The sequence below is a fragment of the Triticum urartu genome, chromosome 7A, assembly GCF_056163025.1.
Source record: "Triticum urartu cultivar PI428250 chromosome 7A, HENAU_Tu73, whole genome shotgun sequence".
Classification (NCBI taxonomy): domain Eukaryota; kingdom Viridiplantae; phylum Streptophyta; class Magnoliopsida; order Poales; family Poaceae; genus Triticum; species Triticum urartu.
Genome location: NC_141879.1, coordinates 696951633 through 697017439, shown reverse-complemented (window position 1 = coordinate 697017439; position 65807 = coordinate 696951633). Strand labels below are relative to the sequence as shown.

General features: G+C 49.4%; 8 protein-coding genes and 1 pseudogene across 9 annotated transcripts; all 9 read left to right on the top strand.

Moving 5' to 3' along the window:
- The first annotated feature begins 6211 nt into the window (after window positions 1-6211).
- LOC125555807 (transcription factor IBH1-like 1) lies at window positions 6212-7073 on the top strand. The gene has a single exon (XM_048718650.2). It carries the CDS (start codon window positions 6266-6268, stop codon window positions 6794-6796), a length of 531 nt encoding a protein of 176 aa, XP_048574607.2. The 5' UTR covers window positions 6212-6265; the 3' UTR covers window positions 6797-7073.
- A 13563-nt stretch (window positions 7074-20636) lies between these two features.
- LOC147961705 (uncharacterized) lies at window positions 20637-21187 on the top strand (annotated as a pseudogene).
- Window positions 21188-22211: 1024 nt separating this feature from the next.
- On the top strand, window positions 22212-23287 carry LOC125519435 (uncharacterized). 2 transcript variants are annotated; one of them, XM_087534133.1, is made up of 2 exons: window positions 22212-22566; window positions 22683-23287. In XM_087534133.1, the coding sequence occupies exons 1-2, from the start codon at window positions 22212-22214 to the stop codon at window positions 23285-23287; spliced, it is 960 nt and encodes a 319-aa protein (XP_087390259.1). The 2 variants fall into 2 exon arrangements, with proteins under 2 accessions (XP_087390259.1, XP_048540202.2); XM_048684245.2 differs by having other exon boundaries at window positions 22212-22568; window positions 22724-23287.
- Window positions 23288-25892: 2605 nt separating this feature from the next.
- LOC147961704 (transcription factor IBH1-like 1) lies at window positions 25893-26705 on the top strand. Its single transcript, XM_087538024.1, has one exon. It carries the CDS (start codon window positions 25947-25949, stop codon window positions 26475-26477), a length of 531 nt encoding a protein of 176 aa, XP_087394150.1. The 5' UTR covers window positions 25893-25946; the 3' UTR covers window positions 26478-26705.
- A 6067-nt stretch (window positions 26706-32772) lies between these two features.
- On the top strand, window positions 32773-33585 carry LOC147961703 (transcription factor IBH1-like 1). Its single transcript, XM_087537405.1, has one exon. It carries the CDS (start codon window positions 32827-32829, stop codon window positions 33355-33357), a length of 531 nt encoding a protein of 176 aa, XP_087393531.1. The 5' UTR covers window positions 32773-32826; the 3' UTR covers window positions 33358-33585.
- A 6100-nt stretch (window positions 33586-39685) lies between these two features.
- LOC147961702 (transcription factor IBH1-like 1) lies at window positions 39686-40498 on the top strand. Its single transcript, XM_087537294.1, has one exon. The coding sequence runs from the start codon at window positions 39740-39742 to the stop codon at window positions 40268-40270; it is 531 nt and encodes a 176-aa protein (XP_087393420.1). The 5' UTR covers window positions 39686-39739; the 3' UTR covers window positions 40271-40498.
- Window positions 40499-46598: 6100 nt separating this feature from the next.
- On the top strand, window positions 46599-47411 carry LOC147961701 (transcription factor IBH1-like 1). The gene has a single exon (XM_087537295.1). The coding sequence runs from the start codon at window positions 46653-46655 to the stop codon at window positions 47181-47183; it is 531 nt and encodes a 176-aa protein (XP_087393421.1). The 5' UTR covers window positions 46599-46652; the 3' UTR covers window positions 47184-47411.
- Window positions 47412-53545: 6134 nt separating this feature from the next.
- LOC147961700 (transcription factor IBH1-like 1) lies at window positions 53546-54324 on the top strand. The gene has a single exon (XM_087537329.1). It carries the CDS (start codon window positions 53566-53568, stop codon window positions 54094-54096), a length of 531 nt encoding a protein of 176 aa, XP_087393455.1. The 5' UTR covers window positions 53546-53565; the 3' UTR covers window positions 54097-54324.
- Window positions 54325-60428: 6104 nt separating this feature from the next.
- On the top strand, window positions 60429-61241 carry LOC147961699 (transcription factor IBH1-like 1). Its single transcript, XM_087537292.1, has one exon. The coding sequence runs from the start codon at window positions 60483-60485 to the stop codon at window positions 61011-61013; it is 531 nt and encodes a 176-aa protein (XP_087393418.1). The 5' UTR covers window positions 60429-60482; the 3' UTR covers window positions 61014-61241.
- The last annotated feature ends 4566 nt before the right edge of the window (window positions 61242-65807 follow it).

The window sequence follows — 65807 nt, the reverse complement described above, 5'->3', positions numbered from 1 at the left end:
ACGATATCCGCCACGAGCCTCAATATTCATCGGACCACATACATCTGTATGTATGATTTCCAACAAATCTGTTGCTCTCTCCATAGAACCGGAGAACGGTGTTTTAGTCATCTTGCGTATGAGGCAGGTTCGCAAGTACCAAGTGATTCATAATCAAGTGGTTCCAACAGTCCATCAGTATGGAGTTTCTTCATGCGCTTTATACCGATATGACCTAAACGGCAGTGCCACAAATAAGTTGCACTATCATTATCAACTCTGCATCTTTTGGCTTCAACATTATGAATATGTGTGTTACTACTATCGAGATTCATAAAAATAGACCACTCTTCAAAGGTGCATGACCATACAAGATATTACTCATATAAATAGAACAACCATTATTCTCTGATTTAAATGAATAACCGTCTCGCATCAAACAAGATCCAGATATAATGTTCATGCTCAACGCTGGCACCAAATAACAATTATTTAGGTCTAATACTAATCCCGAAGGTAGATGTAGAGGTAGCGTGCCGACCGCGATCACATCGACTTTGGAACCATTTCCCATGCGCATCGTCACCTCGTCCTTTGCCAGTGTTCGCTTAATCCGTAGTCCCTGTTTCGAGTTGCAAATATTAGCAACAGAACCAGTATCAAATACCCAGGTGCTACTGCGAGCTCTAGTAAGGTACACATCAATAACATATATATCACATATACCTTTGTTCACCTTGCCATCCTTCTTATCCGCCAAATACTTGGGGCAGTTCCGCTTCCAGTGACCAGTCTGCTTGCAGTAGAAGCACTCAGTTTCAGGCTTAGGTCCAGACTTGGGTTTCTTCTCTTGAGTAGCAACTTGCTTGCCGTTCCTTTTGAAGTTCCCCTTCTTCTTCCCTTTGCCCTTTTTCTTGAAACTAGTGGTCTTGTTGACCATCAACACTTGATGCTCCTTCTTGATTTCTACCTCCGCAGCTTTTAGCATTGCGAAGAGCTCGAGAATAGTCTTATTCATCCCTTGCATATTATAGTTCATCACAAAGCTCTTGTAGCTTGGTGGCAGTGATTGGAGAATTCTGTCAATGACGCAATCATCTGGAAGATTAACTCCCAATTGAATCAAGTGATTATTATACCCAGACATTTTGAGTATATGCTCACTGACAGAACTGTTCTCCTCCATCTTGCAGCTATAGAACTTATTGGAGACTTCATATCTCTCAATCCGGGCATTTGCTTGAAATATTAACTTCAACTCCTGGAACATCTCATATGCTCCATGACGTTCAAAACGTCGTTGAAGTCCCGATTCTAAGCCGTAAAGCATGGCACACTGAACTATCGAGTAGTCATCAGCTTTGCTTTGCCAGACGTTCATAACATCTGGTGTTGCTCCAGCAGCAGGCCTGGCACCCAGCGGTGCTTCCAGGACGTAATTCTTCTGTGCAGCAATGAGGATAATCCTCAAGTTACGGACCCAGTCCGTGTAATTGCTACCATCATCTTTCAACTTTGCTTTCTCAATGAACACATTAAAATTCAACGGAACAACAGCACGGGCCATCTATCTACAATCAAACATACATAAGCAAGATACTATTAGGTACTAAGTTCATGATAAATTTAAGTTTAATTAATCAAATTACTTGAAGAACTCCCACTTAGATAGACATCCCTCTAATCCTCTAAGTGATCACGTGATCCAAATCAACTAAACCATAACCGATCATCACGTGAAATGGAGTAGTTTTCAATGGTGAACATCATTATGTTGATCATATCTACTATATGATTCACGCTCGACCTTTCGGTCTCCGTGTTCCGAGGCCATATCTGCAAATGCTAGGCTCGTCAAGTTTAACCCGAGTATTCTGCGTGTGCAAAACTGGCTTGCACCCGTTGTAGATGGACGTAGAGCTTATCACACCCGATCATCACGTGGTGTCTGGGCACGATGAACTTTGGCAACGGTGCATACTCAGGGAGAACACTTCTTGATAATTAGTGAGAGATCATCTTATAATGCTACCGTCAATCAAAGCAAGATAAGATGCAAAAAAATAAACATCACATGCAATCAATATAAGTGATATGATATGGCCATCATCATCTTGTGCTTGTGATCTCCATCTCCGAAGCACTGTCATGATCACCATCGTCACCGGCGCGACACCTTGATCTCCATCGTAGCATCGTTGTCGTCTCGCCAATCTTATGCTTCTACGACTATCGCTACCGCTTAGTGATAAAGTAAAGCATTACAGGGCGATTACATTGCATACAATAAAGCGACAACCATATGGCTCCTGCCAGTTGCCGATAACTCGGTTACAAAAAATGATCATCTCATACAATAAAACTTAGCATCATGTCTTGACCATATCACATCACAACATGCCCTGCAAAAACAAGTTAGACGTCCTCTACTTTGTTGTTTGCAAGTTTTACGTGGCTGCTACGGGCTTAAGCAAGAACCAATCTTACCTACGCATCAAAACCACAACGATAGTTTGTCAAGTTGGTGTTGTTTTAACCTTCGCAAGGACCGGGCATAGCCACACTCGGTTCAACTAAAGTTGGAGAAACTGTCACCCGCAAGCCACCTCTATGCAAAGCACGTCGGGAGAACCGGTCTCGCGTAAGCGTACGCGTAATGTTGGTCCGGGCCGCTTCGTCCAACAATACCGCCGAACCAAAGTGTGACATGCTGGTAAGCAGTATGACTTATATCGCCCACAACTCACTTGTGTTCTACTCGTGCATATAACATCAACACATAAAACCTAGGCTCTGATACCACTGTTGGGGAACGTAGTAATTTCAAAAAAATTCCTACGCACACGCAAGATCATGGTGATGCATAGCAACGAGAGGGGAGAGTGTTGTCTACGTACCCTCGTAGACCGAAGCGGAAGCGTTGATGCAACGTAGAGGAAGTAGTCGTACGTCTTCCCGATCCGACTGATCCAAGTACCGTTACTCCGGCACCTCCGAGTTCTTAGCACACGTACAGCTCGATGACGCTCCCCGGGCTCCGATCCAGCAAAGCTTCGGGGATGAGTTCCGTCAGCACGACGGCGTGGTGACGATGATGATGTTCTACCGACGCAGGGCTTCGCCTAAGCACTGCAACGATATGATCGAGGTGGAATATGGTGGAAGGGCGCACCGCACACGGCTAAGGAACGATCACGAGGATCAACTTGTGTGTTCTAGGGTGCCCCCTTGCCCCCGTATATAAAGAAGGGAGGGGGAGGTGCAGCCGGCCCCAAGGGGTGCGCCTGGAGGAGTCCTACTCCCACCGGGAGTAGGACTCCCCCTCTCTTGCCTTGTTGGAGAAGGAAAGGGGGAGGGAGAAGAGGAAAGGGGGGCGCCGCCCCCCCCTCCTTGTCCTATTTGGACTAGGGGGGTGGGGGCGCGTGGCCTTCCCTGGCCGGCCCCTCTCTTCTCCCTTATGGCCCATGTAGGCCCATTAACCCCCGGGGGGGTTCCGGTAACCCCCCGGTACTCCGGTAAAATCCCGATTTCACCCGGAATGAATCCGATGTCCAAATGTAGGCTTCCAATATATCAATCTTTATGTCTCGATCATTTCGAGACTCCTCGTCATGTCCGTGATCACATCCGGGACTCCGAACTAACTTCGGTACATCAAAATGCGTAAACTCATAATAACTATCATCGTAACGTTAAGCGTGCGGACCCTACGGTTCGAGAACAATGTAGACATGACCGAGACACGTCTCTGGTCAATAACCAATAGCGGGACCTGGATGCCCATATTGGCTCCTACATATTCTACGAAGATCTTTATCGGTCAGACCGAATAACAACATACGTTGTTCCCTTTGTCATCGGTATGTTACTTGCCCGAGATTCAATCGTCGGTATCCAATACCTAGTTCAATCTCGTTGCCGGCAAGTCTCTTTACTCGTTCCGTAATACATCATCTCACAACTAACTCATTGGTTGCAATGCTTGCAAGGCTTATGTGATGTGCATTACCGAGAGGGCCCAGAGATACCTCTCCGACGATCGGAGTGACAAATCCTATTCTGGAAATACGTCAACCCAACATGTACCTTTGGAGACACCTGTAGAGCACCTTTATAATCACCCAGTTACGTTGTGACGTTTGGTAGCACACAAAGTGTTCCTCCGGCACACGGTAGTTACATAATCTCATAGTCATAGGAACATGTATAAGTCATGAAGAAAGCAATAGCAACATACTAAACGATCGGGTGCTAAGCTAATGGAATGGGTCATGTCAATCAGATCATTCAACTAATGATGTGATCCCGTTAATCAAATAACAACTCTTTTGTCTATAGTTAGGAAACATAACCATCTTTGATTAACGAGCTAGTCAAGTAGAGGCATACTAGTGACACTCTGTTTGTCTATGTATTCACACATGTATTATGTTTCCGGTTAATACAATTCTAGCATGAATAATAAACATTTATCATGATATAAGGAAATAAATAATAACTTTATTATTGCCTCTAGGGCATATTTCCTTCACTTATCGCCAAGGAAGAGGCCGTGGTTCGAGAAGATGCAGGCCGACATGCTCAAGTTCGACGACGAGTGATCTATGGCGTCGAGGGGCCATCTTTTTGTGTGCCGGCAGGTGGGCCGGCATGACTACGGGAGCCTCGATGGCGTGGTCGAACTCAAGTCCCACCATTTTTTGTGTGCTGACATGTGTGCCAGCATGAACTGTGGTGTTTTCTGAAGCCGGCATTGTATGCCGGCGCTGGCATGAGACATGGCCGCTGGCATGATTGGCCGCGGGCCTCTTTTATTTAAAAGTTGAATGCGGACATGAAATGGGTCGGCGTGTTGGACGCATTGCCGATCCTAATGCAAAACTAGGAGGACGGCAGGCGGGCGGCCGATCCAAACAGACGAAAAACGGATAAATGCGACGTCCGTTTGGTCGCCCCATTGGAGTTGCTCTAAGCTGGCCAGGCAAATTTCATCATAACTTGAGAGTCCTCTTTTCTTATTGGGGGCGATGGTATTCCAACAGTGCATGGCAAAACTGCAGTCCCAGAATAAATGCATGGATATCTCTTCCGTGTGCTCATTGCACAGCACGGACCTATCACAAACAGGAAGCAAGAAACAAAATAATTTACGCAGCGGCCAATGTCCCAGACATTTCGTTGTCAAGAATATGTGTGTGCGTCTTGTGTTTACCTCTCCCAGAGCTCCCGTGTCTCCAACTTTGAAGACCCATTTTTTTCTGGTGCTGGGGACCATGGCACGGGAGCCAGCTCACTGATTATGTTTGTTATTATTATTATTTTCATCATCATGCGCTTGAGACTTTGGAAGATCTTGTGGGCATCTCGTATCATACTTGCCCATCTTGTATCCATGCATGCAACGACAACACACAATGATACTACACGTAGTAAACACACATGGAATGTGAGACGTTGAGATGTCAGTGTACCTGCAATGGTGGGCATGTGTTGTGCTGTACTCTAACGTGCGTATATTGCAAAACTCTCTTTCAACTTTTCAATCCATTTTTGTTTGACCATGACACCCGCGAAGCCAGCTGATCACCAGTAATTACATTACCATCATGCGCTTGGGGGACCTTAAGCTTGTGGGCATCTCGCGCCGTACTTGTCGGTTGTACGTCCACGCGTAGCATAAGACAAAACATCATCATCAACATCATTATCATGGAAGAATATGAGCATGTCTAGCTGCGACATCAGGGCGATCGTAATTAAATGTAATGAGCATGTTAAAATTTGCCATACTTTTAAGCTTCAAGTCGCCGACATGCGGATCTTGTTTTTTGAGTAAAAGAGGTTTTCCTCCGATTTCATTAACGAAACCAAAAACAGGCAGAGTCTAGTAGTCTCATACAACGCACCCCAGGAACACAACACAAGTTCTAGATCACATCCCCTCCCCCCCCCACCCCCCCTCGATCACCAGGGCAAGGAGTCAAGCCTTACAACCATCGCCAAAACCTAACCGAGCTATTAAACCGACCAGTTTGAAAAACACAATTCGACACAAAGAAGAAGGAAGCCGGATCTAGCACTGCAGAAAATGTTATTATCGACAACAACGGCAAAAATCATTCATGCATGTGTGAGAAATTATGAATCAGCTACCGGTGATAGACTAGTCCTATTTAAGCAGGAGGAGCGCCCCTGTTTCTGGTACTAATTACTACAGCAAGTACATCTTGTGTCTGCCCAAGCAAAGAGAAGACATCTTACAAAAAGTCAAAAGAGAAGAGAAGCCATGCAAGGCCCTAGCACCAGCATCAAGTCCTTCAAGCAGGAGTTCCTCAAGAACCTCCTCCCAAGCCTCCAGCTCCAAGCACGCACGAGCACAACCTTCCGCGGCGCCACGAGCCTCCACGAGAGGAAGCACGCCGTCAAGTCCTCCGTGGACGTCGCCATGGCGGCTGCGCATGGAGGCGGAGCGAGGTGGCCCAAGGCCATCTTGGCACCGGCGTCCAGCGCGTGCAAGGTGCAGAGGTGTAGGAGGACCGTGAGGAGGTGCTGCCGCCGTAAGAGGTACTTGGGGAGATCAGGCTGCGCCGGTGGTGGCGACACTCCGGGGAGGCTGGTGAGCAGCAGGACCATGGCACTGAGGGAGGTGATACCGGGAGGCCGGAACTCCACCGTCGACGAGGCCACTCTGTTACGCGAGGCCATGGACTACGCCATGCACCTGCGCGCTCAGGTCGACGTGCTCCGCTGGCTCTCGGAAACCGTGCAAACATCTAGCTCCAGTGACTCTAACCGTGCACTGCCAAAGGAGGCATGATTAAGGTACCATGTGGTGGCTTGTCAATGCTTCTCCAAACAGAAGGACAAGCTACGCACAACACATTGCCCCTTGTGAAAAGCGGTGAAAAATAACAGGATTTTATCTTGCTCTTGCGGAAGTTCCTATCAGTGTAGAGTGCTTGCGAGCAGCAGACTACACTCTTTGTTGATCAGCAGAGAGAAAAAGCTGCCCGGAATTATGTATGTACTGTAGCAAAACTTTGTGGTGTCCGTTGCAAATGAAGATATTAGAGTGTGTGAAAAGTTACTTATTTAGATCATGCGTGCATGTGCAGTTTAAATGCAAGGTCTGCTTTTGCATTAGTCAGGAAATCTGCAGAACCTGAAACAACTTGCAGTGCTCACTCATTTAAAGGAGAAGGCCACAAGTGCTCGTACATAGGCTCCAAATGAAGGTCACTGTCTTGTCACTACGGAAACAAATGGTAAAATTATAAAATCCAAAATTAATAAGTATGTAAATAACTGAGACCTGGCATATATATGCTGCGTATTACTGCAGTACACCCGAAACAGCTATATGGAAAACAGCTAGGAAATTAAGTCTAATAAAATTCACGGGCAAGGATGTAGCTAGTGACAGTAAATTGTACCAAAGCCTACTATAAAAATATTGCACACATATAAGGTCTTCTTTGTTTCATAGGATAGGAATCATAGTTTTAAACAGCGCGCTAAGCATCTTAGAGGCGGACCTCTTCAAATGCTATAGCTGCTATAGCGCGCTATTTAAAATGTTTGTTTATTTGTTTGGACCAAAGTCTCTTAGCGCAAGACCTTTTGTAAACGCTATAGAGGGCTATTTAAAACAGTGATAGGAATAGAAAAAAAACAAAGAATAATAGATGTCATGCATCTCAATTCTTATAGGAAAAATGTCATTTGATTCACCGCTTTTGGAGTAGTGTCTACAAGATAATCGTTTCCTAACGCCTCCCAAATCTAATTAACATATTTGTGGTAGTGTGCACATATGGCCCAATATATATTTCATATTTCCTAAAAACATGACTTTAACAAAATAAAATGAGAGGAATTGTCTTGAGTACTATCTGCCATGACTAGCATACTCGGAGATAAATTATGTGGGCACAACGGATGAATATCCTATCGTTATCTGATTCTGGCTATATGATCACTATGAACCACGGTTGATGGAAACTATATATAGGCACCAACACTTGATGGGGAGCTCGAAAAAGAATAAATGTCATAACAGCTCATCAACAAGGTGGATGGCGACGAGTAATTGGTTTTTTGTACTTTTTCTTTAGGTTTGCTTGAGTTTGTACCAAACTTTTAAATCGCGGACGAAAATTGCGCGATCGCTGGCTGGAAGCCTTCCCGCGACGCGATGCCTTAAAAAACGCGATCTGTGGCTAATCACGCGATCGCTGCGCGAAACGGCGCAAAACTCATTTGCGCTCGCTGCAATTTCGCTGGGACGGGCTGAAACAGAGGCCCAACAAGAGCCAGGCCCACATTTGCCCCGATGGAGAGGACAGAGGAGCAGCTCATCCAGAAAACCTAACTCATCGCTATCCCCATTCCCTTCTCAGCTGCTGCGGCGGCTGCGCGGTTCTTCCCAGCTGCGCTCGGTGGGCCGGCGGCTGCTTCGCCGGAAGTCGGATGCACTGATGTGCGAGGCAGCAAAGCGGAGACCAGAGCACCTGGCAGGAGCCGCAACCTATACTGCTGTCGTCACGCCAACGCTGCGACCGGCGACGAAGGCCTCTGCAGGACGACGTCGATGTGTCCACACTCCATAATGATAGCTCAGTCTCACACGGTTCCAACTCGCAGTATATCTCCAGGAGGTACAGGATTGCTCTGATCCTCTCTAATCTCTATCGTTTGTTGATTCACTACAAGCAACAGAGCATGTCAGCCTATTGGTATTGCACGACTTGTAGGTTGTAGCTTAGATTTTCAACACTGCTTCCAAGAAAATCCTCTGTTTTCTGCTGAAAATCCTAAATTTCTTCAGACAAACATGCATATGTACTGTTCCCGCTAAATGGCATAGCGGCCGTAGCGTTTTGAAGAGCCAGCCGCTAAACCCTTTTGGCCGCGATCTTAAACTTTGGTTTGTACCAGCACTTTTTCGACCAAGTGAGCTTATTGTACTTGGTCAATACTAGCACTAGTACAGTTAAGGTAATTACATACACTTCAAAAAAAACTATCGCACACACAGATGTGAATCATTGTCTTGCATGGTTTGCTAGAGGTGTGTTACTGTCACACATGCTACGGATAAACATGCGCGGTAGGGTGCTAATTTTGTAAAAGCAATCATATGCGATGCACGGACTTCTTTTTAAACTCTTACCGTAGAAGAATTGCTTTACGGTATTTCAATTATATTTAAAAAAGTATATACAAAGGAAGTCCAGAATACATCATAAATCACCCAATACCAGCTCTATCAAAATTAATCATGGACTACAGATTGTTACTAATTCAGGACTGAAGCTTGTTGGCCTTGACTTGTTTAGCTCTCAGCATTGAATAATAGAGTCCTTCTTTCAAATAGGAATTCCAGCTGATAGGATGAGCAGGCACTTGCTTAAAGATCTTATCATTTCTGACCATCCATGTACTCCAGCATCCCATGACGATGATGTCTAATGCCAAATCTATAGGAAGGACTAAGAGCAACTCCAATGGAGCGATCCATTTCGTACGCCCGTGTCCGTTTGGGTCGGCGCGGACAAAAGTGGCGCCCAACGCGCCGACCCAAACGGACGCGCGTCAAATTTTCGTCCGCGGGCGACCCATTTCAGGCTCAATTTTGAGCCGGATTTGCGTCGGTGCGGACACGAGACGGACGCGCGCGCCTACTCCTCTCCCCGGGCCCGCCTGTCGGTGGCAGCCACCATCATTTCCCCTCATTTTCTCCAAAAACGCTCCCGCCTGCGTGCGCCCCCGCCCCCCGACCAGCCATGGAGGACGCCATCGACCTCGACCTCGACGCCGCCGCCGGCCTCGCCTCCCTCGCCTCGTCCGGCGCCGTCGCCCCCTCCGGGAAAGGCAAGCCTCATGCCCCGCGCAAGACCGCCGCGGCGACCAAGCCGAAGAAGGCGCTGACGCCCGAACAACGGGCAAGCGAGTCGGCCAAGAGGAAGGTACGGAGGCACGCCGCGGACGTGAGGGATGAGGCCGCTGCGCAGGCCGCCGCCGTCGCTGCCGCGCAGCAGGAGTTCACCAACGCCCGCGTCGCCGCAGCAACGAGGGAGGCGCTCTACATGCTTGGGGTAAACCCTAGCCAGCACAACCTCGTCCAAGCCACCGTTGCCGCGGCCAGCACTGGCTCGTCGGCGTTTCCTCGGATGGTGATGCCCGACTCACCCTGCGCATCGTCTTGCAACCCGGTCCCCGGCTTCCACGTCTACCCGCAGGCCTCCCGCCTCTCCGGGGAGTGCTCACCCGACGTGAGCGTGGTTGCGCCTTCCACGCCCGCGCCCACGCCCATCGACCTCAACGCCACCCCGGTGGTCGGTGGCTCGTCGTCCGGAGGCATGAGGAAACGCGTGCGACAGACGCCGGCCGGCGGTCTCCCGGACGCCCGTAACCTGTTCGAGGAAATCTCGTCCGCCGTCGACGAGGACTTCATGCAACACCTCATCTTCGAGGGTGGTGCGCCGACGCTCGCTACGATCCAGAGGAGACGCAAAGCCAGGACGGCCGCGGGGCGTTCACGCCGGCCACTGGCTATGATCCCGATCAGGCGGCCTTCATGCGTGATCAGGTCGGCATCGACCTGGACGGCTTCCCCCTCGACCACGAATTCCCGAAGGACTATGGGCTAGAGGAAGATGACGAGTGCGACATTGAAGTGGAGCCTTTGTTCGAGGACGAGCTCGCCAACCAAACCGCCGGTCCTAAGCCGAAGCGCAAGAGCAAGCGCACGAAGGCGTACACAGCTGTCGAGGACAAACTTCTTTGTGAGTGTTGGCGAGACATTGGACAAGACCCAAAGACGGGCGCCGAGCAAAAGCATTCGACCTTTTGGACTCGTGCGCACCGCGAGTTTCATGAGCGCAAGAAGTTTCCACCTTACCAATTTGTGAGCACGCGCGGGTGGGTCTCCATTTCCAAGCCGTGGAGGGTGATCCAACAAGAGTGCAACACGTTTTGTGCCACCCTTAAGAGCGTCAAGGTCCGCCCCGTGAGCGGCATCGGCGTGCAAGACATGGTATGCTAGCAAGCCGCCCTCTTTTGTGCCATCAAGATCACTTGCTCATATGCTTGCATGGAAACATTTTGTAGGCATTTCAAGCTTTGGAGGCATTCAAGGTTCAACACAATGGCAAGTGCTTCAACCTCTTCCATTGCTATCGGGTCATCAAGGACGAAGAGAAGTTCAAGGCACAATATGCCGCGCTCAAGGCACGTGGGGGGAAGGGCGCCGTGGAGGATGTTGGGGAGGGTGAGCCGGCACGGCCACGGGGGAAGACCAACTCCAAGGAGGACAAGCGAGATGCGGCCACCAACGCCTTGATCGCGAGCGTGGACGGCATGATGAATAAGAAGGACTCAAGAGAGGAGGAGCGCCGGCGTTTCAAGGCGGAGCAAATGGATGCTTTATGGAGATCCAAAGGAGGAGGCTTGATCTTGACGCCAAGAAGCAAGCCAAGATGTTCGAGCTCGAGGCGGAGAAGCAAGCCAAGATGCTAGAGATCGAGGCCGCCAACGCCAAGACAAAGGCGAAAGAAGTGGCTCTTGCAAGCATGATGACCGGTGTGGAGATCATGAAGGTGGATCTCAATGCCTTATTGTTGGGGAACGTAGTAATTTCAAAAAAATTCCTACACACACGCAAGATCATGGTGATGCATAGCAACGAGAGGGGAGAGTGTTGTCTACGTACCCTCGTAGACCGAAGTGGAAGCGTTGATGCAACGTAGAGGAAGTAGTCGTACGTCTTCCCGATCCGACCGATCCAAGTACCGTTACTCCGGCACCTCCGAGTTCTTAGCACACGTACAGCTCGATGACGCTCCCCGGGCTCCGATCCAGCAAAGCTTCGGGGATGAGTTCCGTCAGCACGACGGCGTGGTGATGATGATGATGTTCTACCGACGCAGGGCTTCGCCTAAGCACTGCAACGATATGATCGAGGTGGAATATGGTGGAAGGGGGTACCGCACACGGCTAAGGAACGATCACGAGGATCAACTTGTGTGTTCTAGGGTGCCCCCTTGCCCCCGTATATAAAGGAGGGAGGGGGAGGTGCGGCCGGCCCCAAGGGGTGCGCCTGGAGGAGTCCTACTCCCACCGGGAGTAGGACTCCCCCTCTCTTGCCTTGTTGGAGAAGGAAAGGGGGAGGGAGAAGAGGAAAGGGGGGCGCCGCCCCCCCCCCTCCTTGTCCTATTCGGACTAGGGGGAGGGGGCGCGTGGCCTTCCCTGGCCGGCCCCTCTCTTCTCCCTTATGGCCCATGTAGGCCCATTAACCCCCGGGGGGGTTCCGGTAACCCCCCGGTACTCCGGTAAAATCCCGATTTCACCAGGAATGAATCCGATGTCCAAATGTAGGCTTCCAATATATCGTTCTTTATGTCTCGGTCATTTCAAGACTCCTCGTCATGTCCGAGATCACATCCGGGACTCCGAACTAACTTCGGTACATCAAAATGCACAAACTCATAATAACTGTCATCGTAACGTTAAGCGTGCGGACCCTACGGTTCGAGAACAATGTAGACATGACCGAGACACGTCTCTGGTCAATAACCAATAGCGGGACCTGGATGCCCATATTGGCTCCTACATATTCTACGAAGATCTTTATCGGTCAGACCGCATAACAACATACGTTGTTCCCTTTGTCATCGGTATGTTACTTGCCCGAGATTCGATCGTCGGTATCCAATACGTTGTTCAATCTCGTTGCCGGCAAGTCTCTTTACTCGTTCCGTAATACATCATCTCGCAACTAACTCATTGGTTGCAATGCTTGCAAGGCTTATGTGATGTGCATTACCGAGAGGGCCCAGAGATACCTCTCCGACGATCGGAGTGACAAATCCTAATCTCGAAATACATCAACCCAACATGTACCTTTGGAGACACCTGTAGAGCACCTTTATAATCACCCAGTTACGTTGTGACGTTTGGTAGCACGCAAAGTGTTCCTCCGGCACACGGGAGTTACATAATCTCATAGTCATAGGAACATGTATAAGTCATGAAGAAAGCAATAGCAACATACTAAACGATCGGGTGCTAAGCTAATGGAATGGGTCATGTCAATCAGATCATTCAACTAATGATGTGATCCCGTTAATCAAATAACAACTCTTTTGTCTATGGTTAGAAAACATAACCATCTTTGATTAACGAGCTAGTCAAGTAGAGGCATATTAGTGACACTCTGCTTGTCTATGTATTCACACATGTATTATGTTTCCGGTTAATACAATTCTAGCACGAATAATAAACATTTATCATGATATAAGGAAATAAATAATAACTTTATTATTGCCTCTAGGGCATATTTCCTTTAGTCTCCCACTTGCACTAGAGTCAATAATCTATATTACACAGTAATGATTCTAACACCCATGGAGCCTTGGTGCTGATCATGTTTTGCTCGTGGAAGAGGCTTAGTCAATGGGTCTGCAACATTCAGATCCGTATGTATCTTGCAAATCTCTATGTCTCCCGCCTGGACTAGATCCCGGATGGAATTGAAGCGTCTCTTGATGTGCTTGGTTCTCTTGTGAAATCTGGATTCCTTTGCCAAGGCAATTGCACTAGGTATGACACCTAGATCGGATATGAACTCCTTCATGCAGACCCCTTCGTTTGCTGCTTCCGAAGCAGCTATGTATTCCGCTTCACATGTAGATCCCGCCACAACGCTTTGTTTAGAACTGCACCAACTGACAGCTCCACCGTTTAATGTAAACACGTATCTGGTTTGCGATTTAGAATCGTCCGGATCAGTGTCAAAGCTTGCATCAACGTAACCGTTTACGATGAGCTTTTGTCACCTCCATATACGAGAAACATATCCTTAGTCCTTTTCAGGTACTTCAGGATGTTCTTGACCGCTGTCCAGTGATCCACTCCTGGATTACTTTGGTACCTCCCTGCTAGACTTATAGCAAGGCACACATCAGGTCTGGTACACAGCATTGCATACATGATAGATCTTATGGCTGAAGCATAGGGAACATCTTTCATTTTCTCTCTATCTTCTACAGTGGTCGGGCATTTAGTCTGACTCAACTTCACACCTTGTAACACAGGCAAGAACCCTTTCTTTGTTTGATCCATTTTCAACTTCTTCAAAATCTTGTCAAGGTATGTGCTTTGTGAAAGTCCAATTAAGCGTCTTGATCTATCTCTATAGATCTTTACTACTAATATGTAAGCAGCTTCACCGAGGTCTTTCATTGAAAAACTCTTATTCAAGTATCCCTTTATGCTATCCAGAAATTCTATATCATTTCCAATCAGTAATATGTCGTCTACATATAATATCAGAAATGCTACAGAGCTCCCACTCACTTTCTTGTAAATACAGGCTTCTCCAAAAGTCTGTATAAAACCAAATGCTTTGATCACACTATCAAAGCGTTTATTCCAACTCCGAGAGGCTTGCACCAGTCCATAAATGGATCGCTGGAGCTTGCACACTTTGTTAGCTCCCTTTGTATCGACAAAACCTTCCGGTTGGATCATATACAACTCTTCTTCCAGAAATCCATTCAGGAATGCAGTTTTGACATCCATCTGCCAAATTTCATAATCATAAAATGCGGCAATTGCTAACATGATTCGGACAGACTTAAGCATCGCTACGGGTGAGAAGGTCTCATCGTAGTCAATCCCTTGAACTTGTCGAAAACCTTTTGCGACCAGTCGAGCTTTGTAGACAGTAACATTACCGTCAGCGTCAGTCTTCTTCTTGAAGATCCATTTATTTTCAATTGCTTGCCGACCATCGGGCAAGTCAACCAAAGTCCAGACTTTGTTCTCATACATGGATCCCATCTCAGATTTCATGGCTTCAAGCCATTTTGCGGAATCTGGGCTCACCATCGCTTCTTCATAGTTCGTAGGTTCATCATGATCTAGTAGCATGACTTCCAGAATAGTATTACCGTATCACTCTGGCGCGGATCTTACTCTGGTTGATCTACGAGGTTCATTAGTATCTTGTTCTGAAGTTTCATGATCATTATCATTAGCTTCCTCACTAATTGGTGTAGGTGTCGCAGAAACAGGTTTCTGTGATGTACTACTTTCCAATAAGGGAGCAGGTACAGTTACCTCGTCAAGTTCTACTTTCCTCCCACTCACTTCTTTCAAGAGAAACTCCTTCTCTAGAAAGGATCCATTCTTAGCAACAAATGTCTTGCCTTCGGATCTGTGATAGAAGGTGTACCCAACAGTTTCCTTTGGGTATCCTATGAAGACACATTTCTCCGATTTGGGTTCGAGCTTATCAGGTTGAAGCTTTTTCACATAAGCATCGCAGCCCCAAACTTTAAGAAACGACAACTTTGGTTTCTTATCAAACCATAGTTCATAAGGCGTCGTCTCAACGGATTTCGATGGTGCCCTATTTAACGTGAATGCGGCCGTCTCTAAAGCATAACCCCAAAACGATAGCGGTAAATCAGTAAGAGACATCATAGATCGCACCATATCTAGTAAAGTACGATTACGACGTTCGGACACACCATTACGCTGTGGTGTTCCGGGTGGCGTGAGTTGCGAAACTATTCCGCATTGTTTCAAATGTACACCAAACTCGTAACTCAAATATTCTCCTCCACGATCAGATCGTAGAAACTTTATTTTCTTGTTACGATGATTTTCAACTTCACTCTGAAATTCTTGAACTTTTCAAATGTTTCAGACTTATGTTTCATTAAGTAGATATACCCATATCTGCTTAAATCATCTGTGAAGGTGAGAAAATAACGATATCCGCCACGAGCCTCAATATTCATCGGACCACATACATCTGTATGTATGATTTCCAACAAATCTGTTGCTCTCTCCATAGAACCGGAGAACGGTGTTTTAGTCATCTTGCGTATGAGGCAGGTTCGCAAGTACCAAGTGATTCATAATCAAGTGGTTCCAACAGTCCATCAGTATGGAGTTTCTTCATGCGCTTTATACCGATATGACCTAAACGGCAGTGCCACAAATAAGTTGCACTATCATTATCAACTCTGCATCTTTTGGCTTCAACATTATGAATATGTGTGTTACTACTATCGAGATTCATAAAAATAGACCACTCTTCAAAGGTGCATGACCATACAAGATATTACTCATATAAATAGAACAACCATTATTCTCTGATTTAAATGAATAACCGTCTCGCATCAAACAAGATCCAGATATAATGTTCATGCTCAACGCTGGCACCAAATAACAATTATTTAGGTCTAATACTAATCCCGAAGGTAGATGTAGAGGTAGCGTGCCGACCGCGATCACATCGACTTTGGAACCATTTCCCATGCGCATCGTCACCTCGTCCTTTGCCAGTGTTCGCTTAATCCGTAGTCCCTGTTTCGAGTTGCAAATATTAGCAACAGAACCAGTATCAAATACCCAGGTGCTACTGCGAGCTCTAGTAAGGTACACATCAATAACATATATATCACATATACCTTTGTTCACCTTGCCATCCTTCTTATCCGCCAAATACTTGGGGCAGTTCCGCTTCCAGTGACCAGTCTGCTTGCAGTAGAAGCACTCAGTTTCAGGCTTAGGTCCAGACTTGGGTTTCTTCTCTCGAGTAGCAACTTGCTTGCCGTTCCTTTTGAAGTTCCCCTTCTTCTTCCCTTTGCCCTTTTTCTTGAAACTAGTGGTCTTGTTGACCATCAACACTTGATGCTCCTTCTTGATTTCTACCTCCGCAGCTTTTAGCATTGCGAAGAGCTCGAGAATAGTCTTATTCATCCCTTGCATATTATAGTTCATCACAAAGCTCTTGTAGCTTGGTGGCAGTGATTGGAGAATTCTGTCAATGACGCAATCATCTGGAAGATTAACTCCCAATTGAATCAAGTGATTATTATACCCAGACATTTTGAGTATATGCTCACTGACAGAACTGTTCTCCTCCATCTTGCAGCTATAGAACTTATTGGAGACTTCATATCTCTCAATCCGGGCATTTGCTTGAAATATTAACTTCAACTCCTGGAACATCTCATATGCTCCATGACGTTCAAAACGTCGTTGAAGTCCCGATTCTAAGCCGTAAAGCATGGCACACTGAACTATCGAGTAGTCATCAGCTTTGCTTTGCCAGACGTTCATAACATCTGGTGTTGCTCTAGCAGCAGGCCTGGCACCCAGCGGTGCTTCCAGGACGTAATTCTTCTGTGCAGCAATGAGGATAATCCTCAAGTTACGGACCCAGTCCGTGTAATTGCTACCATCATCTTTCAACTTTGCTTTCTCAATGAACACATTAAAATTCAACGGAACAACAGCACGGGCCATCTATCTACAATCAAACATACATAAGCAAGATACTATTAGGTACTAAGTTCATGATAAATTTAAGTTTAATTAATCAAATTACTTGAAGAACTCCCACTTAGATAGACATCCCTCTAATCCTCTAAGTGATCACGTGATCCAAATCAACTAAACCATAACCGATCATCACGTGAAATGGAGTAGTTTTCAATGGTGAACATCATTATGTTGATCATATCTACTATATGATTCACGCTCGACCTTTCGGTCTCCGTGTTCTGAGGCCATATCTGCATATGCTAGGCTCGTCAAGTTTAACCCGAGTATTCTGCGTGTGCAAAACTGGCTTGCACCCGTTGTAGATGGACGTAGAGCTTATCACACCCGATCATCACGTGGTGTCTGGGCACGATGAACTTTGGCAACGGTGCATACTCAGGGAGAACACTTCTTGATAATTAGTGAGAGATCATCTTATAATGCTACCGTCAATCAAAGCAAGATAAGATGCAAAAAAATAAACATCACATGCAATCAATATAAGTGATATGATATGGCCATCATCATCTTGTGCTTGTGATCTCCATCTCCGAAGCACTGTCATGATCACCATCGTCACCGGCGCGACACCTTGATCTCCATCGTAGCATCGTTGTCGTCTCGCCAATCTTATGCTTCTACGACTATCGCTACCGCTTAGTGATAAAGTAAAGCATTACAGGGCGATTGCATTGCATACAATAAAGCGACAACCATATGGCTCCTGCCAGTTGCCGATAACTCGGTTACAAAAAATGATCATCTCATACAATAAAACTTAGCATCATGTCTTGACCATATCACATCACAACATGCCCTGCAAAAACAAGTTAGACGTCCTCTACTTTGTTGTTTGCAAGTTTTACGTGGCTGCTACGGGCTTAAGCAAGAACCAATCTTACCTACGCATCAAAACCACAACGATAGTTTGTCAAGTTGGTGTTGTTTTAACCTTCGCAAGGACCGGGCATAGCCACACTCGGTTCAACTAAAGTTGGAGAAACTGTCACCCGCAAGCCACCTCTATGCAAAGCACGTCGGGAGAACCGGTCTCGCGTAAGCGTACGCGTAATGTTGGTCCGGGCCGCTTCGTCCAACAATACCGCCGAACCAAAGTGTGACATGCTGGTAAGCAGTATGACTTATATCGCCCACAACTCACTTGTGTTCTACTCGTGCATATAACATCAACACATAAAACCTAGGCTCTGATACCACTGTTGGGGAACGTAGTAATTTCAAAAAAATTCCTACGCACACGCAAGATCATGGTGATGCATAGCAACGAGAGGGGAGAGTGTTGTCTACGTACCCTCGTAGACCGAAGCGGAAGCGTTGATGCAACGTAGAGGAAGTAGTCGTACGTCTTCCCGATCCGACTGATCCAAGTACCGTTACTCCGGCACCTCCGAGTTCTTAGCACACGTACAGCTCGATGACGCTCCCCGGGCTCCGATCCAGCAAAGCTTCGGGGATGAGTTCCGTCAGCACGACGGCGTGGTGACGATGATGATGTTCTACCGACGCAGGGCTTCGCCTAAGCACTGCAACGATATGATCGAGGTGGAATATGGTGGAAGGGCGCACCGCACACGGCTAAGGAACGATCACGAGGATCAACTTGTGTGTTCTAGGGTGCCCCCTTGCCCCCGTATATAAAGGAGGGAGGGGGAGGTGCGGCCGGCCCCAAGGGGTGCGCCTGGAGGAGTCCTACTCCCATCGGGAGTAGGACTCCCCCTCTCTTGCCTTGTTGGAGAAGGAAAGGGGGAGGGAGAAGAGGAAAGGGGGCGCCCCCCCCCCCTTCCTTGTCCTATTCGGACTAGGGGGAGGGGGCGCGTGGCCTTCCCTGGCCGGCCCCTCTCTTCTCCCTTATGGCCCATGTAGGCCCATTAACCCCCGGGGGGTCCGGTAACCCCCCGGTACTCCGGTAAAATCCCGATTTCACCCGGAATGAATCCGATGTCCAAATGTAGGCTTCCAATATATCAATCTTTATGTCTCGATCATTTCGAGACTCGTCGTCATGTCCGTGATCACATCCGGGACTCCGAACTAACTTCGGTACATCAAAATGCATAAACTCATAATAACTGTCATCGTAACGTTAAGCGTGCGGACCCTACGGTTCGAGAACAATGTAGACATGACCGAGACACGTCTCTGGTCAATAACCAATAGCGGGACCTGGATGCCCATATTGGCTCCTACATATTCTACGAAGATCTTTATCGGTCAGACCGCATAACAACATACGTTGTTCCCTTTGTCATCGGTATGTTACTTGCCCGAGATTCGATCGTCGGTATCCAATACCTAGTTCAATCTCGTTGCCGGCAAGTCTCTTTACTCGTTCCGTAATACATCATCTCGCAACTAACTCATTGGTTGCAATGCTTGCAAGGCTTATGTGATGTGCATTACCGAGAGGGCCCAGAGATACCTCTCCGACGATCGGAGTGACAAATCCTAATCTCGAAATATGTCAACCCAACATGTACCTTTGGAGACACCTGTAGAGCACCTTTGGGTGTGTTTGGTAGCCTGCGCGGAGGGTGTATGAGACTAAAAGTTCTCTACCCAACCCACTTTCACGTGTTTGGCGGGGTGTATGGGCTTTTCTGGGCATAGCCCGTCTGATGCAAAAAAGGCCCCGAGCTATGCTCACTGGAGCACCCACATACATGCGAGCTGGGCTCAGCGTGGCTCTTGGACCCTAGCAAAATTCTCCTCCCGACCCACTACGCTCGCCCCACCCCTCTCGCTGACCTAGCCGCCACCCCTCGCCCCCATCTGGCATCTCTCTCCCGCGAGGCCGCGAACCATGGCGACTGGCGCCTGATCTTCATCCCCGCCGGCCCCCTGTTCTTCCACCTCGCCGCCGTAACCGCCGCCCCGGTCTACCTCGCCACCGCGCCGGTCTACCTCGCCACCGCGCCGGTCTACCTCGCCACCGCCCTGGTCTTCAAATCGCGGCCGCCGCACGTGGATCTCGCCGCCGCCAGGCCTAGCCAACCGTCGCCGCCAGAGAGGTAGCTTCCTCACCCCTTCCTTCCTGCCTCGTTCCCCTCCGCCCTCCTCACCCCTTCCTTCCTACCTTGGGCTCACAGGTTGTAGCCGCTGCTTCTGACCAGAAACTGCTCCTCTGTTCCCTTATGATTATCATGTATAAGTGGTCAAAATTATTATAGTAGATGTATAACTTATGATTGTTGTACCTATTATGCTCATATTTTAGTTTGTTCATTGCTTGTCATGCTGGATGAATTGGCAAAAAATCTGTTGTGCTAAGTATCAATTTGTTTGTATTGTGATAGATGGATGAATTGGCAAGAAAATGAAGGCAATTAATTGTGAGAGGAGCCGGTCTAGTGGCTGGATTGTATGCATACAAGATGATCATGTTTAGAAGAGCTAGGCAACAAACCGCAAGGATAACCGTGGGCAGCATGGTCGATCGTGCCATATCTAGAGAGTCCAATTTGAGATATATTTATCACTCTAGTGACATAAATTGTTCAAATCAATTAAGAATGAGAAAAGCTCCTTTTTCCGTTTGTGTGCTATATTTAGAGAGAGAAATCTGTTGTTGGATAGCATCCATACTTCTATCGAGGAACAAGTAGCCATGTTTCTTCTAGTAGTTGGCCATAACCAAAGGTATAGGACACTTCAACCGATCTTTAGAAGATCTACCGAAGTCATTAGTAGGTATTTTAAGGCAGTGCTTTATGCTATTGGGGAGTTGAGAGATGAGATGATTCGGCCTCCCTCCAAACATTGTCATCATAAAATACAAGAAAGCACTCGCTTCAATCCATATTTCAAGGTAATTATTTTTGCAAACAAATACAAACAATCAATGTGACTTATGAATAACAATCATTTGCCTTTTTTAATTAGGATTGTGTTGGAGCAATTGATGGGACTCATGTACTTGCTAGAGTCCCAAAAAGTATCTCAGTTGCCTTTAGGGGTAGAAAGGTGGGGACTACCCAAAATGTCATGGCTGCGGTAGACTTTGATCTAAAGTTTACCTATGTACTTGCGGGTTGGGAGGGATCAGCTCATGATGCCCTTATACTTGCAAATGCATTGGAGAGGGAAGATGGGTTGAAAGTTCCTACAGGTAATAAATTAGGGCCTACTACCTAAATATATTAATATTTCTACCCATAGCTAATAGTTGCTATTTCATAGGAAAATTCTTCCTTGTTGATGCGGGGTATGCTGTGAGGCCGGGTTTTCTTCCACCATACCGTGGCACGAGGTACCACTTGAAAGAGTATGGACGAGGGAACCATCCTCAAAATGCTAAAGAGTTGTTCAACTTAAGACACTCTTCTTTGAGGACAACGGTTGAAAGGGCTTTTTCCGCATACAAAAACAGTTGGAAGTTTGTCTACAATAAGCCGTTCCATGGTTACAAGACCCAAGTAAAAGTAGTGCTAGCTTGTGCAATTCTTCACAATTGGGTACTTCAATATGGTGAGGATGAGTATTTCCCACCTGAGGAGACATGGGATCCAGAACCCAATGATGAAGATCACAATGATATTGTCCATGACAATATTTCTTGGGCTCATAAGAGAGATGAATTTGCAAATCATATGTGGGCGAATAGAGGGCTAGCAAACATTTGATGTATCATGTGTCTTGGTGTTGTAAAACTATTGATGTACTGTTTATGTGCTGAAACATGATTTTGATGGGCTGAAGTATGCTTATTTATGTGCTGAAATGTGTTTTTGTGTGCTGGAATTCATTTTTATGAGCTGAAATATGATTGTAAGCTGCTGAAATATGCTTTTTATGTGCTGAAACGTGTTTTTGTGTGTTGGACTTCATGTTTTTGAGCTGAAATATTAACTTCTGGATTGTCTATGTTGTAGATGGATGATGAGGTGCAGGAGGTTTCAAGTGTTGGTGCTCTTCCCAAGAAGGGCCCCAAGGTCATGAACTGGACTCCTCCTATGTCGGCGTTGATGTTGAAAGGCCTTTCAGAGGTGGCGGCAAGAGGTGCCAAGACTGACAAAGGATTCAAAGAGGTTGAAAAATTGAAAGTTGCAAAGCGTATATCTTCTTTCGTTGGTTATGACGTGTCTATTACGCAAGTGCACAATCATATTCGCAAGTGGAGGAATAGGTGGACAAGGCTTGTCTATTTGAAGGCTTTAAGTGGGGCACTTTGGGATGATGACAAGAAGATGGTAGTGCTAGAAGAACAACACTATTTGGGCCACACTCAGGTATGCATGTCCATGTACCAGCCTTTTTTGAATGCTGAAATGAGTTATCTTAGTGCTCAAAGAGTGTTAAAATGATATAGTTTTGCCAAAAATAATGATGTTTCATAGCTGAAATGATGTCTCGGTTAATTATTTTTGTTCAAATGGTGTTGCAGGATCATCCAGCAGATGCTGAATTGCTCAATTCTCCACTCGAGAACTACGACTATATGGAACTTGGCTTTGCTAATAAGCATGCCACTGGGAAATATGCAATGGGCCCCGGTGTGCCCCTAGGAATGCCTATTGTTGTGGAAGACAAGGATAAACCGAATGTCATGGAGGGGGAAGGAACAACAGATGAGGTATTGCAACATCTTCCTGGATCTAACTTTGTACTTCCTACTGCTAGTGCCACTCAGGACCCTTCTCCTACTTCAAATAAGAAGAGAAAGAGGGCATCTGGCTTGACAGAGGAGGACTCAATCCAGTGTAGCAACATGACTGATGCTATGCGTGAGATTGCAAGTGCTATCAACAACACTTGCCATGCTGAAACACACCCTGACTTGTACAAGGCTGTCATGGACCTTCTTGTGTTTGATCAAGATGAGCGCTTGGCTGTTTTAGATTATCTCACAGAACATAAGGCAAAAGGCCTTAACTTTGTGAAGATGGATGATGAAGTTCGAAAAGCATCGTTCAAGCGAATCTTGAAAGCCAATCCCAGTCTTCTTTGAGTTGTTGTTAGTTGGTGCTTGATGAGACTATCCCTTTTGTAATGCCTATTATAAGGTGGACTTCAAATGAGACTATGTAATATGAATCTAGTGATGCACTGGTACGAATTATGGTTATTATTCTGATGTAATATGAATCTAGTGATGCACTGCTTCAAATCAAGGTTATCATGTGTTATGTTAATTGTTGATTATTTTATTTGTATTATCATTGTTCAAATTATGTTGGCATGGTAACATTTTATTGCTCTAATTGTTCCATGGTTGTCGAAATGTTGTTTCAATATTTGTCTTGGCGGCAAAAAAATCATTCATGCAACATACCTCAGATACAGGCTACCAAACACAGTCTCTGTGCAACATGTCTCGTCTGATGCAGCCTACCAAACACAGTCTCAGCTCAGCATGCATCAGTACATACATTGCTACCAAACAACTGCAGTTGCATGTACTGAGCATGTCTAGACTAAGCATGTCTCAAATGAGAACAACTATGCTAGGGTGGGAACAGCTACCAAACACACCCTTTATAATCACCCAGTTACGTTGTGACGTTTGGTAGCACACAAAGTGTTCCTCCGGCACACGGGAGTTACATAATCTCATAGTCATAGGAACATGTATAAGTAATGAAGAAAGCAATAGCAACATACTAAACGATCGGGTGCTAAGCTAAGGGAATGGGTCATGTCAATCAGATCATTCAACTAATGATGTGATCCCGCTAATCAAGTAACAACTCTTTTGTCTATGGTTAGGAAACGTAACCATCTTTGATTAACGAGCTAGTCAAGTAGAGGCATAATAGTGACACTCTGTTTGTCTATGTATTCACACATGTATTATGTTTCCGGTTAATACAATTCTAGCATGAATAATAAACATTTATCATGATATAAGGAAATAAATAATAACTTTATTATTGCCTCTAGGGCATATTTCCTTCACTTATCGCCAAGGAAGAGCCGTGGTTCGAGAAGATGCAGGCCGACATGCTCAAGTTCGACGACGAGTGATCTATGGCGTCGAGGGGCCATCTTTTTGTGTGCCGGCAGGTGGGCCGGCATGACTACGGGAGCCTCGATGGCGTGGTCGAACTCAAGTCCCACCATTTTTTGTGTGCTGACATGTGTGCCAGCATGAACTATGGTGTTTTCTGAAGCCGGCATTGTATGCCGGCGCTGGCATGAGACATGGCCGCTGGCATGATTGGCCGCGGGCCTCTTTTATTTAAAAGTTGAATGCGGACATGAAATGGGTCGGCGCGTTGGACGCATTGCCGATCCTAATGCAAAACTGGGAGGACGGCAGGCGGGCGGCCGACCCAAACAGACAAAAAACGGATAAATGCGACGTCCGTTTGGGTCGCCCCATTGGAGTTGCTCTAAGCTGGCCAGGAAAATTTCATCATAACTTGAGAGTCCTCTTTTCTTATTGGGGGCGATGGTATTCCAACAGTGCATGGCAAAACTGCAGTCCCAGAATAAATGCATGGATATCTCTTCCGTGTGCTCATTGCACAGCACGGACCTATCACAAACAGGAAGCAAGAAACAAAATAATTTACGCAGCGGCCAATGTCCCAGACATTTCGTTGTCAAGAATATGTGTGTGCGTCTTGTGTTTACCTCTCCCAGAGCTCCCGTGTCTCCAACTTTGAAGACCCATTTTTTTCTGGTGCTGGGGACCATGGCACGGGAGCCAGCTCACTGATTATGTTTGTTATTATTATTATTTTCATCATCATGCGCTTGAGACTTTGGAAGATCTTGTGAGCATCTCGTATCATACTTGCCCATCTTGTATCCATGCACGCAACGACAACACACAATGATACTACACGTAGTAAACACACATGGAATGTGAGACGTTGAGATGTCAGTGTACCTGCAATGGTGGGCATGTGTTGTGCTGTACTCTAACGTGCGTATATTGCAAAACTCTCTTTCAACTTTTCAATCCATTTTTGTTTGACCATGACACCCGCGAAGCCAGCTGATCACCAGTAATTACATTACCATCATGCGCTTGGGGGACCTTAAGCTTGTGGGCATCTCACGCCGTACTTGTCGGTTGTACGTCCACGCGTAGCATACGACAAAACATCATCATCAACATCATTATCATGGAAGAATATGAGCATGTCTAGCTGCGACATCAGGGCGATCGTAATTAAATGTAATGAGCATGTTAAAATTTGCCATACTTTTAAGCTTCAAGTCGCCGACATGCAGATCTTTTTTTTTGAATAAAAGAGGTTTTCCTCCGATTTTATTAACGAAACCAAAAACAGGCAGAGTCTAGTAGTCTCATACAACGCACCCCCCCCCCTCTCGATCACCAGGGCAAGGAGTCAAGCCTTACAACCATCGCCAAAACCTAACCGAGCTATTAAACCGACCAGTTTGAAAAACACAATTCGACACAAAGAAGAAGGAAGCCGGATCTAGCACTGCAGAAAATGTTATTATCGACAACAACGGCAAAAATCGTTCTTGCATGTGTGAGAAATTATGAATCAGCTACCGGTGATAGACTAGTCCTATTTAAGCAGGAGGAGCGCCCCTGTTTCTGGTACTAATTACTACAGCAAGTACATCTTGTGTCTGCCCAAGCAAAGAGAAGACATCTTACAAAAAGTCAAAAGAGAAGAGAAGCCATGCAAGGCCCTAGCACCAGCATCAAGTCCTTCAAGCAGGAGTTCCTCAAGAACCTCCTCCCAAGCCTCCAGCTCCAAGCACGCACGAGCACAACCTTCCGCGGCGCCACGAGCCTCCACGAGAGGAAGCGCGCCGTCAAGTCCTCCGTGGACGTCGCCATGGCGGCTGCGCATGGAGGCGGAGCGAGGTGGCCCAAGGCCATCTTGGCACCGGCGTCCAGCGCGTGCAAGGTGCAGAGGTGTAGGAGGACCGTGAGGAGGTGCTGCCACCGTAAGAGGTACTTGGGGAGATCAGGCCGCGCCGGTGGTGGCGACACTCCGGGGAGGCTGGTGAGCAGCAGGACCATGGCACTGAGGGAGGTGATACCGGGAGGCCGGAACTCCACCGTCGACGAGGCCACTCTGTTACGCGAGGCCATGGACTACGCCATGCACCTGCGCGCTCAGGTCGACGTGCTCCGCTGGCTCTCGAAAACCGTGCAAACATCTAGCTCCAGTGACTCTAACCGTGCACTGCCAAAGGAGGCATGATTAAGGTACCAGGTGGTGGCTTGTCAATGCTTCTGCGAACAGAAGGACAAGCTACGCACAACATATTGCCCCTTGTGAAAAGTGGTGAAAAGTTACTTATTTAAAGATATTAGAGTGTGTGAAAAGTTACTTATTTAGATCATGCGTGCATGTGCAGTTTAAATGCAAGGTCTGCTTTTGCATTAGTCAGGAAATCTGCAGAACCTGAAACAACTTGCAGTGCTCACTCATTTAAAGGAGAAGGCCACAAGTGCTCGTACATAGGCTCCAAATGAAGGTCACTGTCTTGTCACTACGGAAACAAATGGTAAAATTCTAAAATCCAAAATTAATAAGTATGTAAATAACTGAGACCTGGCATATATATGCTGCGTATTACTGCAGTACACCCGAAACAGCTATATGGAAAACAGCTAGGAAATTAAGTCTAATAAAATTCATGGGCAAGGATGTAGCTAGTGACAGGAAATTGTACCAAAGCCTACTATAAAAATATTGCACACATATAAGGTCTTCTTTGTTTCATAGGATAGGAATCATAGTTTTAAACAGCGCGCTAAGCATCTTAGAGGCGGACCTCTTCAAATGCTATAGCGCGCTATTTAAAATGTTTGTTTATTTGTTTGGACCAAAGTCTCTTAGCGCAAGACCTTTTGTAAACGCTATAGCGGGCTATTTAAAATAGTGATAGGAATAGAAAAAAAACAAAGAATAATAGATGTCATGCATCTCAATTCTTATAGGAAAAATGTCATTTGATTCACCGCTTTTGGAGTAGTGTCTACAAGATAATCGTTTCCTAACGCCTCCCAAATCTAATTAACATATTTGTAGTAGTGTGCACATATGGCCCAATATATATTTCATATTTCCTAAAAACATGACTTTAACAAAATAAAATGAGAGGAATTGTCTTGAGTACTATCTGCCATGACTAGCATACTCGGAGATAAATTATGTGGGCACAACGGATGAATATCCTATCGTTATCTGATTCTGGCTATATGATCACTATGAACCACGGTTGATGGAAACTATATATAGGCACCAACACTTGATGGGGAGCTCGAAAAAGAATAAATGTCATAACAGCTCATCAACAAGGTGGATGGCGACGAGTAATTGGTTTTTTGTACTTTTTCTTTAGGTTTGCTTGAGTTTGTACCAAACTTTTAAATCGCGGACGAAAATTGCGCGATCGCTGGCTGGAAGCCTTCCCGCGACGCGATGCCTTAAAAAACGCGATATGTGGCTAATCACGCGATCGCTGCGCGAAACGGCGCAAAACTCATTTGCGCTCGCTGCAATTTCGCTGGGACGGGCTGAAACAGAGGCCCAACAAGAGCCAGGCCCACATTTGCCCCGATGGAGAGGACAGAGGAGCAGCTCATCCAGAAAACCTAACTCATCGCTATCCCCATTCCCTTCTCAGCTGCTGCGGCGGCTGCGCGGTTCTTCCCAGCTGCGCTCGGTGGGCCGGCGGCTGCTTCGCCGGAAGTCGGATGCACTGATGTGCGAGGCAGCAAAGCGGAGACCAGAGCACCTGGCAGGAGCCGCAACCTACACTGCTGTCGTAACGCCAACGCTGCGACCGGCGACGAAGGCCTCTGCAGGACGACGTCGATGTGTCCACACTCCATAATGATAGCTCAGTCTCACACGGTTCCAACTCGCAGTATATCTCCAGGAGGTACAGGATTGCTCTGATCCTCTCTAATCTCTATCGTTTGTTGATTCAATACAAGCAAGCATGTCAGCCTATTGGTATTGCACGACTTGTAGGTTGTAGCTTAGATTTTCAACAGTGCTTCCAAGAAAATCCTCTGTTTTCTGCTGAAAATCCTAAATTTCTTTAGACAAACATGCATATGTACTGTTCCCGCTAAATGGCATAGCGGCCGTAGCGTTTTGAAGAGCCAGCCGCTAAACCCTTTTGGCCGCGATCTTAAACTTTGGTTTGTACCAGCACTTTTTCGACCAAGTGAGCTTATTGTACTTGGTCAATACTAGCACTAGTACAGTTAAGGTAATTACATACACTTCAAAAAAAACTATCGCACACACAGATGTGAATCATTGTCTTGCATGGTTTGCTAGAGGTGTGTTACTGTCACACATGCTACGGATAAACATGCGCGGTAGGGTGCTAATTTTGTAAAAGCAATCATATGCGATGCACGGACTTCTTTTTAAACTCTTACCGTAGAAGAATTGCTTTACGGTATTTCAATTATATTAAAAAAAGTATATACAAAGGAAGTCCAGAATACATCATAAATCACCCAATACCAGCTCTATCAAAATTAATCATGGACTACAGATTGTTACTAATTCAGGACTGAAGCTTGTTGGCCTTGACTTGTTTAGCTCTCAGCATTGAATAATAGAGTCCTTCTTTCAAATAGGAATTCCAGCTGATAGGATGAGCAGGCACTTGCTTAAAGATCTTATCATTTCTGACCATCCATGTACTCCAGCATCCCATGACGATGATGTCTAATGTCAAATCTATAGGAAGGACTAAGAGAAACTCCAATGGAGCGATCCATTTCGTACGCCCGTGTCCGTTTGGGTCGGCGCGGACAAAAGTGGCGGCCCAACGCGCCGACCCAAACGGACGCGCGTCCATTTTTCGTCCGCGGGCGACCCATTTCAGGCTCAATTTTGAGCCGGATTTGCGTCGGTGCGGACACGAGACGGACGCGCGCGCCTACTCCTCTTCCCGGGCCCGCCTGTCGGTGGCAGCCACCATCATTTCCCCTCATTTTCTCCAAAAACGCTCCCGCCCGCGTGCGCCCCCGCCCCCCGACCAGCCATGGAGGATGCCATCGACCTCGACCTCGACGCCGCCGCCGGCCTCGCCTCCCTCGCCTCGTCCGGCGCCGTCGCCCCCTCCGGGAAAGGCAAGCCTCGTGCCCCGCGCAAGACCGCCGCGGCAACCAAGCCGAAGAAGGCGCTGACGCCCGAACAACGGGCAAGCGAGTCGGCCAAGATGAAGGGCCGGAGGCATGCCGCGGACGCGAGGGATGAGGCCGCTGCGCAGTCGCCGCCGTCGCTGCCGCGCAGCAGGAGTTCACCAACGCCCGCGTCGCCGCAGCAACGAGGGAGGCGCTCTACATGCTTGGGGTAAACCCTAGCCAGCACAACCTCATCCAAGCCGCCGTTGCCGCGGCCAGCACCGGCTCGTCGGCGTTTCCTCGGATGGTGATGCCCGACTCACCCTGCGCATCGGCTTGCAACCCGGTCCCCGGCTTCCACGTCTACCCACAGGCCTCCCGCCTCTCCGGGGAGTGCTCACCCGACGTGAGCGTGGTTGCGCCTTGCACGCCCGCGCCCGTGCCCATCGACCTCAACGCCACCCGGTGGTCGGTGGCTCGTCGTCTGGAGGCATGAGGAAATGCGTGCGACAGACGCCGGCCGGCGGTCTCCCGGACGCCCATAACCTGTTCGAGGAAATGTCGTCCGCCGTCGACGAGGACTTCATGCAACACCTCATCTTCGAGGGTGGTGCGCCGGGCGCTGGCTACGATCCAGAGGAGACGCAAAGCCAGGACGGCCACGGGGCGTTCACGCCGGCCGCTGGCTATGATCCCGATCAAGCGGCCTTCATGCGTGATCAGGTCGGCATCGACCTGGACGGCTTCCCCCTCGACCACGAGTTCCCGAAGGACTATGGGCTAGAGGAAGATGACGAGTGCGACATTGAAGTGGAGCCTTTGTTCGAGGACGAGCTCGCCAACCAAACCGCCGGTCCTAAGCCGAAGCGCAAGAGCAAGCGCACGAAGGCGTACACAGCTGTCGAGGACAAACTTCTTTGTGAGTGTTGGCGAGACATTGGACAAGACCCAAAGACGGGCGCCGAGCAAAAGCATTCGACCTTTTGGACTCGTGCGCACCGCGAGTTTCATGAGCGCAAGAAGTTTCCACCTTACCAATTTGTGAGCACGCGCGGGTGGGTCTCCATTTCCAAGCGGTGGAGGGTGATCCAACAAGAGTGCAACAAGTTTTGCGCCACCCTTAAGAGCGTCAAGGTCCGCCCCGTGAGCGGCATCGGCGTGCAAGACATGGTATGCTAGCAAGCCGCCCTCTTTTGTGCCATCAAGATCACTTGCTCATATGCTTGCATGGAAACATTTTGTAAGCATTTCAAGCTTTAGAGGCATTCAAGGTTCAACACAATGGCAAGTGCTTCAACCTCTCCCATTGCTATCGGGTCATCAAGGACGAAGAGAAGTTCAAGGCACAATATGCCGCGCTCAAGGCACGTGGGGGGAAGCGCGCCGTGGAGGATGTTGGGGAGGGCGAGCCGGCACGGCCGCGGGGGAAGACCAACTCCAAGGAGGACAAGCGAGATGCGGCCACCAACGCCTTGAACGTGAGCGTGGACGGCATGATGAATAAGAAGGACTCAAGAGAGGAGGAGCGCCGGCGTTTCAAGGCGGAGCAAATGGATGCTTTCATGGAGATCCAAAGGAGGAGGCTTGATCTTGACGCCGAGAAGCAAGCCAAGATGTTCGAGCTCGAGGCGGAGAAGCAAGCCAAGATGCTAGAGATCGAGGCCGCCAACGCCAAGACAAAGGCGAAAGAAGTGGCTCTTGCAAGCATGATGACCGGGGTGGAGATCATGAAGGTGGATCTCAACGCCTTATCGCCAAGGAAGAGGTCGTGGTTCGAGAAGATGCAGGCCGACATGCTCAAGTTCGACGACGAGTGATCTATGGCGTCGAGGGGCCATCTTTTTGTATGCCGGCAGGTGTGCCGGCATGACTACGAGAGCCGTGATGGCGTGGTCGAACTCAAGTCCCACCATTTTTTGTGTGCTGACATGTGTGCCAGCATGAACTGTGGTGTTTTCTGAATCCGGCATTGTATGCCGGCGCTGGCATGAGACATGGCTGCTGGCATGATCGGCCGCAGGCGTTTTTTATTTAAAAGTTGAATGCGGACATGAAATGGGTCGGCGTGTTGGACGCATTGCCGATCCTAATGCAAAACTGGGAGGACGGCAGGCGGGCGGCCGATCCAAACAGACAAAAAACGGATAAATGCGACGTCCGTTTGGGTCGCCCCATTGGAGTTGCTCTAAGCTGGCCAGGCAAATTTCATCGTAACTTGAGAGTCCTCTTTTCTTATTGGGGGCGATGGTATTCCAACAGTGCATGGCAAAACTGCAGTCCCAATGGATATCTCTTCCGTGTGCTCATTGCACAGCACGGACCTATCACAAACAGGAAGCAAGAAACAAAATAATTTACGCAGCGGCCAATGTCCCAGACATTTCGTTGTCAAGAATATATGTGTGCGTCTTGTGTTTACCTCTCCCAGAGCTCCCGTGTCTCCAACTTTGAAGACCCATTTTTTTCTGGTGCTGGGGACCATGACACGGGAGCCAGCTCACTGATTATGTTTGTTATTATTATTATTTTCATCATCATGGGCTTGAGACTTTGGAAGATCTTGTGGGCATCTCGTATCATACTTGCCCATCTTGTATCCATGCACGCAACGACAACACACAATGATACTACACGTAGTAAACACACATGGAATGTGAGACGTTGAGATGTCAGTGTACCTACAATGGTGGGCATGTGTTGTGATGTACTCTAACGTGCGTATATTGCAAAACTCTCTTTCAACTTTTCAATCCATTTTTGTTTGACCATGACACCCGCGAAGCCAGCTGATCACCAGTAATTACATTACCATCATGCGCTTGGGGGACCTTAAGCTTGTGGGCATCTCACGCCGTACTTGTCGGTTGTACGTCCACGCGTAGCATACGACAAAACATCATCATCAACATCATTATCATGGAAGAATATGAGCATGTCTAGCTGCGACATCAGGGCGATCGTAATTAAATGTAATGAGCATGTTAAAATTTGCCATACTTTTAAGCTTCAAGTCGCCGACATGCAGATCTTTTTTTTTTTGAATAAAAGAGGTTTTCCTCCGATTTTATTAACGAAACCAAAAACAGGCAGAGTCTAGTAGTCTCATACAACGCACCCCCCCCCCTCTCGATCACCAGGGCAAGGAGTCAAGCCTTACAACCATCGCCAAAACCTAACCGAGCTATTAAACCGACCAGTTTGAAAAACACAATTCGACACAAAGAAGAAGGAAGCCGGATCTAGCACTGCAGAAAATGTTATTATCGACAACAACGGCAAAAATCGTTCTTGCATGTGTGAGAAATTATGAATCAGCTACCGGTGATAGACTAGTCCTATTTAAGCAGGAGGAGCGCCCCTGTTTCTGGTACTAATTACTACAGCAAGTACATCTTGTGTCTGCCCAAGCAAAGAGAAGACATCTTACAAAAAGTCAAAAGAGAAGAGAAGCCATGCAAGGCCCTAGCACCAGCATCAAGTCCTTCAAGCAGGAGTTCCTCAAGAACCTCCTCCCAAGCCTCCAGCTCCAAGCACGCACGAGCACAACCTTCCGCGGCGCCACGAGCCTCCACGAGAGGAAGCGCGCCGTCAAGTCCTCCGTGGACGTCGCCATGGCGGCTGCGCATGGAGGCGGAGCGAGGTGGCCCAAGGCCATCTTGGCACCGGCGTCCAGCGCGTGCAAGGTGCAGAGGTGTAGGAGGACCGTGAGGAGGTGCTGCCGCCGTAAGAGGTACTTGGGGAGATCAGGCCGCGCCGGTGGTGGCGACACTCCGGGGAGGCTGGTGAGCAGCAGGACCATGGCACTGAGGGAGGTGATACCGGGAGGCCGGAACTCCACCGTCGACGAGGCCACTCTGTTACGCGAGGCCATGGACTACGCCATGCACCTGCGCGCTCAGGTCGACGTGCTCCGCTGGCTCTCGAAAACCGTGCAAACATCTAGCTCCAGTGACTCTAACCGTGCACTGCCAAAGGAGGCATGATTAAGGTACCAGGTGGTGGCTTGTCAATGCTTCTGCGAACAGAAGGACAAGCTACGCACAACATATTGCCCCTTGTGAAAAGTGGTGAAAAGTTACTTATTTAAAGATATTAGAGTGTGTGAAAAGTTACTTATTTAGATCATGCGTGCATGTGCAGTTTAAATGCAAGGTCTGCTTTTGCATTAGTCAGGAAATCTGCAGAACCTGAAACAACTTGCAGTGCTCACTCATTTAAAGGAGAAGGCCACAAGTGCTCGTACATAGGCTCCAAATGAAGGTCACTGTCTTGTCACTACGGAAACAAATGGTAAAATTCTAAAATCCAAAATTAATAAGTATGTAAATAACTGAGACCTGGCATATATATGCTGCGTATTACTGCAGTACACCCGAAACAGCTATATGGAAAACAGCTAGGAAATTAAGTCTAATAAAATTCATGGGCAAGGATGTAGCTAGTGACAGGAAATTGTACCAAAGCCTACTATAAAAATATTGCACACATATAAGGTCTTCTTTGTTTCATAGGATAGGAATCATAGTTTTAAACAGCGCGCTAAGCATCTTAGAGGCGGACCTCTTCAAATGCTATAGCGCGCTATTTAAAATGTTTGTTTATTTGTTTGGACCAAAGTCTCTTAGCGCAAGACCTTTTGTAAACGCTATAGCGGGCTATTTAAAATAGTGATAGGAATAGAAAAAAAACAAAGAATAATAGATGTCATGCATCTCAATTCTTATAGGAAAAATGTCATTTGATTCACCGCTTTTGGAGTAGTGTCTACAAGATAATCGTTTCCTAACGCCTCCCAAATCTAATTAACATATTTGTAGTAGTGTGCACATATGGCCCAATATATATTTCATATTTCCTAAAAACATGACTTTAACAAAATAAAATGAGAGGAATTGTCTTGAGTACTATCTGCCATGACTAGCATACTCGGAGATAAATTATGTGGGCACAACGGATGAATATCCTATCGTTATCTGATTCTGGCTATATGATCACTATGAACCACGGTTGATGGAAACTATATATAGGCACCAACACTTGATGGGGAGCTCGAAAAAGAATAAATGTCATAACAGCTCATCAACAAGGTGGATGGCGACGAGTAATTGGTTTTTTGTACTTTTTCTTTAGGTTTGCTTGAGTTTGTACCAAACTTTTAAATCGCGGACGAAAATTGCGCGATCGCTGGCTGGAAGCCTTCCCGCGACGCGATGCCTTAAAAAACGCGATATGTGGCTAATCACGCGATCGCTGCGCGAAACGGCGCAAAACTCATTTGCGCTCGCTGCAATTTCGCTGGGACGGGCTGAAACAGAGGCCCAACAAGAGCCAGGCCCACATTTGCCCCGATGGAGAGGACAGAGGAGCAGCTCATCCAGAAAACCTAACTCATCGCTATCCCCATTCCCTTCTCAGCTGCTGCGGCGGCTGCGCGGTTCTTCCCAGCTGCGCTCGGTGGGCCGGCGGCTGCTTCGCCGGAAGTCGGATGCACTGATGTGCGAGGCAGCAAAGCGGAGACCAGAGCACCTGGCAGGAGCCGCAACCTACACTGCTGTCGTAACGCCAACGCTGCGACCGGCGACGAAGGCCTCTGCAGGACGACGTCGATGTGTCCACACTCCATAATGATAGCTCAGTCTCACACGGTTCCAACTCGCAGTATATCTCCAGGAGGTACAGGATTGCTCTGATCCTCTCTAATCTCTATCGTTTGTTGATTCAATACAAGCAAGCATGTCAGCCTATTGGTATTGCACGACTTGTAGGTTGTAGCTTAGATTTTCAACAGTGCTTCCAAGAAAATCCTCTGTTTTCTGCTGAAAATCCTAAATTTCTTTAGACAAACATGCATATGTACTGTTCCCGCTAAATGGCATAGCGGCCGTAGCGTTTTGAAGAGCCAGCCGCTAAACCCTTTTGGCCGCGATCTTAAACTTTGGTTTGTACCAGCACTTTTTCGACCAAGTGAGCTTATTGTACTTGGTCAATACTAGCACTAGTACAGTTAAGGTAATTACATACACTTCAAAAAAAACTATCGCACACACAGATGTGAATCATTGTCTTGCATGGTTTGCTAGAGGTGTGTTACTGTCACACATGCTACGGATAAACATGCGCGGTAGGGTGCTAATTTTGTAAAAGCAATCATATGCGATGCACGGACTTCTTTTTAAACTCTTACCGTAGAAGAATTGCTTTACGGTATTTCAATTATATTAAAAAAAGTATATACAAAGGAAGTCCAGAATACATCATAAATCACCCAATACCAGCTCTATCAAAATTAATCATGGACTACAGATTGTTACTAATTCAGGACTGAAGCTTGTTGGCCTTGACTTGTTTAGCTCTCAGCATTGAATAATAGAGTCCTTCTTTCAAATAGGAATTCCAGCTGATAGGATGAGCAGGCACTTGCTTAAAGATCTTATCATTTCTGACCATCCATGTACTCCAGCATCCCATGACGATGATGTCTAATGTCAAATCTATAGGAAGGACTAAGAGAAACTCCAATGGAGCGATCCATTTCGTACGCCCGTGTCCGTTTGGGTCGGCGCGGACAAAAGTGGCGGCCCAACGCGCCGACCCAAACGGACGCGCGTCCATTTTTCATCCGCGGGCGACCCATTTCAGGCTCAATTTTGAGCCGGATTTGCGTCGGTGCGGACACGAGACGGACGCGCGCGCCTACTCCTCTTCCCGGGCCCGCCTGTCGGTGGCAGCCACCATCATTTCCCCTCATTTTCTCCAAAAACGCTCCCGCCCGCGTGCGCCCCCGCCCCCCGACCAGCCATGGAGGACGCCATCGACCTCGACCTCGACGCCGCCGCCGGCCTCGCCTCCCTCGCCTCGTCCGGCGCCGTCGCCCCCTCCGGGAAAGGCAAGCCTCGTGCCCCGCGCAAGACCGCCGCGGCAACCAAGCCGAAGAAGGCGCTGACGCCCGAACAACGGGCAAGCGAGTCGGCCAAGATGAAGGGCCGGAGGCATGCCGCGGACGCGAGGGATGAGGCCGCTGCGCAGTCGCCGCCGTCGCTGCCGCGCAGCAGGAGTTCACCAACGCCCGCGTCGCCGCAGCAACGAGGGAGGCGCTCTACATGCTTGGGGTAAACCCTAGCCAGCACAACCTCATCCAAGCCGCCGTTGCCGCGGCCAGCACCGGCTCGTCGGCGTTTCCTCGGATGGTGATGCCCGACTCACCCTGCGCATCGGCTTGCAACCCGGTCCCCGGCTTCCACGTCTACCCACAGGCCTCCCGCCTCTCCGGGGAGTGCTCACCCGACGTGAGCGTGGTTGCGCCTTGCACGCCCGCGCCCGTGCCCATCGACCTCAACGCCACCCGGTGGTCGGTGGCTCGTCGTCTGGAGGCATGAGGAAATGCGTGCGACAGACGCCGGCCGGCGGTCTCCCGGACGCCCGTAACCTGTTCGAGGAAATGTCGTCCGCCGTCGACGAGGACTTCATGCAACACCTCATCTTCGAGGGTGGTGCGCCGGGCGCTGGCTACGATCCAGAGGAGACGCAAAGCCAGGACGGCCACGGGGCGTTCACGCCGGCCGCTGGCTATGATCCCGATCAGGCGGCCTTCATGCGTGATCAGGTCGGCATCGACCTGGACGGCTTCCCCCTCGACCACGAGTTCCCGAAGGACTATGGGCTAGAGGAAGATGACGAGTGCGACATTGAAGTGGAGCCTTTGTTCGAGGACGAGCTCGCCAACCAAACCGCCGGTCCTAAGCCGAAGCGCAAGAGCAAGCGCACGAAGGCGTACACAGCTGTCGAGGACAAACTTCTTTGTGAGTGTTGGCGAGACATTGGACAAGACCCAAAGACGGGCGCCGAGCAAAAGCATTCGACCTTTTGGACTCGTGCGCACCGCGAGATTCATGAGCGCAAGAAGTTTCCACCTTACCAATTTGTGAGCACGCGCGGGTGGGTCTCCATTTCCAAGCGGTGGAGGGTGATCCAACAAGAGTGCAACAAGTTTTGCGCCACCCTTAAGAGCGTCAAGGTCCGCCCCGTGAGCGGCATCGGCGTGCAAGACATGGTATGCTAGCAAGCCGCCCTCTTTTGTGCCATCAAGATCACTCGCTCATATGCTTGCATGGAAACATTTTGTAAGCATTTCAAGCTTTAGAGGCATTCAAGGTTCAACACAATGGCAAGTGCTTCAACCTCTCCCATTGCTATCGGGTCATCAAGGACGAAGAGAAGTTCAAGGCACAATATGCCGCGCTCAAGGCACGTGGGGGGAAGCGCGCCGTGGAGGATGTTGGGGAGGGCGAGCCGGCACGGCCGCGGGGGAAGACCAACTCCAAGGAGGACAAGCGAGATGCGGCCACCAACGCCTTGAACGCGAGCGTGGACGGCATGATGAATAAGAAGGACTCAAGAGAGGAGGAGCGCCGGCGTTTCAAGGCGGAGCAAATGGATGCTTTCATGGAGATCCAAAGGAGGAGGCTTGATCTTGACGCCGAGAAGCAAGCCAAGATGTTCGAGCTCGAGGCGGAGAAGCAAGCCAAGATGCTAGAGATCGAGGCCGCCAACGCCAAGACAAAGGCGAAAGAAGTGGCTCTTGCAAGCATGATGACCGGGGTGGAGATCATGAAGGTGGATCTCAACGCCTTATCGCCAAGGAAGAGGTCGTGGTTCGAGAAGATGCAGGCCGACATGCTCAAGTTCGACGACGAGTGATCTATGGCGTCGAGGGGCCATCTTTTTGTATGCCGGCAGGTGTGCCGGCATGACTACGAGAGCCGTGATGGCGTGGTCGAACTCAAGTCCCACCATTTTTTGTGTGCTGACATGTGTGCCAGCATGAACTGTGGTGTTTTCTGAATCCGGCATTGTATGCCGGCGCTGGCATGAGACATGGCTGCTGGCATGATCGGCCGCAGGCGTTTTTTATTTAAAAGTTGAATGCGGACATGAAATGGGTCGGCGTGTTGGACGCATTGCCGATCCTAATGCAAAACTGGGAGGACGGCAGGCGGGCGGCCGATCCAAACAGACAAAAAACGGATAAATGCGACGTCCGTTTGGGTCGCCCCATTGGAGTTGCTCTAAGCTGGCCAGGCAAATTTCATCGTAACTTGAGAGTCCTCTTTTCTTATTGGGGGCGATGGTATTCCAACAGTGCATGGCAAAACTGCAGTCCCAATGGATATCTCTTCCGTGTGCTCATTGCACAGCACGGACCTATCACAAACAGGAAGCAAGAAACAAAATAATTTACGCAGCGGCCAATGTCCCAGACATTTCGTTGTCAAGAATATGTGTGTGCGTCTTGTGTTTACCTCTCCCAGAGCTCCCGTGTCTCCAACTTTGAAGACCCATTTTTTTCTGGTGCTGGGGACCATGACACGGGAGCCAGCTCACTGATTATGTTTGTTATTATTATTATTTTCATCATCATGCGCTTGAGACTTTGGAAGATCTTGTGGGCATCTCGTATCATACTTGCCCATCTTGTATCCATGCACGCAACGACAACACACAATGATACTACACGTAGTAAACACACATGGAATGTGAGACGTTGAGATGTCAGTGTACCTGCAATGGTGGGCATGTGTTGTGATGTACTCTAACGTGCGTATATTGCAAAACTCTCTTTCAACTTTTCAATCCATTTTTGTTTGACCATGACACCCGCGAAGCCAGCTGATCACCAGTAATTACATTACCATCATGCGCTTGGGGGACCTTAAGCTTGTGGGCATCTCACGCCGTACTTGTCGGTTGTACGTCCACGCGTAGCATAAGACAAAACATCATCATCAACATCATTATCATGGAAGAATATGAGCATGTCTAGCTGCGACATCAGGGCGATCGTAATTAAATGTAATGAGCATGTTAAAATTTGCCATACTTTTAAGCTTCAAGTCGCCGACATGCGGATCTTTTTTTTTGAATAAAAGAGGTTTTCCTCCGATTTCATTAACGAAACCAAAAACAGGCAGAGTCTAGTAGTCTCAGACAACGCACCCCAGGAATACAACACAAGTTCTAGATCCCTGACCCCCCCCCCCCCTCGATCACCAGGGCAAGGAGTCAACCCTTACAACCATCGCCAAAACCTAACCGAGCTATTAAGCCGACCAGTTTGAAAAACACAATTCGACACAAAGAAGAAGGAAGCCGGATCTAGCACTGCAGAAAATGTTATTATCGACAACAACGGCAAAAATCGTTCATGCATGTGTGAGAAATTATGAATCAGCTACCGGTGATAGACTAGTCCTATTTAAGCAGGAGGAGCGCCCCTGTTTCTGGTACTAATTACTACAGCAAGTACATCTTGTGTCTGCCCAAGCAAAGAGAAGACATCTTACAAAAAGTCAAAAGAGAAGAGAAGCCATGCAAGGCCCTAGCACCAGCATCAAGTCCTTCAAGCAGGAGTTCCTCAAGAACCTCCTCCCAAGCCTCCAGCTCCAAGCACGCACGAGCACAACCTTCCGCGGCGCCACGAGCCTCCACGAGAGGAAGCGCGCCGTCAAGTCCTCCGTGGACGTCGCCATGGCGGCTGCGCATGGAGGCGGAGCGAGGTGGCCCAAGGCCATCTTGGCACCGGCGTCCAGCGCGTGCAAGGTGCAGAGGTGTAGGAGGACCGTGAGGAGGTGCTGCCGCCGTAAGAGGTACTTGGGGAGATCAGGCCGCGCCGGTGGTGGCGACACTCCGGGGAGGCTGGTGAGCAGCAGGACCATGGCACTGAGGGAGGTGATACCGGGAGGCCGGAACTCCACCGTCGACGAGGCCACTCTGTTACGCGAGGCCATGGACTACGCCATGCACCTGCGCGCTCAGGTCGACGTGCTCCGCTGGCTCTCGAAAACCGTGCAAACATCTAGCTCCAGTGACTCTAACCGTGCACTGCCAAAGGAGGCATGATTAAGGTACCAGGTGGTGGCTTGTCAATGCTTCTGCGAACAGAAGGACAAGCTACGCACAACATATTGCCCCTTGTGAAAAGTGGTGAAAAGTTACTTATTTAAAGATATTAGAGTGTGTGAAAAGTTACTTATTTAGATCATGCGTGCATGTGCAGTTTAAATGCAAGGTCTGCTTTTGCATTAGTCAGGAAATCTGCAGAACCTGAAACAACTTGCAGTGCTCACTCATTTAAAGGAGAAGGCCACAAGTGCTCGTACATAGGCTCCAAATGAAGGTCACTGTCTTGTCACTACGGAAACAAATGGTAAAATTCTAAAATCCAAAATTAATAAGTATGTAAATAACTGAGACCTGGCATATATATGCTGCGTATTACTGCAGTACACCCGAAACAGCTATATGGAAAACAGCTAGGAAATTAAGTCTAATAAAATTCATGGGCAAGGATGTAGCTAGTGACAGGAAATTGTACCAAAGCCTACTATAAAAATATTGCACACATATAAGGTCTTCTTTGTTTCATAGGATAGGAATCATAGTTTTAAACAGCGCGCTAAGCATCTTAGAGGCGGACCTCTTCAAATGCTATAGCGCGCTATTTAAAATGTTTGTTTATTTGTTTGGACCAAAGTCTCTTAGCGCAAGACCTTTTGTAAACGCTATAGCGGGCTATTTAAAATAGTGATAGGAATAGAAAAAAAACAAAGAATAATAGATGTCATGCATCTCAATTCTTATAGGAAAAATGTCATTTGATTCACCGCTTTTGGAGTAGTGTCTACAAGATAATCGTTTCCTAACGCCTCCCAAATCTAATTAACATATTTGTAGTAGTGTGCACATATGGCCCAATATATATTTCATATTTCCTAAAAACATGACTTTAACAAAATAAAATGAGAGGAATTGTCTTGAGTACTATCTGCCATGACTAGCATACTCGGAGATAAATTATGTGGGCACAACGGATGAATATCCTATCGTTATCTGATTCTGGCTATATGATCGCTATGAACCACGGTTGATGGAAACTATATATAGGCACCAACACTTGATGGGGAGCTCGAAAAAGAATAAATGTCATAACAGCTCATCAACAAGGTGGATGGCGACGAGTAATTGGTTTTTTGTACTTTTTCTTTAGGTTTGCTTGAGTTTGTACCAAACTTTTAAATCGCGGACGAAAATTGCGCGATCGCTGGCTGGAAGCCTTCCCGCGACGCGATGCCTTAAAAAACGCGATATGTGGCTAATCACGCGATCGCTGCGCGAAACGGCGCAAAACTCATTTGCGCTCGCTGCAATTTCGCTGGGACGGGCTGAAACAGAGGCCCAACAAGAGCCAGGCCCACATTTGCCCCGATGGAGAGGACAGAGGAGCAGCTCATCCAGAAAACCTAACTCATCGCTATCCCCATTCCCTTCTCAGCTGCTGCGGCGGCTGCGCGGTTCTTCCCAGCTGCGCTCGGTGGGCCGGCGGCTGCTTCGCCGGAAGTCGGATGCACTGATGTGCGAGGCAGCAAAGCGGAGACCAGAGCACCTGGCAGGAGCCGCAACCTACACTGCTGTCGTCACGCCAACGCTGCGACCGGCGACGAAGGCCTCTGCAGGACGACGTCGATGTGTCCACACTCCATAATGATAGCTCAGTCTCACACGGTTCCAACTCGCAGTATATCTCCAGGAGGTACAGGATTGCTCTGATCCTCTCTAATCTCTATCGTTTGTTGATTCAATACAAGCAAGCATGTCAGCCTATTGGTATTGCACGACTTGTAGGTTGTAGCTTAGATTTTCAACACTGCTTCCAAGAAAATCCTCTATTTTCTGCTGAAAATCCTAAATTTCTTTAGACAAACATGCATATGTACTGTTCCCGCTAAATGGCATAGCGGCCGTAGCGTTTTGAAGAGCCAGCCGCTAAACCCTTTTGGCCGCGATCTTAAACTTTGGTTTGTACCAGCACTTTTTCGACCAAGTGAGCTTATTGTACTTGGTCAATACTAGCACTAGTACAGTTAAGGTAATTACATACACTTCAAAAAAAACTATCGCACACACAGATGTGAATCATTGTCTTGCATGGTTTGCTAGAGGTGTGTTACTGTCACACATGCTACGGATAAACATGCGCGGTAGGGTGCTAATTTTGTAAAAGCAATCATATGCGATGCACGGACTTCTTTTTAAACTCTTACCGTAGAAGAATTGCTTTACGGTATTTCAATTATATTAAAAAAAGTATATACAAAGGAAGTCCAGAATACATCATAAATCACCCAATACCAGCTCTATCAAAATTAATCATGGACTACAGATTGTTACTAATTCAGGACTGAAGCTTGTTGGCCTTGACTTGTTTAGCTCTCAGCATTGAATAATAGAGTCCTTCTTTCAAATAGGAATTCCAGCTGATAGGATGAGCAGGCACTTGCTTAAAGATCTTATCATTTCTGACCATCCATGTACTCCAGCATCCCATGACGATGATGTCTAATGTCAAATCTATAGGAAGGACTAAGAGCAACTCCAATGGAGCGATCCATTTCGTACGCCCGTGTCCGTTTGGGTCGGCGCGGACAAAAGTGGCGGCCCAACGCGCCGACCCAAACGGACGCGCGTCCATTTTTCGTCCGCGGGCGACCCATTTCAGGCTCAATTTTGAGCCGGATTTGCGTCGGTGCGGACACGAGACGGACGCGCGCGCCTACTCCTCTTCCCGGGCCCGCCTGTCGGTGGCAGCCACCATCATTTCCCCTCATTTTCTCCAAAAACGCTCCCGCCCGCGTGCGCCCCCGCCCCCCGACCAGCCATGGAGGACGCCATCGACCTCGACCTCGACGCCGCCGCCGGCCTCGCCTCCCTCGCCTCGTCCGGCGCCGTCGCCCCCTCCGGGAAAGGCAAGCCTCGTGCCCCGCGCAAGACCGCCGCGGCAACCAAGCCGAAGAAGGCGCTGACGCCCGAACAACGGGCAAGCGAGTCGGCCAAGATGAAGGGCCGGAGGCATGCCGCGGACGCGAGGGATGAGGCCGCTGCGCAGTCGCCGCCGTCGCTGCCGCGCAGCAGGAGTTCACCAACGCCCGCGTCGCCGCAGCAACGAGGGAGGCGCTCTACATGCTTGGGGTAAACCCTAGCCAGCACAACCTCATCCAAGCCGCCGTTGCCGCGGCCAGCACCGGCTCGTCGGCGTTTCCTCGGATGGTGATGCCCGACTCACCCTGCGCATCGGCTTGCAACCCGGTCCCCGGCTTCCACGTCTACCCACAGGCCTCCCGCCTCTCCGGGGAGTGCTCACCCGACGTGAGCGTGGTTGCGCCTTGCACGCCCGCGCCCGTGCCCATCGACCTCAACGCCACCCGGTGGTCGGTGGCTCGTCGTCTGGAGGCATGAGGAAATGCGTGCGACAGACGCCGGCCGGCGGTCTCCCGGACGCCCGTAACCTGTTCGAGGAAATGTCGTCCGCCGTCGACGAGGACTTCATGCAACACCTCATCTTCGAGGGTGGTGCGCCGGGCGCTGGCTACGATCCAGAGGAGACGCAAAGCCAGGACGGCCACGGGGCGTTCACGCCGGCCGCTGGCTATGATCCCGATCAGGCGGCCTTCATGCGTGATCAGGTCGGCATCGACCTGGACGGCTTCCCCCTCGACCACGAGTTCCCGAAGGACTATGGGCTAGAGGAAGATGACGAGTGCGACATTGAAGTGGAGCCTTTGTTCGAGGACGAGCTCGCCAACCAAACCGCCGGTCCTAAGCCGAAGCGCAAGAGCAAGCGCACGAAGGCGTACACAGCTGTCGAGGACAAACTTCTTTGTGAGTGTTGGCGAGACATTGGACAAGACCCAAAGACGGGCGCCGAGCAAAAGCATTCGACCTTTTGGACTCGTGCGCACCGCGAGTTTCATGAGCGCAAGAAGTTTCCACCTTACCAATTTGTGAGCACGCGCGGGTGGGTCTCCATTTCCAAGCGGTGGAGGGTGATCCAACAAGAGTGCAACAAGTTTTGCGCCACCCTTAAGAGCGTCAAGGTCCGCCCCGTGAGCGGCATCGGCGTGCAAGACATGGTATGCTAGCAAGCCGCCCTCTTTTGTGCCATCAAGATCACTCGCTCATATGCTTGCATGGAAACATTTTGTAAGCATTTCAAGCTTTAGAGGCATTCAAGGTTCAACACAATGGCAAGTGCTTCAACCTCTCCCATTGCTATCGGGTCATCAAGGACGAAGAGAAGTTCAAGGCACAATATGCCGCGCTCAAGGCACGTGGGGGGAAGCGCGCCGTGGAGGATGTTGGGGAGGGCGAGCCGGCACGACCGCGGGGGAAGACCAACTCCAAGGAGGACAAGCGAGATGCGGCCACCAACGCCTTGAACGCGAGCGTGGACGGCATGATGAATAAGAAGGACTCAAGAGAGGAGGAGCGCCGGCGTTTCAAGGCGGAGCAAATGGATGCTTTCATGGAGATCCAAAGGAGGAGGCTTGATCTTGACGCCGAGAAGCAAGCCAAGATGTTCGAGCTCGAGGCGGAGAAGCAAGCCAAGATGCTAGAGATCGAGGCCGCCAACGCCAAGACAAAGGCGAAAGAAGTGGCTCTTGCAAGCATGATGACCGGGGTGGAGATCATGAAGGTGGATCTCAACGCCTTATCGCCAAGGAAGAGGTCGTGGTTCGAGAAGATGCAGGCCGACATGCTCAAGTTCGACGACGAGTGATCTATGGCGTCGAGGGGCCATCTTTTTGTATGCCGGCAGGTGTGCCGGCATGACTACGAGAGCCGTGATGGCGTGGTCGAACTCAAGTCCCACCATTTTTTGTGTGCTGACATGTGTGCCAGCATGAACTGTGGTGTTTTCTGAATCCGGCATTGTATGCCGGCGCTGGCATGAGACATGGCTGCTGGCATGATCGGCCGCAGGCGTTTTTTATTTAAAAGTTGAATGCGGACATGAAATGGGTCGGCGTGTTGGACGCATTGCCGATCCTAATGCAAAACTGGGAGGACGGCAGGCGGGCGGCCGATCCAAACAGACAAAAAACGGATAAATGCGACGTCCGTTTGGGTCGCCCCATTGGAGTTGCTCTAAGCTGGCCAGGCAAATTTCATCGTAACTTGAGAGTCCTCTTTTCTTATTGGGGGCGATGGTATTCCAACAGTGCATGGCAAAACTGCAGTCCCAATGGATATCTCTTCCGTGTGCTCATTGCACAGCACGGACCTATCACAAACAGGAAGCAAGAAACAAAATAATTTACGCAGCGGCCAATGTCCCAGACATTTCGTTGTCAAGAATATGTGTGTGCGTCTTGTGTTTACCTCTCCCAGAGCTCCCGTGTCTCCAACTTTGAAGACCCATTTTTTTCTGGTGCTGGGGACCATGACACGGGAGCCAGCTCACTGATTATGTTTGTTATTATTATTATTTTCATCATCATGCGCTTGAGACTTTGGAAGATCTTGTGGGCATCTCGTATCATACTTGCCCATCTTGTATCCATGCACGCAACGACAACACACAATGATACTACACGTAGTAAACACACATGGAATGTGAGACGTTGAGATGTCAGTGTACCTGCAATGGTGGGCATGTGTTGTGATGTACTCTAACGTGCGTATATTGCAAAACTCTCTTTCAACTTTTCAATCCATTTTTGTTTGACCATGACACCCGCGAAGCCAGCTGATCACCAGTAATTACATTACCATCATGCGCTTGGGGGACCTTAAGCTTGTGGGCATCTCACGCCGTACTTGTCGGTTGTACGTCCACGCGTAGCATAAGACAAAACATCATCATCAACATCATTATCATGGAAGAATATGAGCATGTCTAGCTGCGACATCAGGGCGATCGTAATTAAATGTAATGAGCATGTTAAAATTTGCCATACTTTTAAGCTTCAAGTCGCCGACATGCGGATCTTTTTTTTTGAATAAAAGAGGTTTTCCTCCGATTTCATTAACGAAACCAAAAACAGGCAGAGTCTAGTAGTCTCAGACAACGCACCCCAGGAATACAACACAAGTTCTAGATCCCTGACCCCCCCCCCCCCTCGATCACCAGGGCAAGGAGTCAACCCTTACAACCATCGCCAAAACCTAACCGAGCTATTAAGCCGACCAGTTTGAAAAACACAATTCGACACAAAGAAGAAGGAAGCCGGATCTAGCACTGCAGAAAATGTTATTATCGACAACAACGGCAAAAATCGTTCATGCATGTGTGAGAAATTATGAATCAGCTACCGGTGATAGACTAGTCCTATTTAAGCAGGAGGAGCGCCCCTGTTTCTGGTACTAATTACTACAGCAAGTACATCTTGTGTCTGCCCAAGCAAAGAGAAGACATCTTACAAAAAGTCAAAAGAGAAGAGAAGCCATGCAAGGCCCTAGCACCAGCATCAAGTCCTTCAAGCAGGAGTTCCTCAAGAACCTCCTCCCAAGCCTCCAGCTCCAAGCACGCACGAGCACAACCTTCCGCGGCGCCACGAGCCTCCACGAGAGGAAGCGCGCCGTCAAGTCCTCCGTGGACGTCGCCATGGCGGCTGCGCATGGAGGCGGAGCGAGGTGGCCCAAGGCCATCTTGGCACCGGCGTCCAGCGCGTGCAAGGTGCAGAGGTGTAGGAGGACCGTGAGGAGGTGCTGCCGCCGTAAGAGGTACTTGGGGAGATCAGGCCGCGCCGGTGGTGGCGACACTCCGGGGAGGCTGGTGAGCAGCAGGACCATGGCACTGAGGGAGGTGATACCGGGAGGCCGGAACTCCACCGTCGACGAGGCCACTCTGTTACGCGAGGCCATGGACTACGCCATGCACCTGCGCGCTCAGGTCGACGTGCTCCGCTGGCTCTCGAAAACCGTGCAAACATCTAGCTCCAGTGACTCTAACCGTGCACTGCCAAAGGAGGCATGATTAAGGTACCAGGTGGTGGCTTGTCAATGCTTCTGCGAACAGAAGGACAAGCTACGCACAACATATTGCCCCTTGTGAAAAGTGGTGAAAAGTTACTTATTTAAAGATATTAGAGTGTGTGAAAAGTTACTTATTTAGATCATGCGTGCATGTGCAGTTTAAATGCAAGGTCTGCTTTTGCATTAGTCAGGAAATCTGCAGAACCTGAAACAACTTGCAGTGCTCACTCATTTAAAGGAGAAGGCCACAAGTGCTCGTACATAGGCTCCAAATGAAGGTCACTGTCTTGTCACTACGGAAACAAATGGTAAAATTCTAAAATCCAAAATTAATAAGTATGTAAATAACTGAGACCTGGCATATATATGCTGCGTATTACTGCAGTACACCCGAAACAGCTATATGGAAAACAGCTAGGAAATTAAGTCTAATAAAATTCATGGGCAAGGATGTAGCTAGTGACAGGAAATTGTACCAAAGCCTACTATAAAAATATTGCACACATATAAGGTCTTCTTTGTTTCATAGGATAGGAATCATAGTTTTAAACAGCGCGCTAAGCATCTTAGAGGCGGACCTCTTCAAATGCTATAGCGCGCTATTTAAAATGTTTGTTTATTTGTTTGGACCAAAGTCTCTTAGCGCAAGACCTTTTGTAAACGCTATAGCGGGCTATTTAAAATAGTGATAGGAATAGAAAAAAAACAAAGAATAATAGATGTCATGCATCTCAATTCTTATAGGAAAAATGTCATTTGATTCACCGCTTTTGGAGTAGTGTCTACAAGATAATCGTTTCCTAACGCCTCCCAAATCTAATTAACATATTTGTACTAGTGTGCACATATGGCCCAATATATATTTCATATTTCCTAAAAACATGACTTTAACAAAATAAAATGAGAGGAATTGTCTTGAGTACTATCTGCCATGACTAGCATACTCGGAGATAAATTATGTGGGCACAACGGATGAATATCCTATCGTTATCTGATTCTGGCTATATGATCGCTATGAACCACGGTTGATGGAAACTATATATAGGCACCAACACTTGATGGGGAGCTCGAAAAAGAATAAATGTCATAACAGCTCATCAACAAGGTGGATGGCGACGAGTAATTGGTTTTTTGTACTTTTTCTTTAGGTTTGCTTGAGTTTGTACCAAACTTTTAAATCGCGGACGAAAATTGCGCGATCGCTGGCTGGAAGCCTTCCCGCGACGCGATGCCTTAAAAAACGCGATATGTGGCTAATCACGCGATCGCTGCGCGAAACGGCGCAAAACTCATTTGCGCTCGCTGCAATTTCGCTGGGACGGGCTGAAACAGAGGCCCAACAAGAGCCAGGCCCACATTTGCCCCGATGGAGAGGACAGAGGAGCAGCTCATCCAGAAAACCTAACTCATCGCTATCCCCATTCCCTTCTCAGCTGCTGCGGCGGCTGCGCGGTTCTTCCCAGCTGCGCTCGGTGGGCCGGCGGCTGCTTCGCCGGAAGTCGGATGCACTGATGTGCGAGGCAGCAAAGCGGAGACCAGAGCACCTGGCAGGAGCCGCAACCTACACTGCTGTCGTCACGCCAACGCTGCGACCGGCGACGAAGGCCTCTGCAGGACGACGTCGATGTGTCCACACTCCATAATGATAGCTCAGTCTCACACGGTTCCAACTCGCAGTATATCTCCAGGAGGTACAGGATTGCTCTGATCCTCTCTAATCTCTATCGTTTGTTGATTCAATACAAGCAAGCATGTCAGCCTATTGGTATTGCACGACTTGTAGGTTGTAGCTTAGATTTTCAACACTGCTTCCAAGAAAATCCTCTGTTTTCTGCTGAAAATCCTAAATTTCTTTAGACAAACATGCATATGTACTGTTCCCGCTAAATGGCATAGCGGCCGTAGCGTTTTGAAGAGCCAGCCGCTAAACCCTTTTGGCCGCGATCTTAAACTTTGGTTTGTACCAGCACTTTTTCGACCAAGTGAGCTTATTGTACTTGGTCAATACTAGCACTAGTACAGTTAAGGTAATTACATACACTTCAAAAAAAACTATCGCACACACAGATGTGAATCATTGTCTTGCATGGTTTGCTAGAGGTGTGTTACTGTCACACATGCTACGGATAAACATGCGCGGTAGGGTGCTAATTTTGTAAAAGCAATCATATGCGATGCACGGACTTCTTTTTAAACTCTTACCGTAGAAGAATTGCTTTACGGTATTTCAATTATATTAAAAAAAGTATATACAAAGGAAGTCCAGAATACATCATAAATCACCCAATACCAGCTCTATCAAAATTAATCATGGACTACAGATTGTTACTAATTCAGGACTGAAGCTTGTTGGCCTTGACTTGTTTAGCTCTCAGCATTGAATAATAGAGTCCTTCTTTCAAATAGGAATTCCAGCTGATAGGATGAGCAGGCACTTGCTTAAAGATCTTATCATTTCTGACCATCCATGTACTCCAGCATCCCATGACGATGATGTCTAATGTCAAATCTATAGGAAGGACTAAGAGCAACTCCAATGGAGCGATCCATTTCGTACGCCCGTGTCCGTTTGGGTCGGCGCGGACAAAAGTGGCGGCCCAACGCGCCGACCCAAACGGACGCGCGTCCATTTTTCGTCCGCGGGCGACCCATTTCAGGCTCAATTTTGAGCCGGATTTGCGTCGGTGCGGACACGAGACGGACGCGCGCGCCTACTCCTCTTCCCGGGCCCGCCTGTCGGTGGCAGCCACCATCATTTCCCCTCATTTTCTCCAAAAACGCTCCCGCCCGCGTGCGCCCCCGCCCCCCGACCAGCCATGGAGGACGCCATCGACCTCGACCTCGACGCCGCCGCCGGCCTCGCCTCCCTCGCCTCGTCCGGCGCCGTCGCCCCCTCCGGGAAAGGCAAGCCTCGTGCCCCGCGCAAGACCGCCGCGGCAACCAAGCCGAAGAAGGCGCTGACGCCCGAACAACGGGCAAGCGAGTCGGCCAAGATGAAGGGCCGGAGGCATGCCGCGGACGCGAGGGATGAGGCCGCTGCGCAGTCGCCGCCGTCGCTGCCGCGCAGCAGGAGTTCACCAACGCCCGCGTCGCCGCAGCAACGAGGGAGGCGCTCTACATGCTTGGGGTAAACCCTAGCCAGCACAACCTCATCCAAGCCGCCGTTGCCGCGGCCAGCACCGGCTCGTCGGCGTTTCCTCGGATGGTGATGCCCGACTCACCCTGCGCATCGGCTTGCAACCCGGTCCCCGGCTTCCACGTCTACCCACAGGCCTCCCGCCTCTCCGGGGAGTGCTCACCCGACGTGAGCGTGGTTGCGCCTTGCACGCCCGCGCCCGTGCCCATCGACCTCAACGCCACCCGGTGGTCGGTGGCTCGTCGTCTGGAGGCATGAGGAAATGCGTGCGACAGACGCCGGCCGGCGGTCTCCCGGACGCCCGTAACCTGTTCGAGGAAATGTCGTCCGCCGTCGACGAGGACTTCATGCAACACCTCATCTTCGAGGGTGGTGCGCCGGGCGCTGGCTACGATCCAGAGGAGACGCAAAGCCAGGACGGCCACGGGGCGTTCACGCCGGCCGCTGGCTATGATCCCGATCAGGCGGCCTTCATGCGTGATCAGGTCGGCATCGACCTGGACGGCTTCCCCCTCGACCACGAGTTCCCGAAGGACTATGGGCTAGAGGAAGATGACGAGTGCGACATTGAAGTGGAGCCTTTGTTCGAGGACGAGCTCGCCAACCAAACCGCCGGTCCTAAGCCGAAGCGCAAGAGCAAGCGCACGAAGGCGTACACAGCTGTCGAGGACAAACTTCTTTGTGAGTGTTGGCGAGACATTGGACAAGACCCAAAGACGGGCGCCGAGCAAAAGCATTCGACCTTTTGGACTCGTGCGCACCGCGAGTTTCATGAGCGCAAGAAGTTTCCACCTTACCAATTTGTGAGCACGCGCGGGTGGGTCTCCATTTCCAAGCGGTGGAGGGTGATCCAACAAGAGTGCAACAAGTTTTGCGCCACCCTTAAGAGCGTCAAGGTCCGCCCCGTGAGCGGCATCGGCGTGCAAGACATGGTATGCTAGCAAGCCGCCCTCTTTTGTGCCATCAAGATCACTTGCTCATATGCTTGCATGGAAACATTTTGTAAGCATTTCAAGCTTTAGAGGCATTCAAGGTTCAACACAATGGCAAGTGCTTCAACCTCTCCCATTGCTATCGGGTCATCAAGGACGAAGAGAAGTTCAAGGCACAATATGCCGCGCTCAAGGCACGTGGGGGGAAGCGCGCCGTGGAGGATGTTGGGGAGGGCGAGCCGGCACGGCCGCGGGGGAAGACCAACTCCAAGGAGGACAAGCGAGATGCGGCCACCAACGCCTTGAACGCGAGCGTGGACGGCATGATGAATAAGAAGGACTCAAGAGAGGAGGAGCGCCGGCGTTTCAAGGCGGAGCAAATGGATGCTTTCATGGAGATCCAAAGGAGGAGGCTTGATCTTGACGCCGAGAAGCAAGCCAAGATGTTCGAGCTCGAGGCGGAGAAGCAAGCCAAGATGCTAGAGATCGAGGCCGCCAACGCCAAGACAAAGGCGAAAGAAGTGGCTCTTGCAAGCATGATGACCGGGGTGGAGATCATGAAGGTGGATCTCAACGCCTTATCGCCAAGGAAGAGGTCGTGGTTCGAGAAGATGCAGGCCGACATGCTCAAGTTCGACGACGAGTGATCTATGGCGTCGAGGGGCCATCTTTTTGTATGCCGGCAGGTGTGCCGGCATGACTACGAGAGCCGTGATGGCGTGGTCGAACTCAAGTCCCACCATTTTTTGTGTGCTGACATGTGTGCCAGCATGAACTGTGGTGTTTTCTGAATCCGGCATTGTATGCCGGCGCTGGCATGAGACATGGCTGCTGGCATGATCGGCCGCAGGCGTTTTTTATTTAAAAGTTGAATGCGGACATGAAATGGGTCGGCGTGTTGGACGCATTGCCGATCCTAATGCAAAACTGGGAGGACGGCAGGCGGGCGGCCGATCCAAACAGACAAAAAACGGATAAATGCGACGTCCGTTTGGGTCGCCCCATTGGAGTTGCTCTAAGCTGGCCAGGCAAATTTCATCGTAACTTGAGAGTCCTCTTTTCTTATTGGGGGCGATGGTATTCCAACAGTGCATGGCAAAACTGCAGTCCCAATGGATATCTCTTCCGTGTGCTCATTGCACAGCACGGACCTATCACAAACAGGAAGCAAGAAACAAAATAATTTACGCAGCGGCCAATGTCCCAGACATTTCGTTGTCAAGAATATGTGTGTGCGTCTTGTGTTTACCTCTCCCAGAGCTCCCGTGTCTCCAACTTTGAAGACCCATTTTTTTCTGGTGCTGGGGACCATGACACGGGAGCCAGCTCACTGATTATGTTTGTTATTATTATTATTTTCATCATCATGCGCTTGAGACTTTGGAAGATCTTGTGGGCATCTCGTATCATACTTGCCCATCTTGTATCCATGCACGCAACGACAACACACAATGATACTACACGTAGTAAACACACATGGAATGTGAGACGTTGAGATGTCAGTGTACCTGCAATGGTGGGCATGTGTTGTGATGTACTCTAACGTGCGTATATTGCAAAACTCTCTTTCAACTTTTCAATCCATTTTTGTTTGACCATGACACCCGCGAAGCCAGCTGATCACCAGTAATTACATTACCATCATGCGCTTGGGGGACCTTAAGCTTGTGGGCATCTCACGCCGTACTTGTCGGTTGTACGTCCACGCGTAGCATAAGACAAAACATCATCATCAACATCATTATCATGGAAGAATATGAGCATGTCTAGCTGCGACATCAGGGCGATCGTAATTAAATGTAATGAGCATGTTAAAATTTGCCATACTTTTAAGCTTCAAGTCGCCGACATGCGGATCTTTTTTTTTGAATAAAAGAGGTTTTCCTCCGATTTCATTAACGAAACCAAAAACAGGCAGAGTCTAGTAGTCTCAGACAACGCACCCCAGGAATACAACACAAGTTCTAGATCCCTGACCCCCCCCCCCCCCTGATCACCAGGGCAAGGAGTCAACCCTTACAACCATCGCCAAAACCTAACCGAGCTATTAAGCCGACCAGTTTGAAAAACACAATTCGACACAAAGAAGAAGGAAGCCGGATCTAGCACTGCAGAAAATGTTATTATCGACAACAACGGCAAAAATCGTTCATGCATGTGTGAGAAATTATGAATCAGCTACCGGTGATAGACTAGTCCTATTTAAGCAGGAGGAGCGCCCCTGTTTCTGGTACTAATTACTACAGCAAGTACATCTTGTGTCTGCCCAAGCAAAGAGAAGGCATCTTACAAAAAGTCAAAAGAGAAGAGAAGCCATGCAAGGCCCTAGCACCAGCATCAAGTCCTTCAAGCAGGAGTTCCTCAAGAACCTCCTCCCAAGCCTCCAGCTCCAAGCACGCACGAGCACAACCTTCCGCGGCGCCACGAGCCTCCACGAGAGGAAGCGCGCCGTCAAGTCCTCCGTGGACGTCGCCATGGCGGCTGCGCATGGAGGCGGAGCGAGGTGGCCCAAGGCCATCTTGGCACCGGCGTCCAGCGCGTGCAAGGTGCAGAGGTGTAGGAGGACCGTGAGGAGGTGCTGCCGCCGTAAGAGGTACTTGGGGAGATCAGGCCGCGCCGGTGGTGGCGACACTCCGGGGAGGCTGGTGAGCAGCAGGACCATGGCACTGAGGGAGGTGATACCGGGAGGCCGGAACTCCACCGTCGACGAGGCCACTCTGTTACGCGAGGCCATGGACTACGCCATGCACCTGCGCGCTCAGGTCGACGTGCTCCGCTGGCTCTCGAAAACCGTGCAAACATCTAGCTCCAGTGACTCTAACCGTGCACTGCCAAAGGAGGCATGATTAAGGTACCAGGTGGTGGCTTGTCAATGCTTCTGCGAACAGAAGGACAAGCTACGCACAACATATTGCCCCTTGTGAAAAGTGGTGAAAAGTTACTTATTTAAAGATATTAGAGTGTGTGAAAAGTTACTTATTTAGATCATGCGTGCATGTGCAGTTTAAATGCAAGGTCTGCTTTTGCATTAGTCAGGAAATCTGCAGAACCTGAAACAACTTGCAGTGCTCACTCATTTAAAGGAGAAGGCCACAAGTGCTCGTACATAGGCTCCAAATGAAGGTCACTGTCTTGTCACTACGGAAACAAATGGTAAAATTCTAAAATCCAAAATTAATAAGTATGTAAATAACTGAGACCTGGCATATGTATGCTGCGTATTACTGCAGTACACCCGAAACAGCTATATGGAAAACAGCTAGGAAATTAAGTCTAATAAAATTCATGGGCAAGGATGTAGCTAGTGACAGGAAATTGTACCAAAGCCTACTATAAAAATATTGCACACATATAAGGTCTTCTTTGTTTCATAGGATAGGAATCATAGTTTTAAACAGCGCGCTAAGCATCTTAGAGGCGGACCTCTTCAAATGCTATAGCGCGCTATTTAAAATGTTTGTTTATTTGTTTGGACCAAAGTCTCTTAGCGCAAGACCTTTTGTAAACGCTATAGCGGGCTATTTAAAATAGTGATAGGAATAGAAAAAAAACAAAGAATAATAGATGTCATGCATCTCAATTCTTATAGGAAAAATGTCATTTGATTCACCGCTTTTGGAGTAGTGTCTACAAGATAATCGTTTCCTAACGCCTCCCAAATCTAATTAACATATTTGTACTAGTGTGCACATATGGCCCAATATATATTTCATATTTCCTAAAAACATGACTTTAACAAAATAAAATGAGAGGAATTGTCTTGAGTACTATCTGCCATGACTAGCATACTCGGAGATAAATTATGTGGGCACAACGGATGAATATCCTATCGTTATCTGATTCTGGCTATATGATCGCTATGAACCACGGTTGATGGAAACTATATATAGGCACCAACACTTGATGGGGAGCTCGAAAAAGAATAAATGTCATAACAGCTCATCAACAAGGTGGATGGCGACGAGTAATTGGTTTTTTGTACTTTTTCTTTAGGTTTGCTTGAGTTTGTACCAAACTTTTAAATCGCGGACGAAAATTGCGCGATCGCTGGCTGGAAGCCTTCCCGCGACGCGATGCCTTAAAAAACGCGATATGTGGCTAATCACGCGATCGCTGCGCGAAACGGCGCAAAACTCATTTGCGCTCGCTGCAATTTCGCTGGGACGGGCTGAAACAGAGGCCCAACAAGAGCCAGGCCCACATTTGCCCCGATGGAGAGGACAGAGGAGCAGCTCATCCAGAAAACCTAACTCATCGCTATCCCCATTCCCTTCTCAGCTGCTGCGGCGGCTGCGCGGTTCTTCCCAGCTGCGCTCGGTGGGCCGGCGGCTGCTTCGCCGGAAGTCGGATGCACTGATGTGCGAGGCAGCAAAGCGGAGACCAGAGCACCTGGCAGGAGCCGCAACCTACACTGCTGTCGTCACGCCAACGCTGCGACCGGCGACGAAGGCCTCTGCAGGACGACGTCGATGTGTCCACACTCCATAATGATAGCTCAGTCTCACACGGTTCCAACTCGCAGTATATCTCCAGGAGGTACAGGATTGCTCTGATCCTCTCTAATCTCTATCGTTTGTTGATTCAATACAAGCAAGCATGTCAGCCTATTGGTATTGCACGACTTGTAGGTTGTAGCTTAGATTTTCAACACTGCTTCCAAGAAAATCCTCTGTTTTCTGCTGAAAATCCTAAATTTCTTTAGACAAACATGCATATGTACTGTTCCCGCTAAATGGCATAGCGGCCGTAGCGTTTTGAAGAGCCAGCCGCTAAACCCTTTTGGCCGCGATCTTAAACTTTGGTTTGTACCAGCACTTTTTCGACCAAGTGAGCTTATTGTACTTGGTCAATACTAGCACTAGTACAGTTAAGGTAATTACATACACTTCAAAAAAAACTATCGCACACACAGATGTGAATCATTGTCTTGCATGGTTTGCTAGAGGTGTGTTACTGTCACACATGCTACGGATAAACATGCGCGGTAGGGTGCTAATTTTGTAAAAGCAATCATATGCGATGCACGGACTTCTTTTTAAACTCTTACCGTAGAAGAATTGCTTTACGGTATTTCAATTATATTAAAAAAAGTATATACAAAGGAAGTCCAGAATACATCATAAATCACCCAATACCAGCTCTATCAAAATTAATCATGGACTACAGATTGTTACTAATTCAGGACTGAAGCTTGTTGGCCTTGACTTGTTTAGCTCTCAGCATTGAATAATAGAGTCCTTCTTTCAAATAGGAATTCCAGCTGATAGGATGAGCAGGCACTTGCTTAAAGATCTTATCATTTCTGACCATCCATGTACTCCAGCATCCCATGACGATGATGTCTAATGTCAAATCTATAGGAAGGACTAAGAGCAACTCCAATGGAGCGATCCATTTCGTACGCCCGTGTCCGTTTGGGTCGGCGCGGACAAAAGTGGCGGCCCAACGCGCCGACCCAAACGGACGCGCGTCCATTTTTCGTCCGCGGGCGACCCATTTCAGGCTCAATTTTGAGCCGGATTTGCGTCGGTGCGGACACGAGACGGACGCGCGCGCCTACTCCTCTTCCCGGGCCCGCCTGTCGGTGGCAGCCACCATCATTTCCCCTCATTTTCTCCAAAAACGCTCCCGCCCGCGTGCGCCCCCGCCCCCCGACCAGCCATGGAGGACGCCATCGACCTCGACCTCGACGCCGCCGCCGGCCTCGCCTCCCTCGCCTCGTCCGGCGCCGTCGCCCCCTCCGGGAAAGGCAAGCCTCGTGCCCCGCGCAAGACCGCCGCGGCAACCAAGCCGAAGAAGGCGCTGACGCCCGAACAACGGGCAAGCGAGTCGGCAAAGATGAAGGGCCGGAGGCATGCCGCGGACGCGAGGGATGAGGCCGCTGCGCAGTCGCCGCCGTCGCTGCCGCGCAGCAGGAGTTCACCAACGCCCGCGTCGCCGCAGCAACGAGGGAGGCGCTCTACATGCTTGGGGTAAACCCTAGCCAGCACAACCTCATCCAAGCCGCCGTTGCCGCGGCCAGCACCGGCTCGTCGGCGTTTCCTCGGATGGTGATGCCCGACTCACCCTGCGCATCGGCTTGCAACCCGGTCCCCGGCTTCCACGTCTACCCACAGGCCTCCCGCCTCTCCGGGGAGTGCTCACCCGACGTGAGCGTGGTTGCGCCTTGCACGCCCGCGCCCGTGCCCATCGACCTCAACGCCACCCGGTGGTCGGTGGCTCGTCGTCTGGAGGCATGAGGAAATGCGTGCGACAGACGCCGGCCGGCGGTCTCCCGGACGCCCGTAACCTGTTCGAGGAAATGTCGTCCGCCGTCGACGAGGACTTCATGCAACACCTCATCTTCGAGGGTGGTGCGCCGGGCGCTGGCTACGATCCAGAGGAGACGCAAAGCCAGGACGGCCACGGGGCGTTCACGCCGGCCGCTGGCTATGATCCCGATCAGGCGGCCTTCATGCGTGATCAGGTCGGCATCGACCTGGACGGCTTCCCCCTCGACCACGAGTTCCCGAAGGACTATGGGCTAGAGGAAGATGACGAGTGCGACATTGAAGTGGAGCCTTTGTTCGAGGACGAGCTCGCCAACCAAACCGCCGGTCCTAAGCCGAAGCGCAAGAGCAAGCGCACGAAGGCGTACACAGCTGTCGAGGACAAACTTCTTTGTGAGTGTTGGCGAGACATTGGACAAGACCCAAAGACGGGCGCCGAGCAAAAGCATTCGACCTTTTGGACTCGTGCGCACCGCGAGTTTCATGAGCGCAAGAAGTTTCCACCTTACCAATTTGTGAGCACGCGCGGGTGGGTCTCCATTTCCAAGCGGTGGAGGGTGATCCAACAAGAGTGCAACAAGTTTTGCGCCACCCTTAAGAGCGTCAAGGTCCGCCCCGTGAGCGGCATCGGCGTGCAAGACATGGTATGCTAGCAAGCCGCCCTCTTTTGTGCCATCAAGATCACTTGCTCATATGCTTGCATGGAAACATTTTGTAAGCATTTCAAGCTTTAGAGGCATTCAAGGTTCAACACAATGGCAAGTGCTTCAACCTCTCCCATTGCTATCGGGTCATCAAGGACGAAGAGAAGTTCAAGGCACAATATGCCGCGCTCAAGGCACGTGGGGGGAAGCGCGCCGTGGAGGATGTTGGGGAGGGCGAGCCGGCACGGCCGCGGGGGAAGACCAACTCCAAGGAGGACAAGCGAGATGCGGCCACCAACGCCTTGAACGCGAGCGTGGACGGCATGATGAATAAGAAGGACTCAAGAGAGGAGGAGCGCCGGCGTTTCAAGGCGGAGCAAATGGATGCTTTCATGGAGATCCAAAGGAGGAGGCTTGATCTTGACGCCGAGAAGCAAGCCAAGATGTTCGAGCTCGAGGCGGAGAAGCAAGCCAAGATGCTAGAGATCGAGGCCGCCAACGCCAAGACAAAGGCGAAAGAAGTGGCTCTTGCAAGCATGATGACCGGGGTGGAGATCATGAAGGTGGATCTCAACGCCTTATCGCCAAGGAAGAGGTCGTGGTTCGAGAAGATGCAGGCCGACATGCTCAAGTTCGACGACGAGTGATCTATGGCGTCGAGGGGCCATCTTTTTGTATGCCGGCAGGTGTGCCGGCATGACTACGAGAGCCGTGATGGCGTGGTCGAACTCAAGTCCCACCATTTTTTGTGTGCTGACATGTGTGCCAGCATGAACTGTGGTGTTTTCTGAATCCGGCATTGTATGCCGGCGCTGGCATGAGACATGGCTGCTGGCATGATCGGCCGCAGGCGTTTTTTATTTAAAAGTTGAATGCGGACATGAAATGGGTCGGCGTGTTGGACGCATTGCCGATCCTAATGCAAAACTGGGAGGACGGCAGGCGGGCGGCCGATCCAAACAGACAAAAAACGGATAAATGCGACGTCCGTTTGGGTCGCCCCATTGGAGTTGCTCTAAGCTGGCCAGGCAAATTTCATCGTAACTTGAGAGTCCTCTTTTCTTATTGGGGGCGATGGTATTCCAACAGTGCATGGCAAAACTGCAGTCCCAATGGATATCTCTTCCGTGTGCTCATTGCACAGCACGGACCTATCACAAACAGGAAGCAAGAAACAAAATAATTTACGCAGCGGCCAATGTCCCAGACATTTCGTTGTCAAGAATATGTGTGTGCGTCTTGTGTTTACCTCTCCCAGAGCTCCCGTGTCTCCAACTTTGAAGACCCATTTTTTTCTGGTGCTGGGGACCATGACACGGGAGCCAGCTCACTGATTATGTTTGTTATTATTATTATTTTCATCATCATGCGCTTGAGACTTTGGAAGATCTTGTGGGCATCTCGTATCATACTTGCCCATCTTGTATCCATGCACGCAACGACAACACACAATGATACTACACGTAGTAAACACACATGGAATGTGAGACGTTGAGATGTCAGTGTACCTGCAATGGTGGGCATGTGTTGTGATGTACTCTAACGTGCGTATATTGCAAAACTCTCTTTCAACTTTTCAATCCATTTTTGTTTGACCATGACACCCGCGAAGCCAGCTGATCACCAGTAATTACATTACCATCATGCGCTTGGGGGACCTTAAGCTTGTGGGCATCTCACGCCGTACTTGTCGGTTGTACGTCCACGCGTAGCATAAGACAAAACATCATCATCAACATCATTATCATGGAAGAATATGAGCATGTCTAGCTGCGACATCAGGGCGATCGTAATTAAATGTAATGAGCATGTTAAAATTTGCCATACTTTTAAGCTTCAAGTCGCCGACATGCGGATCTTTTTTTTTGAATAAAAGAGGTTTTCCTCCGATTTCATTAACGAAATCAAAAACAGGCAGAGTCTAGTAGTCTCAGACAACGCACCCCAGGAATACAACACAAGTTCTAGATCCCTGACCCCCCCCCCCCCCCCCTCGATCACCAGGGCAAGGAGTCAACCCTTACAACCATCGCCAAAACCTAACCGAGCTATTAAGCCGACCAGTTTGAAAAACACAATTCGACACAAAGAAGAAGGAAGCCGGATCTAGCACTGCAGAAAATGTTATTATCGACAACAACGGCAAAAATCGTTCATGCATGTGTGAGAAATTATGAATCAGCTACCGGTGATAGACTAGTCCTATTTAAGCAGGAGGAGCGCCCCTGTTTCTGGTACTAATTACTACAGCAAGTACATCTTGTGTCTGCCCAAGCAAAGAGAAGACATCTTACAAAAAGTCAAAAGAGAAGAGAAGCCATGCAAGGCCCTAGCACCAGCATCAAGTCCTTCAAGCAGGAGTTCCTCAAGAACCTCCTCCCAAGCCTCCAGCTCCAAGCACGCACGAGCACAACCTTCCGCGGCGCCACGAGCCTCCACGAGAGGAAGCGCGCCGTCAAGTCCTCCGTGGACGTCGCCATGGCGGCTGCGCATGGAGGCGGAGCGAGGTGGCCCAAGGCCATCTTGGCACCGGCGTCCAGCGCGTGCAAGGTGCAGAGGTGTAGGAGGACCGTGAGGAGGTGCTGCCGCCGTAAGAGGTACTTGGGGAGATCAGGCCGCGCCGGTGGTGGCGACACTCCGGGGAGGCTGGTGAGCAGCAGGACCATGGCACTGAGGGAGGTGATACCGGGAGGCCGGAACTCCACCGTCGACGAGGCCACTCTGTTACGCGAGGCCATGGACTACGCCATGCACCTGCGCGCTCAGGTCGACGTGCTCCGCTGGCTCTCGAAAACCGTGCAAACATCTAGCTCCAGTGACTCTAACCGTGCACTGCCAAAGGAGGCATGATTAAGGTACCAGGTGGTGGCTTGTCAATGCTTCTGCGAACAGAAGGACAAGCTACGCACAACATATTGCCCCTTGTGAAAAGTGGTGAAAAGTTACTTATTTAAAGATATTAGAGTGTGTGAAAAGTTACTTATTTAGATCATGCGTGCATGTGCAGTTTAAATGCAAGGTCTGCTTTTGCATTAGTCAGGAAATCTGCAGAACCTGAAACAACTTGCAGTGCTCACTCATTTAAAGGAGAAGGCCACAAGTGCTCGTACATAGGCTCCAAATGAAGGTCACTGTCTTGTCACTACGGAAACAAATGGTAAAATTCTAAAATCCAAAATTAATAAGTATGTAAATAACTGAGACCTGGCATATGTATGCTGCGTATTACTGCAGTACACCCGAAACAGCTATATGGAAAACAGCTAGGAAATTAAGTCTAATAAAATTCATGGGCAAGGATGTAGCTAGTGACAGGAAATTGTACCAAAGCCTACTATAAAAATATTGCACACATATAAGGTCTTCTTTGTTTCATAGGATAGGAATCATAGTTTTAAACAGCGCGCTAAGCATCTTAGAGGCGGACCTCTTCAAATGCTATAGCGCGCTATTTAAAATGTTTGTTTATTTGTTTGGACCAAAGTCTCTTAGCGCAAGACCTTTTGTAAACGCTATAGCGGGCTATTTAAAATAGTGATAGGAATAGAAAAAAAACAAAGAATAATAGATGTCATGCATCTCAATTCTTATAGGAAAAATGTCATTTGATTCACCGCTTTTGGAGTAGTGTCTACAAGATAATCGTTTCCTAACGCCTCCCAAATCTAATTAACATATTTGTAGTAGTGTGCACATATGGCCCAATATATATTTCATATTTCCTAAAAACATGACTTTAACAAAATAAAATGAGAGGAATTGTCTTGAGTACTATCTGCCATGACTAGCATACTCGGAGATAAATTATGTGGGCACAACGGATGAATATCCTATCGTTATCTGATTCTGGCTATATGATCACTATGAACCACGGTTGATGGAAACTATATATAGGCACCAACACTTGATGGGGAGCTCGAAAAAGAATAAATGTCATAACAGCTCATCAACAAGGTGGATGGCGACGAGTAATTGGTTTTTTGTACTTTTTCTTTAGGTTTGCTTGAGTTTGTACCAAACTTTTAAATCGCGGACGAAAATTGCGCGATCGCTGGCTGGAAGCCTTCCCGCGACGCGATGCCTTAAAAAACGCGATATGTGGCTAATCACGCGATCGCTGCGCGAAACGGCGCAAAACTCATTTGCGCTCGCTGCAATTTCGCTGGGACGGGCTGAAACAGAGGCCCAACAAGAGCCAGGCCCACATTTGCCCCGATGGAGAGGACAGAGGAGCAGCTCATCCAGAAAACCTAACTCATCGCTATCCCCATTCCCTTCTCAGCTGCTGCGGCGGCTGCGCGGTTCTTCCCAGCTGCGCTCGGTGGGCCGGCGGCTGCTTCGCCGGAAGTCGGATGCACTGATGTGCGAGGCAGCAAAGCGGAGACCAGAGCACCTGGCAGGAGCCGCAACCTACACTGCTGTCGTAACGCCAACGCTGCGACCGGCGACGAAGGCCTCTGCAGGACGACGTCGATGTGTCCACACTCCATAATGATAGCTCAGTCTCACACGGTTCCAACTCGCAGTATATCTCCAGGAGGTACAGGATTGCTCTGATCCTCTCTAATCTCTATCGTTTGTTGATTCAATACAAGCAAGCATGTCAGCCTATTGGTATTGCACGACTTGTAGGTTGTAGCTTAGATTTTCAACACTGCTTCCAAGAAAATCCTCTGTTTTCTGCTGAAAATCCTAAATTTCTTTAGACAAACATGCATATGTACTGTTCCCGCTAAATGGCATAGCGGCCGTAGCGTTTTGAAGAGCCAGCCGCTAAACCCTTTTGGCCGCGATCTTAAACTTTGGTTTGTACCAGCACTTTTTCGACCAAGTGAGCTTATTGTACTTGGTCAATACTAGCACTAGTACAGTTAAGGTAATTACATACACTTCAAAAAAAACTATCGCACACACAGATGTGAATCATTGTCTTGCATGGTTTGCTAGAGGTGTGTTACTGTCACACATGCTACGGATAAACATGCGCGGTAGGGTGCTAATTTTGTAAAAGCAATCATATGCGATGCACGGACTTCTTTTTAAACTCTTACCGTAGAAGAATTGCTTTACGGTATTTCAATTATATTAAAAAAAGTATATACAAAGGAAGTCCAGAATACATCATAAATCACCCAATACCAGCTCTATCAAAATTAATCATGGACTACAGATTGTTACTAATTCAGGACTGAAGCTTGTTGGCCTTGACTTGTTTAGCTCTCAGCATTGAATAATAGAGTCCTTCTTTCAAATAGGAATTCCAGCTGATAGGATGAGCAGGCACTTGCTTAAAGATCTTATCATTTCTGACCATCCATGTACTCCAGCATCCCATGACGATGATGTCTAATGTCAAATCTATAGGAAGGACTAAGAGCAACTCCAATGGAGCGATCCATTTCGTACGCCCGTGTCCGTTTGGGTCGGCGCGGACAAAAGTGGCGGCCCAACGCGCCGACCCAAACGGACGCGCGTCCATTTTTCGTCCGCGGGCGACCCATTTCAGGCTCAATTTTGAGCCGGATTTGCGTCGGTGCGGACACGAGACGGACGCGCGCGCCTACTCCTCTTCCCGGGCCCGCCTGTCGGTGGCAGCCACCATCATTTCCCCTCATTTTCTCCAAAAACGCTCCCGCCCGCGTGCGCCCCCGCCCCCCGACCAGCCATGGAGGACGCCATCGACCTCGACCTCGACGCCGCCGCCGGCCTCGCCTCCCTCGCCTCGTCCGGCGCCGTCGCCCCCTCCGGGAAAGGCAAGCCTCGTGCCCCGCGCAAGACCGCCGCGGCAACCAAGCCGAAGAAGGCGCTGACGCCCGAACAACGGGCAAGCGAGTCGGCCAAGATGAAGGGCCGGAGGCATGCCGCGGACGCGAGGGATGAGGCCGCTGCGCAGTCGCCGCCGTCGCTGCCGCGCAGCAGGAGTTCACCAACGCCCGCGTCGCCGCAGCAACGAGGGAGGCGCTCTACATGCTTGGGGTAAACCCTAGCCAGCACAACCTCATCCAAGCCGCCGTTGCCGCGGCCAGCACCGGCTCGTCGGCGTTTCCTCGGATGGTGATGCCCGACTCACCCTGCGCATCGGCTTGCAACCCGGTCCCCGGCTTCCACGTCTACCCACAGGCCTCCCGCCTCTCCGGGGAGTGCTCACCCGACGTGAGCGTGGTTGCGCCTTGCACGCCCGCGCCCGTGCCCATCGACCTCAACGCCACCCGGTGGTCGGTGGCTCGTCGTCTGGAGGCATGAGGAAATGCGTGCGACAGACGCCGGCCGGCGGTCTCCCGGACGCCCGTAACCTGTTCGAGGAAATGTCGTCCGCCGTCGACGAGGACTTCATGCAACACCTCATCTTCGAGGGTGGTGCGCCGGGCGCTGGCTACGATCCAGAGGAGACGCAAAGCCAGGACGGCCACGGGGCGTTCACGCCGGCCGCTGGCTATGATCCCGATCAGGCGGCCTTCATGCGTGATCAGGTCGGCATCGACCTGGACGGCTTCCCCCTCGACCACGAGTTCCCGAAGGACTATGGGCTAGAGGAAGATGACGAGTGCGACATTGAAGTGGAGCCTTTGTTCGAGGACGAGCTCGCCAACCAAACCGCCGGTCCTAAGCCGAAGCGCAAGAGCAAGCGCACGAAGGCGTACACAGCTGTCGAGGACAAACTTCTTTGTGAGTGTTGGCGAGACATTGGACAAGACCCAAAGACGGGCGCCGAGCAAAAGCATTCGACCTTTTGGACTCGTGCGCACCGCGAGTTTCATGAGCGCAAGAAGTTTCCACCTTACCAATTTGTGAGCACGCGCGGGTGGGTCTCCATTTCCAAGCGGTGGAGGGTGATCCAACAAGAGTGCAACAAGTTTTGCGCCACCCTTAAGAGCGTCAAGGTCCGCCCCGTGAGCGGCATCGGCGTGCAAGACATGGTATGCTAGCAAGCCGCCCTCTTTTGTGCCATCAAGATCACTTGCTCATATGCTTGCATGGAAACATTTTGTAAGCATTTCAAGCTTTAGAGGCATTCAAGGTTCAACACAATGGCAAGTGCTTCAACCTCTCCCATTGCTATCGGGTCATCAAGGACGAAGAGAAGTTCAAGGCACAATATGCCGCGCTCAAGGCACGTGGGGGGAAGCGCGCCGTGGAGGATGTTGGGGAGGGCGAGCCGGCACGGCCGCGGGGGAAGACCAACTCCAAGGAGGACAAGCGAGATGCGGCCACCAACGCCTTGAACGCGAGCGTGGACGGCATGATGAATAAGAAGGACTCAAGAGAGGAGGAGCGCCGGCGTTTCAAGGCGGAGCAAATGGATGCTTTCATGGAGATCCAAAGGAGGAGGCTTGATCTTGACGCCGAGAAGCAAGCCAAGATGTTCGAGCTCGAGGCGGAGAAGCAAGCCAAGATGCTAGAGATCGAGGCCGCCAACGCCAAGACAAAGGCGAAAGAAGTGGCTCTTGCAAGCATGATGACCGGGGTGGAGATCATGAAGGTGGATCTCAACGCCTTATCGCCAAGGAAGAGGTCGTGGTTCGAGAAGATGCAGGCCGACATGCTCAAGTTCGACGACGAGTGATCTATGGCGTCGAGGGGCCATCTTTTTGTATGCCGGCAGGTGTGCCGGCATGACTACGAGAGCCGTGATGGCGTGGTCGA

Coding starts and splice junctions, on each gene's coding strand:
- LOC125555807 (XM_048718650.2), top strand. CDS start 6,266: ATGCAAGGCCCTAGCACCAGCATCAAGTCCTTCAAGCAGGAGTTCCTC.
- LOC125519435 (XM_087534133.1), top strand. CDS start 22,212: ATGGATGATGAGGTGCAGGAGGTTTCAAGTGTTGGTGCTCTTCCCAAG. Junction 22,567..22,682: donor ACACTATTTGGGCCACACTC/AGGTATGCATGT, acceptor TCATAGCTGAAA/TGATGTCTCGGTTAATTATT.
- LOC147961704 (XM_087538024.1), top strand. CDS start 25,947: ATGCAAGGCCCTAGCACCAGCATCAAGTCCTTCAAGCAGGAGTTCCTC.
- LOC147961703 (XM_087537405.1), top strand. CDS start 32,827: ATGCAAGGCCCTAGCACCAGCATCAAGTCCTTCAAGCAGGAGTTCCTC.
- LOC147961702 (XM_087537294.1), top strand. CDS start 39,740: ATGCAAGGCCCTAGCACCAGCATCAAGTCCTTCAAGCAGGAGTTCCTC.
- LOC147961701 (XM_087537295.1), top strand. CDS start 46,653: ATGCAAGGCCCTAGCACCAGCATCAAGTCCTTCAAGCAGGAGTTCCTC.
- LOC147961700 (XM_087537329.1), top strand. CDS start 53,566: ATGCAAGGCCCTAGCACCAGCATCAAGTCCTTCAAGCAGGAGTTCCTC.
- LOC147961699 (XM_087537292.1), top strand. CDS start 60,483: ATGCAAGGCCCTAGCACCAGCATCAAGTCCTTCAAGCAGGAGTTCCTC.